The sequence below is a fragment of the Aegilops tauschii genome, chromosome 4 (genome assembly GCF_002575655.3).
Source record: "Aegilops tauschii subsp. strangulata cultivar AL8/78 chromosome 4, Aet v6.0, whole genome shotgun sequence".
Taxonomy (NCBI): Eukaryota; Viridiplantae; Streptophyta; class Magnoliopsida; order Poales; family Poaceae; genus Aegilops; species Aegilops tauschii.
The window spans coordinates 103,680,603-103,752,691 of NC_053038.3; the positions used below are offsets into that span (position 1 = coordinate 103,680,603).

Here is a 72,089-nt window from a genome sequence, read left to right on the forward strand (position 1 = left end):
CGAGGATCCTTAATTCCACATAATACATGTGGGCCAGTGCCGAGGGTCCTGGTCCGAAATTGTCAACCGTCGGTGGCCACCATGGGCAACTCTGTGATTGGCCTACCGGAAGTTTGGACGATCCGGACGTGGCATGAGACGAGATACGTGCGGCTCCTATCGGGGGTCGGCACGCCGGGAGGTCTTGCTGGTTTCGTTTTACCTTTGACGAGAGGCAGGTTCACCGGAATTCCTTATCGTAAACATCATGTTCTTCATGGTGTGAGGATGTTCCATCAGATGCGTGTGGTAATTTATAATGGACCAATTAGAGCACCCCCACAGGGTTAAATCTTTTCGAGAGTCATGCCCGCGGTTATGTGGCGACTAGGAAATTTATAGTATCCGGTTGTAGAGAACTTGACACCAGACCCGAAGTAATATACACCAACCGAGTGCATAACCATGACATTCTCTTTTCGAGGCAGTTCAGGAAGAGAACACGGTGGTTATGTTTGATTCATAAGTAGTTCAGGATTACTTATTGATCATTACTAGCTTGCGACAGTTATGCGTAGTTTACTCTTCTTACTCTTGTACTCGTAAGTTAGCCACCGTACAATGCTTAGTGCTTGTTGCAACCTCACCACTTATCCATTCCATACTCATTAAGCTTTGCTAGTCTTGATACCCATGGTAATGGGATTGTTGAGTCCTCATGGCTCACATATTACTATAACCACAAATGCAGGTACATGCAATGCGATGATATGACGTGAGAGCGATGCTTGCTTGTTTTGGAGTTCTTCTTTTGCTTCTTCTTCTTCGATCCAGGGATAGGTTCCTGGTCGACAGCCTGGGCTAGCAGGGTGGATGTCATTTGTGTTTTTCGTTTGTTTTCATCCGTAGTTGGATGCCGCTTTTTTGTATGGTTTTTTATGTATTCATGTGGCGTTTGTATGCCTTTGTATGTATCCCCGTTGGTGTTGTATATGGTACGGTGTAATGATATCCACCTTGCACAAGCGTCTTCGATATGCGCTTCTATCCCTAGTGGGACATTCGAGTTCCTCTTGGATAGGATCGCATATTGGGTGTGACAAGTTGGTATCATAGCCTCGACCGACCATAGGAGCCCCCTTGATTGATCATAGTTTGGTCGTTGTCGAGTCTAGAAGAAAACTATTTCGGAGTCTAGTTATATCGGAGAGTAGGAATTCTTTTTACTTATTATCCCCTTCGTCGCTCTGGTGAGGATTTGTGATGTAGGTGTTTTGATTCTAGTACTCTTCCCCTTAAAATTTTCTTTAGGATCACGCAATTATTTTCGATCTTTGCGATGTCAGCTCCTTTTCAACCCGTGCACTTCTCTTCGAGTTGAGTCGATCCTCTTCATCTCTTGCAAGATCAATTCTCAGCTTTCAACGACATTATTTTCCCATCCCAAGTTGTTTTTCCTTTTCCCACCTGCCTACCCTTTTCTTCACGGAGTCTAAAATTTGTAAAAGTTATTGGCAACTGGCAGGAGCCTTATGGTTGTCGCTTTATTGTATGAAATGAAATCGCCATGTAATTGCTTTACTTTATCACTATGCATTAGCGATAGCTGTAGCAGCAATAGTTGGCAAGACGACAACGACGCTACGATGGAGATCAAGGTGTCAAGCTGGTGACGATGGAGATCATGACGGTGCTTTGGAGATGGAGATCAAGGGCACAAGATGATGATGGCCATATCATGTCACACATTTTTATTGCATATGATGTTTATCTTTTATGCATCTTATTTTGCTTAGTACGGTGGTAGCATTATAAGATGATCCCTCACTAAAATTTCAAGGTATAAGTGTTCTCCGTGAGTATGCACCTTGCGACAGTTCGTCGTGCCGAGACACCACATGATGATTGGGTGTGATAAGCTCTACGTTCACATACAATGGGTGCAAAACAGTTTGGCACGTGCGGAATACTCAGGTTAAACTTGACGAGCCTAGCATGTACAGACATGGCCTCGGAACACTGAGACCAAAAGGTTGAACGTGAATCATATAGTAGATATGATCGATATGTTCACCATTGAAAACTACTCCATCTCACGTGATGATCGGACATGGTTTAGTTGATATGGATCACGTGATCATTTAGATGACTCGAGGGATGTCTATCTAAGTGGGAGTTCTTAAGTAATATGATTAAATTGAACTTAATTTATCATGAACTTAGTGTTGATGGTTAACAAGACCACTAGTTTCAATAAAAAAGGGCAAAGGAAAGGAGGGGAACTTCAAGAAGAATGGCAAGCAAGTTGCCACTCCCGGGAAGAAGCCCAAGTCTGTACCTAAGCCTGAAACTGAGTGCTTCTACTGCAAAGGGACTGGACACTGGAAGCGGAACTGCCCCAAGTATTTGGCGGATAAGAAGGATGGCAAAGTGAACAAAGGTATATTCGATATACATGTTATTGATGTGTGCCTTACTAATGCTCGTAGTAGTGCCTGGGTATTTGATACTGGTTCTATTGCTCAAATTTGCAACTCAAAACAGGGGCTACGAATTAAATGAAGATTGGCTAAGGACGAGGTAAAGATGCGCGTCGGAAATGGTTCCAAGGTCAATGTGATCGCGGTCGGCACGCTACCTCTACATCTACCTTTGGGATTAGTTTTAGACCTAAATAATTGTTATTTGGTGCCAGCGTTGAGCATGAGCACTATATCTGGATCTTGTTTGATGCGAGACGATTATTCATTTAAATCAAAGAATAATGGTTGTTCTATTTATATGAGTAATATCTATTATGGTCATGCACCCTTGAAGAGTGGTCTATTTTTGTTGAATCTCGATCGTGGTGATACACATATTCATAATATTGATGCCAAAAGATGCAAAGTTGATAATGATAGTGCAACATATTTATGGCACTGCCGTTTAGGTCATATTGGTGTAAAGCACATGAAGAAACTCCATGTAGATGAACTTTTGGAATCACTTGATTATGAATCATTTGATGCTTGCGAACCATGCCTCATGGGCAAGATGACTAAGACTCCTTTCTCCGGAACAATGGAGTGAGCTACTGACTTATTGGAAATAATACATACCGATGTATACGGTCCGATGAGTGTTGAGGCTCGCGGCGGGTATCTTTATTTTCTGACCTTCACAGATGATGGGAGCAGATATGGGTATATCTACTTAATGAAACACAAGTCTGAAACATTTGAAAAGTTCAAAGAATTTCAGAGTGAAGTGGAAAATCATCGTAACAAGAAAATAAAGTTTCTACGATCTGATTGCAGAGGTGAATATTTGAGTTACGAGTTTGGCCTTCATTTAAAACAATGTGGAATAGTTTTACAACTCACGCCACCTGGAACACCACAGCATAATGGTGTGTCCGAACATCGTAACTGTACTTTATTAGATATGGTGCGATCTATGATGTCTCTTACCGATTTAACACTATTGTTTTGGGGTTATGCATTAGAGACAGCTAGATTCACATTAAATAGGGCACCATCTAAATCCATTGAGACGACACCGTATGAACTATGGTTTGGCAAGAAACCTAAGCTGTCGTTTCTTAAAGTTTGGGGTTGCGATGCTTATGTGAAAAAGCTTTAGCCTGATAAGCTCGAACCCAAATTAGAAAAGTGTGTCTTCATAGGATACCCAAAATAAACCTTTGGGTACACCTTCTATCACAGATCCGAAGGCAAGATATTTGTTGCTAAGAATGGATCCTTTCTAGAGAAGGAGTTTCTTTCGAAAGAAGTGAGTGGAAGGAAAGTAGAACTTGATGAGGTAGTTGTACCTTCTCTCGAATTGGAAAGTAGTTCATCACAAATCAGTTCCAGTGATGCCTGCACCAATTAGTAAGGAAGCTAATGATGATGATCATGAAACTTCAGATCAAGTTACTACCGAACCTTGTAGGTCAACCAGAGTACGTTCCGCACCAGAGTGGTACGGTAATCCTGTTCTGGAAGTCATGTTACTAGACCATGACGAACCTACGAACTATGAAGAAGCGATGATGAGCCCAGATTCCGTGAAATGGCTTGAGGCCATGAAATCTGAGATGGGATCCATGTATGAGAACAAAGTATGGACTTTGGTTGACTTGCCCGATGATCGGCAAGCCATTGAGAATAAATGGATCTTCAAGAAGAAGACTGACGCTGGTGGTAATGTTACTGTCTACAAAGCTCGACTTGTTGCAAAAAGTTTTCGACAAGCTTAGGGAGTTGACTACGATGAGACCTTCTCACCCGTAGCAATGCTTAAGTCTGTCCGAACCATGTTAGCAATTGCCACATTTTAGGATTATGAAATCGGCAAATGGATGTCAAAACTGCATTCCTTAATGGATTTCTTAAAGAAGAATTGTATATGATGCAACCATAAGGTTTTGTCGATCTTAAGGGTACTAACAAAGTGTGCAAGCTCCAACGATCCATTTATGGACTGGTGCAAGCCTCTCGGAGTTGGAATATACGCTTTGATAGTGTGATCAAAGCATATGATTTTATACAGACTTTCGGAGAAGCCTGTATTCACAAGAAAGTGAGTGGGAACTCTGTAGCATTTCTAATATTATATGTGAAAGGATCGATATAGTTGACTAGAGGGGGGTGAATAGGCAACTAACAATTTTTAGCTTTTCTTTACCAATTTAAACTTTGCATCAAAGTAGGTTGTCTAGATATGCAACTAGGTGAGCAACCTATATGATGCAACAACAATAAGCACACAAGCAAGCAAGAGATATAGCACAAATAAGCTTGCACAAGTAAAGGCACGAGATAAGCAAGAGCGGAGCCGGTGAAGACGAGGATGTGTTACCGAAGTTCCTTCCCTTTGAGAGGAAGTACGTCTCCGTTGTAGTGGTGTGGAGGCAAAATGCTCCCCAAGAAGCCACTAGGGCCACCGTATTCTCCTCACGCCCTCACACAATGCGAGATGCCGTGATTCCACTATTGGTGCCCTTGGAGGCGGCGACCGAACCTTTACAAACAAGGTTGGGGCAATCTCCACAAGTTAATTGGAGGCTCCCAACGACACCACGAAGCTTCACCACAATGGACTATGGCTCCGCGGTGACCTCAACCGTCTAGGGTGCTCAAACACCCAAGAGTAACAAGATCCGCAAGGGATTAGTGGGGCGAATCAAATTTCTCTTGGTGGAAGTGTAGATCGGGGCCTTCTCAACCACTCCCAAGCAAATCAACAAGTTTGATTGGCTAGGGAGTGAGATCGGGCGAAAATGGAGCTTGGAGCAACAATGGAGCTTGGGGTTGGAAGAGGTGGTCAACTAGAGGAAGAAGACACCCCTTTTATAGTCGAGAACGAAATCCAACCGTTATCCACCTAACCAGCCCGCGACTTGCAGTACTACCGCTACTGACAAGCGGTACTACCGCACGGCCATACGGTACTACCGCGAGTGACCGCGGTACTACCGCTGCAACGGCAGGAACTAGGTCAAGCCTGAAGCACAGAGGCAGAGAACGGTACTTCCGCAGGCGCGGTACTACCGCTCCCCCTTGCGGTACTACCGCAAGGCAAGAATGGCCTAGCCTGGGAAGGGCGCGGATGAATAAAAATACATCCGTGCCTACTTCCGTTGAAAATCAGTTGATGCAAAAATCCGACACGGTACTACAGATGGAGGAGCGGTACTACCGCGTGGCGGCTGAGCTAGGCCAGGGCGCGGTACTACCGCGCACAAGGTGCGGTACTACCGTGGAGGCGCGGATGTAAAAAATTACATCCGCCCCTACTACCGCAAAGCAGCGGCACTTGGCCTGGGGGCCACGGTACTACAACTCCAGAGGAGCGCTACTACCGTGGGCTCCTACGGTACTACCGTGACGAGGTCCGGTACTACCGCAGGTGCCTGCGGTACTACCGCTCCAGTGAGTAGTACTACCGCAAGCCCAATATCAACACCCAAGACATAATGCATAGAGGATAAATGGAGGATGCTCCAAAGTGCAGGGGAAAGGTGGAGACAAGGAAGAAAATGTGTACGTGATGATTCCACCCGAACCTTTCCGACGCGGACCCCCTCTTAATAGTACGGCTTTCCTATGACTCAAATCCACCAAAAAGAAACGTAGAAAAACGCCGTCTTCAATAGTCTTCGAGGGCACCAAACCGTCTTGTGCCTAGCGATGAAACGTTTGAGAAACTCAAGGCACACGATTAGTCCGCAAAAGCATTGTCATCAATCACCAAAACACCTTAGGGATAAATATGCCCTTACAATCTCCCCATTTTTGGTGGATTGATGTCAATACGGGATTTGCACAAAGGAAAATTATATTGAGCAAACGCAAACCCCTCCTCTCTAAAATATAGGCGGGCTCCCCCTAGATGTGTGCAAACTAGATGGGTGCTTTGGACTGCACGGCACACATACTGGGATCAACACTCCCCCTATATTTTATAGGACAAAGCATATCTTGCAATAGAAGCAAACAAGAGCATAACATGAGTAGCATAATATATCATAAGCTCACTAAGATAGGATAGAGTGCATATGTCTTACACCATATGAAGGATAAGTCTCAAAGGCACAAACCAAACCAAAGCAAACGAGGTTCAAACAATAAAGCAAACACACCAAACACGACACATGACTCGCAAGCACGCAAATCCCTACACTCTCTCCCCCTTTGGCATCGAGACGCCAAAACGGCAGAGAGGGCACCTACACACAAGGGGTGGCTCAGGCAGAGAAATCGCTCCGACGCTCCCTGTCAGACTCGGCGGCAGGGACGGTCTCCTCGATGTCCTCCTCAGAATCAGTCCACTTGTAGCCTTACTTCACCATCCATTCGGCCTCCGGGGTGATGTGTCTCTCTGACCCGTCGGATTCTGCCTCACCAAAGACCTTCATGATCCTCTTGTCACGGCGGCGACTCTCCTTGGAAGCAAGGTGAGTCCTATACTGCCCCTTTGCTTGCATGCAGAACAGAGTCTTCATCTTGTCCTTCAGCTTCTTGGCCCACGAGGGCTCAGAGGAACGATGGGTATACCCAGCAGCACGGTCCTCAGCAACATCCTCTGCCTCAGCCTCCTCCTCATCAACATCCCTCCTAGCAGCAGACGCCTCAGCGCGAGTAGTAGTGCTGGCCCACTTGGGCTTGACACGGAGACTGATGGACTCATGCTGAATCCAGTCTGGAGCAAGGAACTCATCAACAGGGAACAGCTTCTCCCAAGACTTGGAGATCAACAGAAATAGGTACGGTCCATAGATAGGTACCTTGCGGTTGAACACCGGGAACCGAAGCTCACACCACATGATGTGTGAGACATCAAGTGGTTGAGTCTGAGACACACGCGCCTCCTCGCACAGGAGCATCATATCCACCAGATAGGCATGCACCTTGTCCTTGTCGCCAATGCGAGGAAACAGAGAGTTGCGGAAGATGCGATACATGATGTCCAGAAATGGGTTCAGCACCCACGTCGACTTGCCACTAGGAAGCACCTTCTCAACATAGTACTGCTGGAGCTTGTTCTTTCTTGCGGACTCAGGGTTGGCATGAGGGCGAACACCTACGGGTGTGGTGAGCCCGTCATCAGGAACCTGTAGCAGATCCATGAAATCCTTCCAAGTAGCAGTCAACTGACGGCCATTGGTCATCCAAGTCATCCTCCGCTCCTCCCCAGGGTGAAAGTGAACAGAGGCAAAGAACTGACAGATAAGCTCAGGGTCATAGTCCAGGTGGAAAGAAATCACATGTTCAATACCAAACTACTCCACCAAATCCAGAGCCTCTCCAAAGTACTCACGATACTTGTCCTTCCTCATGTGATTCATGTCAATCCACTTGACATCCACGTAGGTGTTTTTCTTGGCCTTGATCACATCCAGATAAATGAGAGTCTGCTACTTGGTCCAAAACAAGTCATTGCCTCTGAAGATAGCACGGGCATTCACATATGGGTTGATCTGCCTTCGAGGGATAAACTCAGAAAGTGGAATCTCGTCCATGCCCTTAGCGGGTTCCTTGTACTTGCTAGCTGAGGTCTTGACATTGCGCTTGGGGGCACTGGAGCCCTCTGGAGCTTCATCTTGATTGCGCAGTCGCTTGGAGCCAGTGTCACGACTGGGATTGGAACGGCGAGCAGGAGCGCCGGAGCCACCACCTAAGACACGAAGAAAAAGCACACACAAAGAGCGAGAAGAATCAATGCAAAGACCTTAGCAAGACAAGGGAAACAAGTAGAAAGCATACATGGTAATTTCCAAGAAGAAGATTGGACAACAACGGTAGTACTGCCAGGTAGCGCGGTACTAAAATTTTAGTACCGCTCCTAGTCGCGGTAGTACCGTGCGAAGACACGGTAGTGCCGGGGCTTGGAGCGGTAGTAGGATCTTAGTACCACAGCACGTGCGGTAGTACCGCACCTGACGGGCGGTAGTACCGGACCTGCGGTAGTACCGCACATGAGATGCGGTAGTACCGCATGGCGGCAGATCCAAATCACTTTGAATCTGAGAAAAACCGCGAAAACACGGCGGTACTACGGTTGATCAAATCTACCACGGGACAACATATCAAGTATAATTTCTACGCAACACTACTCTCCTACATCCTACTCTTGCATAGATTTGGCCTAAAATCTCAAGAACACATGCATCTCCCCAAAAACCTAGAGGAAAAAGAACAACCAAAAGAGAGAGAGATTTGGGGAGAAACCTTGGTCCATGGCAAGAGGAAGTGGTGGGGAACGATCCCACCGGTCGGAATCCGAGGAGAGTGGCCGGAGACGGAGATCCGGCATGGGTCTCCGGCGCTGTTCTTGAGCGAGAGAGAGAGAGAGAGAGGTGGCGGGGGCGAGAGACAAGTGAATGTGTATGGGGAGTTGGAACTCCCCTGCCCGAGTCATAACCCCCCACGCGCACTCGTCAGCGCGGTAGTACCGCGCATCATCGCGGTACTACCGCTCGGGCGGAAGTGCCGCACCAAAGCGGTAGTACCGCTCTCCCAGGCGGCAGTAAAAAATTACTACCGCGCTGGGTGCGGTAGTACCGTGCTCTCCACACGCGGTAGTACCGTGGCAGGCCGCGGTAGAACCGTGAGCTCAAGAAAATGCATGTTTCGAACACAAAGAAAGAGAGGTCTTCGCACGGAATCTTCAAACAGACGAGACACCACAAGAACATGCTCAACACGAAGAGAGAGGGGCAAAAGACAACAAGAATCAACCTAGGGACACCACCTCTCTAAAGAGAGGGCGGTGGCCGGAGCCACCTATGTTTGAGTCACTTGGTATGGCACCGCGAAGAATTATCCTTGGGCCCATGACCAAAACTCGTCTTTGAAGCACAAGTACCATCAAAAATGGCTAATGTGAAAGAGTTGATCAATTTATGCATAATGGGGGCGGGAGAGTTCATTGAGAGAACAACACTCCCCCTATGTCCATGCCTACATCTAAACAAGGCAACAAGTTGAGTATGGTGGGGTGTGCAAGGGTTCAAGCAACATTTCTCGAATCAATGATATTTAGCTCATGCCTTAACTCGCGAAATCTTGCTTCATCCAACGGCTTCATGAAAATATCTGCAAGGTTATCATGAGTGTTGACGTAGTTGAGCTCGATCTCCCCACGCCTAATGTGATCCCGAATGAAGTGATACCGAATCTCAATATGCTTCGTCTTGAAGTGTTGCACCGGGTTGAGAGAAATCTTGATGCCACTTTCATTGTCACACCAAAGAGGCACTTTGTCACAAATGACACCGTAATCCTTTAAAGTTTGCCTCATCCATAAGAGTTGTGCACAACAACTACCGGCCGCCACATACTCCGCTTCGGTGGACGAGAGAGAAACACAACTTTGCTTTTTAGGAGACCAACTTACCAAAGAGCAACCAAGGAATTGGCACCCTCCGAAAGTGGACTTCATATCCACTTTGTCTCCCGCCCAATCGGAGTCTGAATACCCTACAAGCTTGAAGTTTGCTCCTCTTGGGTACCATAAGCCAAAGTTTGGGGTATGAGCCAAATATCGAAATATTCGCTTGGCCGCCACAAAGTGGCTTTCCTTAGGTGCGGCTTGAAACCATGCACAAATTCCCACACTCAACATGATATCCGGTCTAGATGCACAAAGGTAAAGCAAGGATCCAATCATGGAACGATATACCTTTTGATCCACCGCTTTACCATTGGGATCAATGTCAAGTTGGCACTTGGTGGGCATTGGAGTGGAAGCCGGCTTGACATCACTTAGCTTGAATCTCTTGAGCATGTCTTGAGTGTATTTGGCTTGGTTGATGAAGGTTCCTTCTTTTCTTTGCTTCACTTCGAAACCGAGAAAGAACTTCAACTCTGCCATGGAAGACATCTTGAACTTTGAGGTCATGAGTGCGGCAAATTCCTCATTGAAAGCTTTCTTAGGGGAACCAAAGATAATGTCATCAACATATAGTTGGCACACAAACAACTCCCCTTTGACCTTCTTAGTAAAAAGAGTGGGGTCGATTAGCCCAACTTCAAACCCACGATCTTGTAACAATTCGGTAAGGTGGTCATACCACCCACGTGGGGCTTGTTTAAGGCCATAGAGTGCCTTATCGAGTTGATACACATGATCGGGAAAGTAGGGATCCTCGAACCCCGAGGGTTGCTTGACATAAACCAACTCATTAATAGGACCATTAAGAAAAGCACTCTTCACATCCATTTGTTGCAACTTAAAGTTGTGATGAGAAGCATAAGCAATCAACAAACGAATGGATTCAAGGCGAGCAATGGGAGCAAAGGTTTCACCGTAGTCGATACCCTCGACTTGGGAGTAGCCTTGTGCCACCAATCGTGCCATGTTGCGAATGATGGTCCCATGAGCATCTTGCTTGTTCTTGAATATCCACTTGGTTCCAATGACATTGTGGTTCCCCGTTGGCCTTGGCACTAATCTCCACACCTTGTTGTACTCAAAGTTGTTGAGTTCTTCATGCATGGCATTAAGCCAATCCAGATCTTCGAGTGCTTCATATAACTTTTGGGGTTCAACACAAGAGACAAACGCGTGATGTTCACAATAGTTTGCCAATTTTCTACGAGTGCTTACCCCCTTTTGAATGCTTTCAAGCACATTCTTCATGAGATGACCCTTGGTGGAGAGCTTGGATGCAATCTTGGTGGCACGATGCTCCAATTCCTCCTCGGTGGTGAGTTGAGGAGCGGTCACTTGATCATCTTGAGCACCGTCTTGAGCTTGTTCTTGATCTTGAACTTGCTCGGAGGAGAGAACTTGACCTTGGGCGTTACTTGGTGTGTCAACACCGTCTTGAGGATGATCTTGCCCTTGGTCTTGTTCATGAGGTTGAGGGCCTTCACTTCGTTCTTTAGAAGCGTGTGGGCCTTGGGTTGGTGATGGCTCCACTTGAGTGGAGCATTTTCCTTCTCCTTCGGCCACAAGGGGTTCCTCAATGGGTAGGATAAAACCAACACCCATTCTTCTTATGGCTTGAGGAGGAATTTCATCACCTACATCACAAGTGCCACTTGGGAGCCGTTATTCTCATCAAACTCCACGTTACATGTCTCCTCAATAATCCAGTGGATTTATTGAGAACACGGTAAGCATGAGAGTTTGTAGCATAACCAACAAATATGCCGTCATAAGCTCTAGCCTCAAATTTAGACAACCGAACACCTTTCTTGAGAATGAAACACTTACACCCGAACACCCGAAAGTACTTGAGGTTGGGCTTGTTACCGGTGAGTATCTCATATGGAGTCTTGTTCAAGCCCTTGCGGAGGTAGAGACGATTGGATGCATGACACGCGGTGTTGATGGCTTCGGCCCAAAAGTTGTATGGAGACTTGAACTCCGCCATCATGGTCCTTGCCGCATCCATCAACGTCCGGTTCTTCCTCTCCGCAACACCGTTTTGTTGAGGGGTGTAAGGTGCGAAATATTGATGCTTGATCCCCTCATCACTAAGAAACTCATCCAAGGTGTAGTTCTTGAACTCGGTGCCATTGTCACTTCTTATTGTCAAGATCTTTGCATTGTGTTGACGTTGGGCTTCATTTGCAAAGTCAATGACGGTTTGTTGGGTCTCACTCTTCCTCTTGAAGAAATACACCCAAGTGTATCTTGAATAGTCATCCACAATCACCAAGCAATACTTTCTACCCCCAAGACTATCAAAGGATGGAGGCCCAAAGAGATCCAAATGAAGGAGCTCCAAAGGCCTCTTCAAGTAAATGATAGTCGTGGGAGGGTGAGCCTTCTCATGTAGCTTTCCTTCGATACAAGCACTGCAAGCACGGTCTTTAGCAAAACTAACATTCGTTAGTCCACGGACATGGTCCCCCTTGAGAAGACTTTGCAAATATCTCATATTGACATGGGCTAAACGGCGATGCCAAAGCCATCCCATGTCAACTTTAGCCATTAGGCATGTCGCGGTCTTAGTGGGTCGCTCCGAAAAGTTAATCACATATAGACCGTTCTCGACATGCCCAACAAAGGCTACTTTAAGAGTCTTGCTCCACAAGAGGGCCATGGTATCAATATCAAAGAAAATGGCAAAGCCCATGATTGCAAGTTAACGAACGAAAAGTAAATTGTATGCAAGGGACTCAACAAGCATGACCTTCTTGATCGTGAGATCATGAGAAATGACAACTTTGCCGAGTCCCAATACCTTAGAAGACGAGGCATCACCCCACTCGACATTGGTGGGCTTAGATGGAATCTTGTGCACGTCCACCACCAAGTCCTTGCTTCCGGTCATATGATTTGTAGCTCCACTATCGAGCAACCATGATCCCCCACTGGAAGCAAACACCTACAAGAGATCAATGCTTGGTTTTAGGTACCCATTTTGTAATGGGTCCTTTGATGTTAGTAACAAGGGTCTTAGGAACCCAAATAGACCATTCAATATGCTCATGAGGAGAACCAACAAATTTGGCATAAACATGCCCATCACTAGCACGGCATAACACATAAGAAGGGTTAAAGGAAGGGTGGCATTGCCCTTCTTGACATCGCCACCCTTCGCATTGTTCTTCTTCTCCTTGGAAGCACCCTCTCCCTCCTTCACAAAAGTTTGCTTGAGAGGAGGAGGTCGTTTGGTCTTGTCATTCTTCTTCTTGTTCTTGGGCTTGGGTGCGAACCCAATCCCCTCCTTGGCCACAACTTCCTTTTGATTGCTCAAAAGGTCGTTGAGGTTCTTCTCACCTTGTATGCATGACACAAGGCCTTTCTCAAGTTGCTCCTTCAACTTAGCATTCTCCTCAACAAGATGCACATGCTTACAACAAGGATTAATAGCATTTGCATTATCAATTAACACCATATGAGGAAAGGTGGCTTTCTCCTAGGTTAGCTCCACTTGGAGTTGATCATGAGACTCCTTGAGGCTAGCATGAACACCCTTCAAGACTTTGTGAGCCTTGTCAAGAATGTCAAACTCCTCTTTGAGTCTAGCAAGATCAACCCCAAGCTTTGCCTTCTCGGAGTTTAGCACACGAGAAACAACAAGAGCATGATCAAGGTCTTTCTTTAACTTAGCATGATCATTGTTGTGTGACTCCTCAAGAGCCAAACGAAGACCACGCTCTTCGTCAAGAGCATTGGAAAGATCCGAAATCTCATCGGCATAGTCACGACTATGCCCCTCCATCTTAGAGATGGTATCTTCGTGAGCCACGATCATGTCACTGGCTTCACCAAGTTGTTCCAAGAGAGCAACGAAGTGCTTCTTGGATTTACCCTTGAGTTTACCCATAAAGGTCTCAAACTCATTCTCCTCCACATTTGTCCCCTCATGTTCATCAATGCAATCCGAAGAAGGATGATTAATGATGGTAGTTTTGATGTTGGGGTTACCTTGTTGGTGGCTTTAGCCATGAGACACTTGGTGGTGATGCTCTCATTGGGTGAGTCGAAGAGAGACACCCGTGGAGTCGTCGCAATGGCAACGGAGGCCATGGCAACCGACTCACTATCTTCATCATCGTCATCATCCTCATTGTACTCTTCTTGTACCACCAATGCCTTGGGAGGAGTCTTCTTGGTGAAGTTGCTCTTGTTGGGGAACGACTTGGCTTTGTCCTTTCGGATGAGCTTGCCACCATTGTCTTCCCTCTTCTCATAAGGGCACTCCGCAACAAAGTGGCTCACATTGCCACAATTGAAGCAAGTCCTCACTCGTTGCTTGCCCTTTACGCCACTTGAATTTTTCTTGTTGAAGTTGGGCCTTGAGTTCTTCTTGCTCCAAAATTGCCTTGAAGCAAGGGCCATGTGTTCATGATAGGCATACTTCGTATCTTCGAGGTTGCTCTCCTCTTCTTCCTCTTCATCCTATTCCTCCATAGTAACCTTGGCCTTTAGAGCAAGGTTGGGATTCTTTACTCTTTGAGAGCGTAGAACCGCATTGTCGGCGGTCTTGTCCAAGATGCTCATAGCAACGAACTCATCCAACACTTCACTTGAGGACAAGGTGTGGAAGTCCGGCCTTTGACGAATGACGGAGGACATGGCTTTGTGGTAGGGCAGCATTGCCTTGAGGAATTTGTCGCTTGATCCAATTGTCATCCGTGTCCTTACTTCCATGATCTCAGAGAGAGACCGCGAGTTTGGTTACTCTCCGATAAAGCTCACGAGGTTCTTCATCTTGTTTCATTGCAAACTCATCGGCTTCATCTTGAACCACTTCATAGTTGGAGCGTTGAATGCTTGCACTTCCCCGATAGAGGGAAACCACTTGGTGCCAAGCATCTTTGGCCATGGAGTAGGGCCGGAGATGAGGAAGATCTTCGGGTGGGATTGCTTCTTGGATGATGAAGAGAGCATTCTCATTGAATTGATTATCCATGGCGTCTCTAGGAGTGAAGTTACTTCGGTCATGCGGATAGAAACCTTCTTCAATGATTCTCCAAAGGTTAGTGTTCACATCATTTAAATGACGCTTAAAACGATAGACCCAAGAATCAAATTCTACATTCTTCTCAATCTTAGGGGCCGGGCCGGCATGATTCAAATGAGGGGAAGGAAGCGGTCCACCATAGGCAAGTGGAGGTTCCACATGGGCAAAGATGTCGGTGCCATTTTTACCACTAGAAGAAGGAGCTTTCTCGCTAGTAGCTTCCCCCTTGTCGGCGGTAGCATCCGTCACCTTGTTAGCGGGATCACCCACTTTCAACGGTGCGGTGGAAAGTTTAAGCCCTTCTAAGAATTTATTAAACATGCTTTCGATCTCGGTCGTCATGGAGGTTTTCAATGTGTCCAACGCCACATTGAATTCCTCACGAGAGACCGCGGTTCCCCCATCTCCCGTAGACGAGACCGGATTTGCACCGGAGTGCTCCTCCATACCGTCTACGACGTCAACCATACTCTTCGGACGGTAAATTCCTTACTAAAGAGACGAGGCTCTGATACCAATTGAAAGGATCGATATAGTTGACTAGAGGGGGGTGAATAGGCAACTAACAATTTTTAGCTTTTATTTACCAATTTAAACTTTGCATCAAAGTAGGTTGTCTAGATATGCAACTAGGTGAGCAACCTATATGATGCAACAACAATAAGCACACAAGCAAGCAAGAGATATAGCACAAATAAGCTTGCACAAGTAAAGGCATGAGATAACCAAGAGCAGAGCCGGTGAAGATGAGGATGTGTTACCGAAGTTCCTTCCGTTTGAGAGGAAGTACGTCTCCGTTGGAGTGGTGTGGAGGCAAAATGCTCCCCAAGAAGCCACTAGGGCCACCGTATTCTCCTCACGCCCTCACACAATGCGAGATGCCGTGATTCCACTATTGGTGCCCTTGGAGGCGGCGACCGAACCTTTACAAACAAGGTTGGGGCAATCTCCACAACTTAATTGGAGGCTCCCAACGACACCACGAAGCTTCACCATAATGGACTATGGCTCCGCGGTGACCTCAACCGTCTAGGGTGCTCAAACACCCAAGAGTAACATGATCCGCAAGGGATTAGTGGGGGGAATCAAATTTCTCTTGGTGTAAGTGTAGATCGGGGCCTTCTCAACCACTCCCGAGCAAATCAACAAGTTTGATTGGCTAGGGAGTGAGATCGGGCGAAAATGGAGCTTGGAGCAACAATGGAGCTTGGGGTTGGAAGAGGTGGTCAACTAGAGGAAGAAGACACCCCTTTTATAGTCGAGAATGAAATCCAACCGTTATCCACCTAACCAGCCCGCGACTTGCGGTACTACCGCTACTGACAAGCGGTACTACCGCACGGCCATACGGTACTACCGCGAGTGACCGCGGTACTACCGCTGCAACGGCAGGAACTAGGTCAAGCCTGAAGCACAGAGGCAGAGAACGGTACTTCCGCAGGCGCAGTACTACCGCTCCCCCTTGCGGTACTACCGCAAGGCAGGAATGGCCTAGCCTGGGAAGGGCGTGGATGAATAAAAATACATCCGTGCCTACTTCCGCTGAAAATCAGTCGATGCAAAAATCCGACACGGTACTACAGCTGGAGGAGCGGTACTACCGCGTGGCGGCTGAGCCAGGCCAGGGTGCGGTACTACCGTGGAGGCGCGGATGTAAAAAATTACATCCGCCCCTACTACCGCAAAGCAGCGGCACTTGGCCTGGGGGCCACGCTGCTACAGCTCCAGAGGAGCGGTACTACCGTGGGCTCCTACGGTACTACCGTGACGAGGTCCGGTACTACCGCTCCAGTGAGCAGTACTACCGCAAGCCCAATATCAGCACCCAAGACATAATGCATAGAGGATAAACGGAGGATGCTCCAAAGCGCAGGGGAAAGGTGGAGACAAGGAAGAAAATGTGTACGTGATGATTCCACCCGAACCTTTCCGACGCGGACCCCCTCTTAATAGTACGGCTTTCCTACGACTCAAATCCACCAAAAAGAAACATAGAAATACGCCGTCTTCAATAGTCTTCGAGGGGCACCAAACCGTCTGGTGCCTAGCGATGAAACGTTTGAGAAACTCAAGGCACACGATTAGTCCGCAAAAGCATTGTCATCAATCACCAAAACACCTTAGGGATAAATATGCCCTTACAATATGTGGGTGACATATTTATTGATTGGAAATGATATAGAATTTCTGGATAGCATAAAAGGATACTTGAATAAGAATTTTTCAATGAAAGACCTCGGTGAAGCTGCTTATATATTTGGCATCAAGATCTATAGAGATAGATCAAGACGCTTAATTGGACTTTCACAAATCACATACCTTGATAAAGTTTTGAAGTTTAAAATGGATCAGTCAAAGAATGGGTTCTTGCCTGTGTTACAAGGTGTGAAATTGAGTCAGACTCAATGCCCGACCACTTCAGAAGATAGAGAGAAAATGAAAGTCATTCCCTATGCCTCAGCCATAGGTTCTATCATGTATGCAATGCTGCGTACCAGACCTGATGTGTGCCTTGTTATAAGTTTAGCAGGGAGGTACCAAAGTAATCCAGGAGTGGATCACTGGACAGCGGTCAAGAACATCCTGAAATACCTGAAAAGGACTAAGGATATGTTCCTCGTTTATGGAGGTGACAAAGAGCTTGTCGTAAATGGTTACGTCGATGCTAGCTTTAACACTGATCCGATGACTCTAAGTCGCAGACCGGATACGTATTTATATTGAATGGTGGAGCTGTCAGTTGGTGCAGTTCCAAGCAAAGCGTCGTGGCGGGATCTACGTGTGAAGCGGAGTACATGGCTGCTTGATACGTCTCCAACGTATCTATAATTTATGAAGTATTCATGCTGTTATTTTATCATTCTTAGATGTTTTATAATCATTTTATAGTCATTTTATATCATTTTTTGGGACTAACCTATTGACATAGTGCCAAGTGCCAGTTGCTGTTTTTTGCATGTTTTTTACATCGCAGAAAATCAATATCAAACGGAGTCCAAACACCGCGAAACTTTTTGTGGATTTTTTATGGGCCAGAAGACTCCCGATGAGCTAGAGCAGCACCTGGGGGTTGTGCCCACCTCGGTGGCCTCCCGCACCCCTTCTTTGCACTATAAATTCCCAAATATTCCGAAACTCTTAGGGGTTAACCTAGATCAGAAGTTCCACCGCCGCAGGGCTTCGTAGCCACCGAAAACCAATCTAGACCCGTTTCGGCACCCTGTCGGAGGGGGGGTCATCTCCGGTGGCCATCTTCATCATCCCGGCGGCCACCACGATGAGGAGGGAGTAGTCCAATGAGGGTTTGTACCAGTAGCTATGTGTTTAATCTCTCTCTCTCTCATGATCTATATCATGGGCTTTGTTAATATAGTCAGATCATATGATGTTTCTCCCCTTTATACTCTTGTTGTGATGAATTGAATCTTTACCCTTTGAAGTTTTGTCATGTCGGATTGAATATTCAGAGATGAGAACACATGATATATATCTTGCGGTATGAATACGTGAGGTGACAATTGGGGTATCTTATTGATTCACTTGATATATGTTATGGCATTCAACTCGCGGATTCCCGTGGTGATATTGGGGTAATCTATGCATAGGGGTTGATGCACGTTTTTTTCCGGTAGAAACTTAGGGGTCTCTCTATAGTTCCTTGTGTGGATTGAGTATTATGAATATGAACTTGCTTTGGTGTTATCTTAGTACGAACTCTAGGATAGATCGAACGGAAAAAATAGCTTTGTGTTATTTTAGTACGGACTCTTGAACAGATCGAACGGAAAGAATAGCTTTGAGATGGTTTCGTACCCTACAAACAACTCCTATCTTTTGTTCTCCGCTAATAGGAACTCGGGAGTGATTCTTTATTGTACTTTGAGGGATAATCATATGATCCAACTATGTTAGCACTATTGAGAAATTGCACTAGCAAAAGTACGGACCCTAGACCTCATTTTTAAGCATTGCAACACCGTTCTTGTGCCCGTTTACTATTTGCTACCTTGCTGTTTTTATTTATTCAGATTACAAATATATATTTCTACCATCAATATTACACTTTTATCACCATCTCTTCGCCGAACTAGTGCACCTATACAAGTTGCCATTGTATTGGGTGTGTTGGGGACACAAGAGATTTCTTGTATTTGGTTGCAGGGTCGTTTGAGAGAGACCATCTTCATCCTACACCTCTCACGGATTGATAAACCTTAGGTCATCCACTTGAGGGAAAATTGCTACTGTCCTACAGAACTCTGCGCTTGGAGGCCCAACACGTGTCTACAAGAATAAAGTTGCATAGTAGACATCACTGCTTCGGAAGGAGCAAATGAAGGAGTTCATATCCGATCTAGGTGTAATACCTAGTGCATCGGGTCCAATGAAAATCTTTTGTGACAATACTGGAGCAATTGCCTTAGCGAAGGAATCCAGATTTCACAAGAGAACCAAACACATCAAGAGACGCTTCAAATCCATACGTGATCAAGTCAAGGAAGGAGACATAGAGATTTGCAAAATACATACGGATCTCAATGTTGCAGACCCGTTGACTAAGCCTCTTCCACAAGCAAAACATGATCAGCACCAAGACTCCATGGGTGTTAGAATCATTACAATGTAATCTAAATTATTGACTCTAGTGCAAGTGGGAGACTGAAGGAAATATGCCCTAGAGGCAATAATAAAGTTGTTATTTATATTTCCTTATATCATGATAAATGTTTATTATTCATGCTAGAATTGTATTAACCGGAAACTTGATACATGTGTGAATACATAGACAAAACATAGTGTCCCTAGTATGCCTCTACTAGACTAGCTCGTTAATCAAAGATGGTTAAGTTTCCTGACCATAGACATGTGTTGTCATTTGATGAACGGGATCACATCATTAGGAGAATGATTTCATGGACAAGACCCATCCGTTAGCTTAGCATAATGATCGTTAAGTTTTATTGCTATTGCTTTCTCCATGACTTATACATATTCCTTTGACTATGAGATTATGCAACTCCCGAATACCGGAGGAACACCTTGTGTGCTATCAAACGTCACAACGTAACTGGGTGATTATAAAGATGATCTACAAGTGTCTCCGAAGGTGTTCGTTGGCTTGGCATAGATCGAGATTCGGATTTGACACTCCGAGTATCGGAGAGGTATCTCAGGGCCCTCTCGGTAATGCACATCATGATAAGCCTTGCAAGCAATGTGACTAATGAGTTAGTTGCGGGATGATGCATTATGGAACGAGTAAAGAGACTTGCCGGTAACAAGATTGAACTAGGTATGAAGATACCGACGATCGAATCTCGGGCAAGTAACATACCGATGACAAAGGGAATGACGTATGTTGTCATTGCGGTTTGACCGATAAAGATCTTCGTACAATATGTAGGAACCAATATGAGCATCTAGGTTTCGCTGTTGGTTATTGACCGGAGATGTGTCTCGGTCATGTCTACATAGTTCTCGAACCCGTACGGTCCGCACGCTTAACGTTCGATGACGATTTGTATTATGGGTTATGTGTTTTGGTGACCGAAGATTGTTTGGAGTCCCGGATGAGATCACGGACATGATGAGGAGTCTCGAAATGGTTGAGAGGTAAATATTGATATATTGGACGATAGTATTCGGACACCGGAATAGTTCCGGAGTGTTTCGGGTACTTATCGGAGTACCGGCCGGGGGGTTACCGGAACCCCCCGGGGGAAGTAATGGGACACATGGGCCATAGGGGAGAGGCAAGGCAACCCACAAGGGGGTGGCTCCCCCCCCCCCCATGGGGAGTCCGAATTAGACAAGGTGAGGGGGCGCGGCCCCCCTTTCCTTCTCCCTCTCCCTCTCCTTCCCCTTTCCACCTCCGATAGAAGGAAGGGGGCGAATAGGACTAGGAGTCCAAGTGGGTTTTTCCCACTTGGTGCGCCCCCTAGGCCGGCCTCCTCCCCTCTCCTCCTTTATATACGGGGGCGGGGGGCACCTCTAAGCACATTAATTGTTTCTTACCCGTGTGCGGTGCCCCCCTCCACCGTTTACTCCTCCGGTCATATTGTCATAGTGCTTAGGCGAAGCCCTGCGCGGATCACTTCGCGATCACCATCATCACGCCATTGTGCTGATGAAACTCTCCCTCGACACTTTGCTGGATCAAGAGTTTGAGGGACGTCATCAAGCTGAACGTGTGCTAAATTCGGAGGTGTCGTACGTTCGGTACTTGATCGGTTGAATCGCGAAGACGTTCGACTACATCAACCGCGTTAAACTAACGCTTCCGCTTTCGGTCTATGAGGGAACATGGACACACTCTCCCCCTCTCATTGCTATGCATCTCCTAGATAGATCTTGCATGATCGTAGGAATTTTTTTGAAATTGCATGCTACGTTCCCCAACAAAATGAAGCAACTTCCATGCTGAGGGCTTCGTCGCCAGAGGCGCCAAAGTGAAAGATGACCTTCCATACGAGTGTTTGTGCTCGTATGGATGGTCGTATGAAGCTCCAGGGGATCCCCCTTGTCTACAGAAGGCACTTTCATGAAGGGCACATCATCATTGGAGAAACCTAGACGCCACCACCACACCCAGAATAGAGAGAGAAGAGATCCGGATAACCGAGATTCCTTCTCGTTTTGTTCTTCAATCTTCATATTCATTTCACCTTCACTGTTGTAAGAGGAATCTCAAGTTGTAATATAAGGATGTAAAACTCTATTCATACTCATCTGGAGATTGGGACTTGTTTGATCATTCATCTTATTGTGGATCTTCACAGTATTATTGATATGGTTTTCATGGGTATATTCTTCGAGATGATTGATTTTCTCTTTTGATGTGTGAGTAATTCCCCCTGGGCGTGGAGATGTAGGTGAGTGGTAAGATTCATTTGTGCCTATCATGTATGTCATCATTCGTGTTTGCAGTCTTATGATCTGTCTAATAAGTTTTTATTTTGTGGTGAACTCTATGTGTGTTTTCCAAGTTAAGGGCCTAGGCAAAATGACCTCAAGACCTATACGGGTAACACATATTGTTTAGGAAATCTACGACCTCTAACGTGATAGGTGGAGACATCTATGAGGACCGAAGAAAATATAAGATAACGGTGATTCATTGAATTTAATGCATGGTTCCTGTTTAATGACCTTAATTGTGAATACGACCACACTATGGCAATGGCGAAGCAGGACCATAGTATACAATATAATCCCACGAGGAGGAGTTCCATAACTCTAGGGTGATTTGCCTACTGAAAGAGCAAATCAAATACTAAAATCACGATACGAGGTAACTGGTTTTACCATCGCACTGGCACACTTGATGTATACCATGACCCAAATTCTCTCCATGCCTAATCTCTCCATTGCAGGAAAAGTACTTTACATCCAGTTCTTTATGTTATTTACTTTCAACTTTCTATTACTCTCGCTGCTACAAACTCATATTATTCACTATTTTGGTTCGTTTGCCTCTTGGGACACTGACAACTTCTGCAGAATCACAAGCAGTTACCTCAAATAAGAATTGTGACAACTTGTGTGTGATAGAAATGCTACTTATAAATACTCTCCTCTGCTCTACGTTAGGAACGATTACTATTTGGGATACTTACACGAAGGTGCTACGCTACCCTGTGTGTCTTGCAGACCATCATCCGATAGGAAAGGAGAAGGGTGCATCATGGGGTGGGTTGTTTGTGTTGGGCCCACGTGTTGGAGATAACATGGCGGATAGTTCGGACAACGACATTTCTCCCCCCACATATCATCTGGATTTGGGGGAGACTGGACTATCTAGACAGTTGAATCTTGGTCACCCTACTAGGAGTTAGGTTGTTCTTGGTATGATTATATTGGGAGTTAGGGTGTTCTTGGTATGATTATATTGGGACTAGTCATGTTCTTGCATTGCTATTAGGTTGTTATTGGTACTAGTAGAACGTCCATGCGTTGCTATGGACTACAATGCATATACTTTAGGAAGCATCTTTGGTCTGAACTCTTAATCTAATTATGCCCCTCAATCTAGTCTATTGCAGCTACTGCTTTTTTTAAATGCACTCGTTATTATTTTGGTTGTTGTCATATCATGAAAATTTTTTGAGCTACAAACTAAATTCACCAATTAGACATGCATGCCTTGGTATTAAGAATGATTGCTTACATGATTTTTGGAACATGTGTTGACAACATATCCATTTAAAAAATAATAATACTTATATTAACAAGAATCCAAGAGTTTGTACAATTCATGAATGTATGCGTTAACATATAATTGTAAAAGAAAAAAAGGGTCTATAGAAAGTCATTTACTAATGACACTAGTAGACTGCCCGTACGTTGCCACGGGCCAACAAATGAATTTGTAAACAATGCTCACTCTTTCCCAACAATGAGCACATTGCGCCAGCACACAATGTTCAACCACAATACAAATGCAATCCTCCTTTCTATTCTTACAAATAGCACACAAGGTTTTCTTTTCGTTTAGACGAGTTGAAAGAATAGGGATTCTCGGGAAAGAGTCTCTTGGGCGAGAGAATATCCAGAGTGGACAGATTTTAGGCAAGTGAACAATAACTTAGGCTCGCCATTATTATTGGTCCCTAAACTTTGATGTTGACCCGATTTGCTACTCTGACCCAGGCTTTTGGCAACTTGGTATAAGTCGGGCTCAATAGGAGGCTCTAGCTCGCTAACGCTAAGCTAACCTCCTTTTTTTAGGGAAACAGTGTTTTTTATTGATTTTCAAATAAGAGGTACTCTCCCCGTCCGAAAAAGCTTGTCCCTCGAATGGATGTATCTAGCACCAAATTAGTGCTAGATACATTCATTTGATGGACAAGCTTGGGACAAGCTTTTTCGGACAGAGGGAGTAGATGGTAAGGTTCAAAACAAAAATAATCTATACAATCAAAAGGAAAGTACAAAAAGCAAAACAAACAAAGGCAGAAAATACAACAGATACAACAAAGCTATCGAGAGCTGTATCTGAAAACCTGAACCCAATCCATGAGGCCAGTGAGCTCCTTTCTCTTAGCCGTGTAGGTAAACCATTTTAGTTCCTCCTTAAATCGACGCCTGCAATTATAGAGATTTGGAGGAATGTGCTTGAAGATGAAGTCGTTCCTTGTGGTCCAAATTGCCCATGAGATCAGTATAATAATGTCCATGGCAAAAGGTAGATTTAGCAACTATTTGCGATGGGCAACTTCGTCTTGAATACCTGTCCCAGTAGGGAGGGTTCCATGAAGGACAAACATATTGCCAACAGAGTTTTGCAAAAGGGCATACGAAGTACAAGTGATCCCTTGCCTCCAATGCTGGTCTATGACACATGACACATGTGTAATCCTGAATGAAGAAGTTCTTTCTCTGTACCATAACTCTTGCGTTATGTCTGTGATTAATCAGCTAACCTCCTTTTCCAGACTTGTTTTCATTGTGTGGGCACCTTTTCCTTTCTACGTGCACGGCCGCAATCTTCCTTGCCGGATTTGAGCATCACGCCTCACATGATGTCCAATTTGTACCTGAAGTAGAGCAGCAACACAATTCTTAGCGCAACAATGTTTGTGACGACGATCAAGTGACTGTATCTCAACGATAAGTCTCCACTTACTTCTTTTAGTTAAGTCTTCACTTAGTTGGCGGTGAAGCATTTACTCTCCGATGGAGAAGAACTTGTTGATCTCTGCTGCCGGTGGAATCATTGCTCTTGCCTCTAAGTCTAAGTGGAACGATGTCGTGGTCGTCGTTGTTGTCGGATACCTCCCGTGTTTGTGCTTTGATCTGCTTGCTCAGCGACCAACATGACGACGTTGTCTCTCTCCCGAATTACCACAACTTGGGACAAATTAAATCAGTTAAAGATGACCCCGGAGAGTAGGAAGCAACAGACAATTTTGGAGAACTCCATGGGTGAGCGAGTAACATAACTCCCCCATCTAGTGCACTCAAAGACACTGATGAAGCTCTCCATGCCAGAGCTCACGCACGCCTGCAGACCAAGACACCAGAACCTAATCTAGTAATACAACAACAGAAACGGCCCAGTCAACAGCTCAAATTAACATGAAATTCTAGAGCTCCCACTCACCTTGATACATCTAGTCGCCACGTGCACCGCAGAAGATGCAGTGCTTTAGCAGCGCGACCCCGGTCACATTCAACTCCATTAGTGATGGATGGTGTGTGCACACTGCACATTAAAGAAACAGATTCATACCTTCTCCATTAGTGAAACACACAAGCTGGCAAACCAGGGAATGCTTAGCACAAGTGGCTTCGGATTCACATGTGGTGTCAACATTATATGCAAATCCAAAAGATGAAAATAGCAATATGATCACGTCAGAGGTCTGTCCAATGAAAGATATTTGAACACGTTGTCTGTATAAAGCATCAGGGACAACACTAACCTGCACAGACAATTTGATGGAATCCACCTTCACATTCACATTTACATTTGCTATGCTAGTCCACCGAATCAGACATATCAGCATAATAAAAGATATCAACAAAAGAAGAATGCATATCCCATATTAAAATTCTAGGAACAGTTGGTTAAAGTATCTCCTTAAGAGTGAAAAGTAATGATATTTTGTGTAGCGACGATAGGCATCATTTGAGTAAATATATTTTTATCCCGCTGAAAGGATTGCATTAAGAATTGTAAAGAGTCTTCAGAGAAATTAGAGACCTTGTAGTGTATGTTGAAGAGCACCAAGTCGAGTTATGGCAAATATAATCAAATGATGACATGAACATAAAAATGGCACATGATTTCTACAACTGATCTAATGAGCTAAAATATATATTTGAGAGCTCTTTTTTTTTATCGGTGATTTTTCTGAAGACATAAATGGAAGCTTTGTACAATATATTAGAACATTTAAGTAATAACAATATCATGGTCAAAGGAATAACAACCAACCATTCATGGGCTGCAGGCAAGTGTAAATAATTTGTATTCTTATGCTGACAATATCGACAAAGGAAAGCAACTGTCATGAGCTGCAGTCTTCCTTATATCTCCACCCAAATAGATATTTCTAACATAATTTAATCAATTTCTTTTATTTATATGTTTTCTCGGGATGGATTGTGCAAACAAAATACTACAACATGATGCACCGGCCATCCCTTTAAATGCAGCCGTCATCTCCGTCACGGAGTCACCTGAGACCTCATATACCCTGCACTCGAATCCATTAATCCCCTACCTCTTATCCGCCAGCGACGACCCACCTCTGCTACCGGTTCTTCTTCTTCCTCTCATCGCTACTTTTTTTCGTCCACAACCCGCTCACCTCTCCCATAATCATTTATAGTGCCCGCGACATCATGCGCCCCACACTCAAGTCTGTTAACCCCTCGCGCCTCTCCTACACCGGCGACAACCTGTTGTAGCTACTATTCTCTTCCTCCCGCCGCCTACCTTTTTCTTCGTCCACTCTAACAACCCACCCACCTATACCTGCCCAACCACTTCCCACCACCATTCACGACCAGCAAGTGTTGTCACACACTACCTCATCGGCCCCTACCCGAGTCGGCACCTCTGTCGCCGGCAAACCCTCTAAACCCTGCCATCATCTCTAGTGACTGCGACGTCCCGCACCGGTGCGCTCCTTCGCCGGTGATGACATGGCAAGCCACATCATCGTCACCTTTGGTGAGGTCCTAATGAGTTGTCGCCAAGGATGCCACGACCAACCATGCAGGGCTCAGGGCTCTGCATGCATTGCTAGCGGAAAAATGGTGTCATCGAGAGGAAAGCACGTTCCAAAATCATCTTAATGAACGTGAGCGTGTTCAGGCCTACTAAGCTCCAAACAGATCTCGATAAATCATGTTAATCATGCATCATCATCACCTTTGATGAGGTCCTAATGAGCAGATGTAAAAATAAATTAGCAAGCTAAAGTCTTTCACTCTTCACACACGGACCCAATACGAGCTAAAAAAAAGCTCATAATAATTGGTGAGACCAGTGTAAACAAAGCAAAACAACAACAAAGAAGCAAATCTTATCTGATCTCTATACCCAAGCGTTTGAGTTCTCTATCATTTTGGCTTCCTCCAATATACAAGCACTTACTGCAAAGTTTTTGCATACATCTTATTTTGATAGAATGCATCCTATCTGGGCAAAACTATATTACAGAACTATTGATGGAATTTAAGCCATAAAGAACAGGATAAGCATCTCTAAACTCCATAAGATCGTAAGTTATATGATTTTTCAATAAAAGGATCAAATACTAAAATTTATCCATCCATACATGTTTCAAGTTTTACTCAATTAGAAACTTGTTTCCAGATTGGTACTGCTCCTAAGGTAAACAAAATAGCTATAGGTCTTGTACTTACATACGATCTCTTCCTTATGGCATGTGCGATGCAGGCCGCCGTTGTGATCCTCTGTTGGTGGTGGTGGTCTAGATTTGATTGGCCAGATGGTGGTGACTGTAGATCTTTCTGCAACGATTTTCTATGGATCCACGACATCGGGGGTCATCAAAGTGAATTCGGGAGTTTTTATCTCTTGATCCGGTGAATGACTTTCGGTGGTGAGGTACAAATTATGGACAATGACTTGACGCAAAGGAATGTTGTTGGAGTGGCGGCGGTTAAATTGCAGCTGCTTGGATTGTGGAAAAGCGGCGGCGACAACACATGTGTGACTTTGATGGTGGTGCTGCGAGCACCCGGTCTCGAGCTCCGGGGCGAAAGCCTAGGTCAGACCCGAGTGGTCATCCCTAGCAATGGCGATGTTTTTTTTACATCGTGACCTTGTTGGAGGCATTGCTCGGATACGTTCGGACTGTTTCTTCAGGGTGAAAACTTTGATTCTAGCCTTTTTGGTTGGATCCGGCGACGGCGGCGCTTGAGTGTCGCTTCCTTCTTGAAGGCGTTGTTGTTGAAGATCCTCGTCGTCAATGTGGTGTCAATGGTTGGTGCGAATATGGTCGCAGTTCTAGTTTGTCGTTCGCTGATCTGGTCGCTTTGGGGCTTTTTTATTTCTTTTTTTCCTTTTCATACATATTCATAGCTTTTGGTCTTATGACTTTGCTAGTCGTTGGTGTGTTTTAGCGTTTGTGTTGGGTTGGCTGTGTGCATCCTAGTTATGCAGAGGCCGGGTGTATGCTCATTATATTGTATCCTCTTGATGCTTCTTTTGAGCCAATAAAATTCACCCTTTGTCGAAAACATACGATCTCTTGGAGTGCCTCTCCTTCCTATTAATTTCGGCCGAGACGTACATAATAACACAGAGCAACATCAAATCAAGCAAGATATGTATGATCAGCTCTCTAAAAGCGGGAGCATCTAATCTTTTATAAGACAATACTATATGCTAATGTTTCAAGCTTGTACGACAAAACTGAAACTGAACTTTCAGATTTTGCTTCCCAATTGCAAAGGTAAATGTACGCCACTCCACGAAAATAATAAAGGAGTAAGGGGCTGTTTGGATGATGCCCAAGCCAGCCCCGCCAAAACAAGGGAATGTGCCGCCGGAAACTCGCCCGCACGCTGCTGCAGAATAACACGGGTAACCAAATAATTGGCTGAGATCCGAAATTTTTTGGCCGTGAACCAAACACACGCCAGCCTGCCGACCAATATTTTGGAAGGGCATCCACTGGCTGTCATCCAAACAGGGCCTAAACCATCTGTATTGTGGTTCATTTCAGTAAAATTTGCAGCTGGGAATAAACTAAAGATCAACCAATACTGGAGATAGACTTCACGGGTCAGGAGCGCAGGGCCCTCCGTCACTGCTGCCTAGTCCTCCCTGCTCCCGCAGAGCGGGCCCGCGTTGCCACCGAGCCGAGGTAGCTGGCCATTGCGGAAGAAGGGACAACCATAGGTCGATGTGCATCTATGGCTTCCCCATCGTTCATTGCTGCAGTTCCCATAGCTCAATGGGATTCTTTAATATTTGTGTTCGATGTCCCTCATCACCCCCTCGTTTTCATTAGTGGTTTGATAAATTGATCCGTAGACATCTGGATGAATGAACAGAAATTTTAATTCCTAATTGCTTTAAATATTTGAATTCCAAACAGTAGTTTCCGAAAGTAGACATCTTGTCTTGGATCTAACTGATTGTCCAATTCACATATTCTGGTAAACTTGCAGAAATTGCAGTATAGCGGGCATATACCTTGTCGCCTTAGTACTTTAATTTGTCGTGTCACCAAAATTGTATAGGCTAGCCAGTTGGTTCTCTTTTTATATGTGAAAATAACACTAAATTGCTAAACGCTCTAGAAAGATCAGCACCAAGTATATTATCCCGCAAAAAAAAGCACCAAGTATATTATGTCCACCTAATTAAACACTGTCTTATTTGTCCTACAAAATGCAGAACAAAACTTTTGAGTCAAATTTGTAAGCAAGATCAGTTTCATCAAGTCCTGTCGTATTTTTCAAGTTAGGAAGTTAAATAATGAGCAACTATTTTGGAGGAAATAATAATGATCAACAGTTATTTTGCTGCTGCAGATGTCCATTATTTTAGGAGGTGTGGTTTCTTTATGCAAGGAAAGATGTTATGGTGCTCCTAAGCCAGTCATTTGTCCACCCTGGATATTCCTACAAACAAAGGCCGTGCACAATAGTTTCAAGGATCGCATTTCATCAAAATATGCAAATATGTTAATCATGAACATTTGCAGGCATTCTCATAATGACTATTTTTACAAACCCACATGCTACAAGGTTCCACTTTCATATGCAAGAACTATTACTCCCTCACTATCTTGACTCGTATGTCTGATCATATCTTCCGTAATAGCCATGCCCGCAAGAACCATCAAGCATTAATAAATTAAGAAAATAACAGTCTCACAACAAGATGCATAAAAGGATTATAAACTATTTGGATAGCAAGGCTACTCAAACACACCTCAACTTACCGATGTATTCTGCAGGATAGTAAATGATGCCTACAACAAACAGAACATTGTGATTAATAGTGGTGGTAAAAACAATTGCCGAAACATCCCTAACTAATTAAGCAACTATGATTATATACTGGTTCTTCAGGCCTGAGAAATTAGTCATAATTCTTGGCTAGAGAATAAATCTGATTATAACAAAAAAAATGTGTAGATTTCTCATGTGGTGCGGAGTGGACTGTTCAGCAAAAAATAACAGACAAGCTCAGATCATTTGAGGTATTCAATGGAAATTATGAAATACGTATTGGTAGGAAGCATGAGTTACATGAAGCCCACATATCTTGATGCTTGTGGCGATAGCTACTTTTTTCTCCTTGGCCATTTGTTCCGCTGAGCCCCTCCTCTTTAATACATGCAGATTGTTTATCTTCAGAATATTCATCATGAAAATGTCAAGTTTTGATAATTGATGATCAAAAGGAGCAAACTCACTGACCATCCTCTGTCTGGCTCCTTGTCCCAATCCATTTTCTCTGCTTCCAACTTCCTGCAGCAAACCAAAAATGTAATCCAATATAAAAACTCAAGAATATAACAGTTATATTGAACTTTGCACAACAAACATGGGGAAAATCCACTTCTGGTTAGTGTAACTCATATTCAGATGTACTGTAAGACATGGGAAAAGTGACTAATAAAGCTTAGAATCAGAGTTACATTGAACTTAGAGTAGAGATTACAACACATCAAGAGGCAAAACTTACAGTGAATTTGGTACAACTACTAACACAAACTAAGCTGAAAATCAAAGTAGAAAAGCAAGTCCTGACTACTGTAACTTTAGAGTGCTGCAAGTGTAAAAAATCAACAAGAAAATTATAATGAGATCATAATAACAAACCTGTAGTTTATGTGCTTGAGGACTTTATAAGTTTTCGTCCTTTGGATCAATTCTTGTCAAGGACTGCAGGTGACTAATATATCATCCAGATTTTTGGTATCCTATGACACTTCAGAAGCAAAAAAGTTACAACCGTTTAGAAAGTACAGTGAACCCAAGAAGTCATTCTTGTTGCATCTGAGGAACAACATGCGGTTCACAGTGATGGCAGCGGCCGAGCCATGTTCATAGAGCCAATGGCAACCAGCCGACCACTCCATGCGCCGCACATGATGAACCAGGCCACCTTGCTTGCACCCCTGCGCAAGGCGTGATGGAGCATCGGGTGGCGCCACGACCGCTCATGTAGCGCCACCTCATCATCATCTTCGTTGATGTACCACCACAGGTCCACAACAACAGGGGCATGGCGCCGTTTGGCCCGGCAGAAGCACGCCGAGCTCGTCCTAGTCGGGCGCATGTGTGGACACTTCGCACCCGAGCGCGTGGGTGTATGTGTAGATGATGGCGCGCAAGGCGTCGAGGAGGTCTGGATCAAAGAGGATCCACGATCTGAGGCCTCTTATCCTCCCTCCCAATCAATGTCCACCTCTCTAACGATTGTGAACGGCTCGGAAAGGAAAGAGAATGGGAGAGAGGAAACATCGTCTCGATGTAAAGTTCCTCCTTGTTCCCATGTTGTTCGTCATCCCTGTTGAAGAGGAAACATCATCTCGATGTAAAATGATGGTGATTGACTCAAGGGAACAGAGAGGAAAGACACCTCCTTCAAGCGAATTCAACAATTGATGTGCCGCAGCGAGCGGTGGTTTATGATCTCCCTCGCCAAATTCTCATCAATCTGCAAACAAATTAGGACACCCAGTGAGGCGAACCAACGACGGCGACGCAGGGAGAAGCACCACCGCGACAATGAATGAGGTGGTCGTGGCCCCGCCGGCGATCTGCGGGACGAGATCGACGCACACCTCGGGCTGCTCTGCTCCGAGACGTGGAGGCTCTACGGCGGCTCCCCCGACCGGGTCTGGCCACAGGAAACAGATCGAGGGGGCGGCGGCGGAGCAGTAGGGGCGGCGGCGGAGCGGGAGAGAGGTCGCATCTGGATCGAGAGGAGGGGGCGTCGTACCGGTTTTTCTCTGGATCGAGAGGAGGGGGTGTCGTACGGGTTTTTCCTTAGCGGGAGGGGCGGGGGAGGTGACGAAAAAAACCAGCGAAAAAAACCGTGGAGACTATTCACCAACTGCTCCATTGAGTAGAGATGACATAACTGACCTTTTGAATTCTTTGGGATAGTATGCAAGATCTGTCAATGCAAATCAATACATGCCCACTCTCATATTTTGATGTCTTCTCTGTGAGTCCCTACAACCTAGATAGTTGTCACCTGTCGGAACTAATAGGCATCATCTTTCTCAACTATGTGGCAGCCTTGCTTATGATGAACCTACAAAACATGGAATTAATCAATCAAAAGCGTCATATGACACATCTCGAACGTATCTATAATTTTTTATTGTTCCATGCTATTATAGTATCAATATTTGATGTTTTATATGCAATTATATATCATTTTTTGGGACTAACTGTGCCAGTTGCTGTTTTCCCTTGTTTTTTGGCTTTTCAGAAAATCAGTACTAAACGGAGTCCAAACGCTACGAAACTTTTTAACGATTTTTTCTAGACCAGAAGGGACCCTAGAAAGTTCAGGAGAAGACCTGAAGAGTCACGAGGGAGCGACAAGCCTGAAAGGCGCGCCCCGGGGGGCGCTCCCAGGCTTGTGGGCCCCTCGTGGCACCTCTTGACCTTAGAAAGTATTATCGAGTGTTTGACAGTAGGATCACTTTAATTATGGAGAGTATTATTTTTTGCACGAGTGGATCACGTTAATTGTAAAAAGTATCATCGAGTGATGAACGGAAGGATCACGTTAATTACTGAGAGTATCATTATTTGGATGTGAGTATCACATTAATTATAGAAAGTATTATCGAGCCTTGAATGGAAGGATCACGTTAATTATGCATCACCGAGTCATTAATCAAAACAATTTAGACACCGGGCACCGAATCGATTTGGAAATCAAGTCATTAGTGCAATTAATTAGCCAAACAATCAATTATGCGTGCAATTTATTAAGATCGCTTAAGTAGGGATTTTTTGCACCAAATCAATTATGAAATCAAGTCATTAATATAATTAATTAGTCAGACACATAATTAAGGATACAGATAATTAATACTAGGAACTTTTTTTAACCATGTCTTTACTATTAAACCCTTGACACCCCTTATGAAAAAACCCATCCGCCAAAAAAACCATCCCTTGCGTCACGCAAAAGAAAAAAAATAGGAAAGAGATTTGGAAACCAAGCACCGAATCAATTGGGAAATCAAAGGGTATTTGGTTTCGCATGTGGACATTAATATCAAAAAAACGTCTTAGTTATCGCTTGTCCAATTCCTACCCATTGTTGGATGCAATTAATTAGGCAAACCAGTTAATTATTGTTGGGGAACGTAGTGATTTCAAAAAATTTCCTACGCACACGCAAGATCATGGTGATGCATAGCAACGAGAGGGGAGAGTGTTGTCTACGTACCCTCGTAGACCGAAAGCGGAAGCGTTAGCACAACGCGGTTGATGTAGTCGTACGTCTTCACGATCCGACCGATCAAGCACCGAACGCACGGCACCTCCGAGTTCAGCACACGTTCAGCCCGATGACGTCCCTCGAACTCCGATCCAGCCGAGTGTTGAGGGAGAGTTTCGTCAGCACGACGGCGTGGTGACGATGATGATGTTCTACTGACGCAGGGCTTCGCCTAAGCACCACTACAGTATTATCGAGGTGGAATATGGTGGAGGGGGGCACCGCACACGGCTAAAAGATCAAATCAATTGTTGTGTCTCTAGGGTGCCCCCTTTGCCCCGTATATAAAGGAGCACGGGGGGCAGAGGCGGCCGGCCAGGAGGAGTCCTACTCCCACCGGGAGTAGGACTCCCTCCCTTTTCCTTGTTGGATTAGGAGTGGAGAAGGAAGGAGAGAGAGGGGGAAAGGAAAGGGGGCGCCCCCCCTCCTTGTCCAATTCGGACTTGGGGGGGAGGGGCGCGCGGCTGCCCCTTGGCCTCCTCTCCTCTTCCACCAATTGGGCCCATGAGGCCCAATAACCTCCGGGGGGGTTCCGGTAACCCCCCGGTACTCCGGTATATATCCGATAACCCCCGGAACCATTCCGGTGTCCGAATATAGTCGTCCAATATATCAATCTTCATGTCTCGACCAAATCGAGACTCCTCGTCATGTACGTGATCACATCCGGGACTCCGAACAACCTTCGGTACATCAAAACTCATAAACTCCTAATATAACCGTCTTCGAAACTTTAAGCGTGCGGACCCTACGGGTTCGAGAACTATGTAGACATGACCGAGACACGTCTCTGGTCAATAACCAATAGCGGAACCTGGATGCTCATATTGGCTCCCACATATTCTACAAAGATCTTTATCGATCAAACCGCATAGCAACATGCGTTGTTCCCTTTGTCATCGGTATGTTACTTGCCCGAGATTCGATCGTCGGTATCTCAATACCTAGTTCAATCTCGTTACCGGCAAGTCTCTTTATTCGTTCCATAATACATCATCCCGCAACTAACTCATTAGTTGCAATGCTTGCAAGGCTTAAGTGATGTGCATTACCGAGTGGGCCCAGAGATACCTCTCCGACAATCGGAGTGACAAATCCTAATCTCGAAATACGCCAACCCAACAAGTACCTTCGGAGACACCTGTAGAGCACCTTTATTATCACTCAGTTACGTTGTGACGTTTGGTAGCACACAAAGTGTTCCTCTGGTAAACGGGAGTTGCATAATCTCATAGTCATAGGAACATGTATAAGTCATGAAGAAAGCAATAGCAATATACTAAACGATCGAGTGCTAAGCTAATGGAATGGGTCAAGTCAATCACATCATTCTTCTAATGATGTGATCCCGTTAATCAAATGACAACTCATGTCAATGGCTAGGAAACATAACCATCTTTGATCAACAAGCTAGTCAAGTAGAGGCATACTAGTGACACTCTGTTTTGTCTATATATTCACACAAGTATTATGTTTCCGGTTAATACAATTTTAGCATGAATAATAAAAATTTATCATGATATAAGGAAATAAATAATAACTTTATTATTGCCTCTAGGGCATATTTCCTTCAATTATCTGTGTTAATTAGTTAGACACTTAATAAGTCTATTTAATTCGAATCGAGCGTTGGACAGAAGTATCACATTAAATATGAAGAGTATCATTATTTGGACGAAAGGAACACATTAATTATGAAAGTATCATTATTTGGATGAGTGGATCAAGTTAATTATGAAAAATATTATTGAGCGTTCAACAGTAGGATCACTTTAATTATGGAGAGTATTAATTTGTGGATAAGAGGATCATGTTTATAAAAAGTATCATTGAGTGTTAAACGAAACGATCATGTTAATTATGAAGAATATCATTCTTTGGACATGAGTATCAAATTAGTTATGGAAAGTATTACCAAGCCTTAAATGAGAGGATCACATTAATTATGAAAATTATCACTCATTCATTACTACAAAACGATTTGGACACCAAGCACAAAATCAATTTGGAAATCAATATATTAGTCAGAAAATTAAATATGCGTGTAATTAATTAAGTCCGTTTAAGTAGGATTTTTTGCACCAAATCAATTATGAAAGCGAGCCATTAATGCAATTAATTAATTAGTCAGACACATAATTAGGGATGCAGATAATTAATAGTAGAAAGTTTTCTCAATTGTATCTTTACTATTAAACCATTGATCCCTCTTACGGAAAAGCCCATCTGCTCCCGTCTCCATACATGCACGAGAAAACCTACCTCCCTTGCCTCACGCAAAAAGAAAACAAAAAACAGAAAAGATTTGGAAACCAAACACCATATTAATTTGGAAATCAAGCCACTAATGCAATTAATTAGAGAGATAATTCATTACGCATGCAATTAATACTCGTGTGTTGAGGCACTAGGGATTTTTTGCGACAATTCAATTATAAAATCAAGCCCTTAATGCAATTACTTAATTAGTCAGACACTTAATTAGAGATGCAGATAATAAATAGTAGGAAGTTTTTACAATTGTGTCTCTAGGGGGGCTCCCTGGCCTTATTGTGCGAGGTGCACCAGCCCCTACTTGGCCCATGCGCATAGGGATAGGGAAACCCTAAGTGGGAGGGCCCTTCACTTGGCTTGGAGGCACTCCTCCCCCTTGAACGCCTCCCCTCCTTGGAGGAGGGGCTAGGGTTGCGCCCCCAGCCCTCCCACACCACTATATATAGTGGGGAGGGGGCGCAAGGGCTGGACACACCAAACCCGAGCCTCCTTTCTCTCCCAATAAGCCTCCACCTTGATCCGTCAGCGTTTGGCAAAGCCCTACCGGTGTTCCGCTGCCATTACCACCACCACGGCATCGTGTTGGTTCAGATCTCTTCTACCCATTCTCCCTCTCTTGCTGGATCAAGAAGGAGGATACGACACCGAGCCGGACGTGTGCTAAAACTCGGAGGTGCCGCACGTGCGGTGCTTGGATCGGATTGGATCGCTACGCGAGTACGACTACGTCAACCACAATCTCTAGATCGTTAACGCTTTTGGTCTGCAAGGGTATGTAGACACCTCTCCCTCTCGTTGTTATGCATCTCCATAGATAGATCTTGGATGTTTGTAGGATTTTTTTGTTTTCCATGCTTCGTTCCCCATCAAATTGGACAACACACATAGGGTTACCACGGTATAACAACTTACTAGACAGATCATAAGACTGCAAATACAAGTATATATATCATGTACAAATGAATCTTACCACTCACCTACATCTCCCACGCCTAGGGGGAATTACTCACACATCATAAGAGAAAAACCAATCACACCAAAGAATAAACTCATGAAAACCATATCAATAATATTGTGAAGATCCACAATAAAATGAAATGGATAATTCAAATAGTCTTGATCTCCAGATGAGAATGAATAGAGTTACAAATTGTTCTCACAACTTGGAATTTCTCTTACTATGGTGAAGGATGACATGATGATGGAGATGAAAGGACCAAAACTAAGAAGATCTCCAAAGGTTCTTCAGATCTCCTCCTCTTCTGTTTTGGAGGTGGCGGCGGCTAGGGTTCTTTCTCCCCCGACCCCTTCACGAAAGTGTCTTGTATAGACATGGTGGAGCTGCTGGCACCTCATACAAGTGCTCATACGAGCATTGGTGATCGTATGGAAGGTCGTCTTTTGCTCTGGTGCACTTGGTGACTTGGCTCTCCACATGGAAGTTGCTCCATTTGACTTGATTGGCAGTTATCCTCCCGGGTTTCCTTCCATAAATGATATTTCCTGCCAAACAATGGAAAACAGGTTTCTTCTCTTTTTGAAGGATTAGCGTTAGAAATAATCGGGAAGTGGCAACGATCCGATGAAATACAAATAAGAATCACTCGAAAAATATCACAAATGCTCGAGCCATCAGCTAGCGACAATGAGCAAGCCGTTAGGATTGGCCACGAGGAGGGGGCACGGGAGCCACTCAGGTCCTACATGCCCATCAAGGACGTCGAGGACATTGCTATGCTCATCATCCACGAGCCCTTCTGACCTGTGATGAAGGAGTGTATCGTCCTAAAGCATCCTCGCATCGTTAGGCTCTCAGTGCAACCAAATGGTGTGAGTTCTGGGTCCAGGTCCAGATCTTCCACGAGCAGATGGTGTTGGGGAGAGTCTGGGACTACTTCTGCCAGAAGCACAAGATTATCTCCAGTGACATGCTTGACTGAGGTTGACAGGCCTGAGCTTCAAGGTGTAGATCTACAGCGCCGACACCTCCACCATCTTTAAGGTTAGGTGCACCAAGCACTGCTGCCTGGGTAACATCGCTCATCCTCCCCCCCGTCTAGCTAGATCGTCTGAACTTTGCCTCTTTTGCTATCAGACTGTATATTTTGCCCAGGGATCAACACCCTGTGTTGTGGAGGGGCATGGGATGCCCATGTTGTGTTAAACTTATGTTATGTGATGCACCGTGAACTGTTTAGTTGCGTTGTAATGAGTAGGAACTATTTAGTTGCTTGTTAATTGTGTTCATGCTTGATGATATGTGTTGTGTTGCTGTGAAGTGTAGTCCAATTGGGTGGTAAGGCCACCTACGCCTACACAACCAAACAGTTGTGGTTTGTATCTATTCACCCTTGAAGCACAAATGCAGCCCACCAAACACCAGGCATAATCTGATCACTGGCGCAATGTAGGCTACCAAACCATGTGCACAACATGGTTTTGAGCCTGCATTCGCTCAACATGTCCTAGTTGAGTCACACTTGCAAGGGGATAAAAACTATGCAGGCTACCAAACATGTTCTAAATTCTCATGGAATGTACTTCCATACTATGTATACTTGATATTGTACATTTTACCATATTTTCAAATTAACCAGGTCAAATTTGAAAAGGTTAACATATGTCAAATTTAGAACTTCAACTAATTTGGAATGAAAGGAAGTATGGTTTTCCAAAAAAAGAAGAGCATCCGCCAAAGTTGTGTAAGGTACACATGATTGTTCGACTCAATATAGTTTCACAAAATTTCTGCATTGCAGGCTTCATAAAACATATCAATTAGGACTACATAGACGTTTACTGCAAAACTATATAGATGCTCTAGTAAGATTAATCCACCAGTATATTGTTGGGCACTTATGTCGATTCAAAGAACACTCAAGAATACATGGGTATTGTGGTCTCGAGTTGATGACATTTTTTAGAAAATGCTAAAAATGTGATGCTAGTTATACGAATAAAAATATTTTTTTTTGTAAGAGAGGAATAATAATTACTGCAGTGACAGTATATCTCAAGGACACCTTTGAGTTTTTGATTTGGTCCTACTAAAGTAGGAATAGTAAAATACATGATTGAAGTGTCACATGACCTTTAATACTGCAGGGCTGTGCACATAAAAACTTGCTAATTTGAAGTAGATGAAAAATTTCCTATAAAACTTGTGAATATAAATGAATCCCCGAGAAAAAATATTACCGTTTGCAGAACCCGTATAGCAATCTTCTATAATAATTAGAATTCTTCAAAAATCTTTTGAGAATCATTGAAATCAAATAGACACTAAATGTGTTATCTATTTTCAAACTTGCATGTGGAAGAGTAAATATTTCCAACTTCAATTAATGAGTTGTTACCCAAGCAAAATTAATCAAATAAATCTAAACATTTATCGTCCATCGTAAGGTAGACCAGTGACTTCTCCTTTCATGCAACAGTAATTATGGACCGGTCCTTCCATCTCTCACACAAAAGTAATTATGGACCGGCGGCTACTCCCTCATATAAAAGCAATTATACATCGTTCGGAGGTAGAAAAATGTCACTATCTGGTACCATTTTATTTTATTGTAAAACAGATAAGGTAACATAAGAGCAATCCAAAAATGACTAGAGAAAAAGAGGCAAAAATGACGCTTTACGTGGTTTTCCCTTCTCCCCACGCCGACCAAACCAAAGAGGCTAGAGGAAGAGAAAAAAAAGATCGAACGAAATTACCCAATCCGAGAGCAAACCTAGGGTTTTCGCCATGACCACCGCGCGCCTCGAGCTCCTCCACCCCTCCTCCATTCCCAATCTCTCCTAGGGCGACGCCGATACCCTGCCCCGCATCTCGCATCCGCGAGAAAGGAGCCGCCTTTCCTTTCCTCTCCGCCCGCTCCCTCTCTTCCATCCCAGGGTTTCCTCCCCCTTTCCCCTTTCCGCCCTCAAAGCCGCCGCATCGCATCGCGTCGCCCACCCAGCAAGCAAGCAAGCCGCCCGCTATCGTCGCCAGGTAGGGCGTGAGATTCGGAGGAAGGCGCTGGCGATCGACCTCCGGGTTAGGGCCTCGGCAGCGGCGGCGGTCGGATAATGTGTATACTGTGCGCCGTGCAACGGTGGTCGCGCCGCGTCGCCACCATGCTGCCGTGGCTCGTCCTCCCGCTCATCCTCCTCTGGGCGCTCTCCCAGCTCCTGCCCGCCGCCTACCGCTTCGAGGTCACCTCCCCGCGCCTCGCCTGCGTCTCCGTCCTCCTCCTCACCCTCTTCTGGTACGAGATTCTCCTCCCGCGCCTCTCCATCTGGCGTGCCCGCCGCTCGGCGCGCCTCCGGGAGGAGCGCCGTGCCCATGCGCTCGAGCTTCAGAAGCTCCGCAAGACCGCCACACGCCGTTGCCGCAACTGCAACAATCCCTACAGGGACCAGAACCCTGGCGGCGGCAAGTTCATGTGCTCATACTGTGGCCACGTATCCAAGCGGCCCGTGCTTGACCTTGGCCCTGCGGGGAAGGTCCCGGCTGGGTGGCCTTGCAGTCAGGATTGGGCTAATGCAGTCGGTGACCCAGGTTACTGGCTTGACCTGCAGTGTTCCGCTGATAACTCGTACTCAGGCTTCTCATGGCGGCTGTTCTCGTGCTTTTGCACGAGTATGGCATGGTTCTGGAAGAAAGTGTTTAGGTTTGGGTCATCAGTGGACAGCGGTGGATTGGGCCGGGATGGCAGAATGTTGACAAAAGCAGGGGACAATGGAGGCAAGGCTGAGGAGAGCAGAGTGGACAAGGCGAAAAGGAAGGCTGAGGAGAAGAGGTTGGCGAGGTTGGAGAGGGAAATGCTGGAGGAGGAGGAAAGGAAGCAGCGAGAAGAGATGGCAAAGCTAGTGGAGGAGCGGAGAAGGCTGAGGGATGAGAAAGCAGAGGCTGAGGAGCGATCCAAAGGCGCTACCCCCGTCGGGGAGAAGGATGCTAGGAAGGAGGCAGAACGGAGGCGGCAGGAGAGGAGGAGGAAGGAAGACAAGGGATCAAGCAAGAGCAATTCAGACTGCGAGGATGTTGAGAGAAGAGTAAGCAGAGAAGGTGAGAGGAAGCGCGACTTTGATAGAAGGAATGAGACAGACAGGCGGGACGCAGCAAGAGTTGGGACAGATGGATATAAGCCCAATAACTTTGAAGCTAACAGTCAGGGTAGTAAGATAGCACAGAGCAAGACGAAGTACTTTGGTCGTATGACTGGAGGTTTATTATCTTCTTCCAGAGGTTTTGGTGGTGGCTCCTTTTTTGGTAGAAGTGCTCAGGCACCTGTTCATCAAGCTAACAAGGTGACTAAACCGCTCGTTACTGCAACTGACCAGAGTATTAAAAGAGATACCCAACCTGCAGCAACACCAGCAATGGTCAAATCTGCCACAGCCGGAGAAACTAGAAATTCATTGACTAATCTTAGTCGACCTGTAAGTAAAAAGAGCATCGCTATGTACTGTTTTCATCTGAACAAATAACGTATGTTGTTTTCACCCAATTGACCATCTTACGTTTAATTATTTGTGTTCTGCTTTGTGTAGGTTAGTCCAAATATGCAGGCACATCCTACAGGCCTTAAAAAGTCATGGCATCAGTTGTTTAGTCGCTCAGCTGCAGTTTCCCCTTGCCCCGATGTTACTGCTTCAGCTCGTGAGAAGAACATGCAGCCTGCCCCAAATGGTGCACAGATAAGCAGCGCTCAAAATTTTCTTGCTCAGTATCCTCCTCTGGACAGCACGCCGAAGTTAAGCCAATCCATGCACTCTGCAGGGTTTCCGCCAGTGAATGGAGCATCTGCCAATATGCCGCTATCTCATTTTCCAGCGGGACACTCGCCCTTCGGTAAAGTTTCAGAAGCAGCATTACTGGAAGAACCTGAGCAATTTGAGGACCCATGCTATGATCCAGATGCCATCGCATTGCTTGGTCCAGTTTCAGAGTCCCTAGACAACTTCCCTCCAGACTGGGATAGCAGATTCACCTTGAATGATGTCACCAAGCAACCACATGTTAGGAACCCCATGCCTTCACCAATTGAGTCTCCTCTATCAAGATCACGGACTGTTGAACGAAATCCTATTAGACCCTCACATTTCTCAACTGCAAAAGGGCATAATGGTTCAATGTCAGCTGAGGCTAACAATGAGCAAGGCACATGGCAAATGTGGAGCACGCCGCTGGTACAGGACAGTTTAGGCCTGCGAGGTCCTCAGGGACAATGGCTTCTACCAAACACAAATCAATTCAACCATGGCATCAATCATTTGAATGGTGGAACAAGAAGCCCCCTCAGTGCTGGTCTGAATGACAACGATTTATGGCGGCAGAAATCACCCTTCCAGCAGTTGCCTCTTGATACAGATAGTCTGTTCCTTTCACACGACATGTCAGAAAATGCTATACACAACGACTTGGGTTTTGGATCTCCAAACAAAACAGCCCGTGCGCACCCCTTTGGACCACCTGATCCTTGTCATTCTTGGTCCAAGTAAGTCCTCTGACATTGTTTTTAGATCTTCTACATTTTCTGCAGCGGTCAGGTTTTGTATCTTTACCAATTGTTTGATATTCTTAACTTGAGCTTAAAACTCGGGCCATGTGTTGCAAAAGAATAATCACCTGATGTCGTCAATTATCATTTTGTATGTGGCTACAATTCTGAATATGTGATTCAGATTGTCTTATTCACTACTGTGTATAACTTTGTGTATCAATGCATGTAAGCATCAATGGGCTGAAAAATATCATATGATACTCTTACTTGAATTCACATATATGTACATGCAATGTGTGTGCTTATAACCATTGAAGCTTACACTTTATAGACAGCTTTTAATAGTTTATGAAAGATAACCAAGAGAATTTTTTAGGTAATGTCCTTTGATTGGTATGCAGTACAACCGATTGCTTGCATTTCTGCAATATTCTGTGCTGGAGTGAGAGTCATCTTGTTGTTTGTGAAACATATGTGACTCTTGGGGTATGTGATTGGTCCTTTTGTCTCTGAACCACTAGAAGCACCAATAATCTTTTACACTTCAGTGAAAAATTTGTGTTAGTCTTGTGTATGAGAAATAATCAAATATGCTTCATTGCATGCAATTTAGTTTTTCTGAATATGTGACGAATCGTCATACCATTTTAACTTCAGAAATATACTCCCTCTGTCCCATAATATAAGGGCGTTTCTGACACTACACTAGTGTAAAAAACGCTCTTATATTATGGAACGGAGGAGTAGTTCCTTATTTCTATATTGTCAACTGGCATCTGGAACAACCAGGTAGCAAGAATGGCAAGTGAACCTTGAAACTGTATGTATTGTTTACATGTCAAGGATTGGTTTGAACTTTGAAGTGAACCACAAATGGCAGATAGGGGAATAGTCATTGTTTCCATTTATTTGTAGAAACTTTCTTCCTGTGCCACTTTCAGTGTAGGCAGTGGGGACTTAAGTCAGTTTAGTCTACAGCATGAAATACAAGTATATTGTTTTAGAGGATATGATGTGCCTAACTACCATGAAGTCATCATACATGGTGTTGTGTTAATGCAACGAATTTAGTGCACTTTGACTTCTCAATTCCAGCTTGTGCATTCTGTGGCTTATCTGTAATTTGTGGTGGGCAGAAGAGCTTACTTGAAGCTAAAACTGTCCTGTTTTGTTGCTACACAATTTTTAATGCGTTTTATAGCGACCCCCCCCCCCCCCCCCCCCCTTCCCCCTTTATAACGCTTATGGCGTATGGCGAGGTGACAACATAGACCAACCTAGCTCTGATACCAAATTAAATCACTACTTCATAGACATGGCCTAACTTTGTGTGACAACAAATTAAATCACTAATTGAGTTGTACATACCTCGTTGGTGTGCATGTAGGACTCATATTCATGATAAGTATTGAGCAACAAGCAAGATAGAATTAAGCATAGCACCAGCCAGGCAGCCACTAGTCCATGTACCAAATCAAGCAGAACACCAGCCACCAATATAGCATGTACATAAGTTCAGAACAGAGAAGAGAAACAGTGCAGGAATGCGGGTAGAAGAAGGGAGTTGGGGGGGGGGGGGGGGGAGAGGAGGCACTGCGCAAATCTGGAACTGGATGACGATATAATGGCGGCGTACTGATGGTTTTAAAACTCTGGTTGCTAGCATTTTTTAACTATATATTTGTTATGTCGTTAGTTTTACTTTACCGGTCTGCCTCTGGTAAGGATGCCATAATCTTAAGTTTAATAAAGTACTTGAACATATGCTCAGTTTAGATGTTGGAACATGTTAATGCCTCCTTTGGTTCATAGGATAGGAATATCATAAGAATAGGAAAACCATAGGAAGTGAGATGACACGTATCTCAATTCCTATAGGGAAAGAGATGGCACTTGATTCATAAGATAGGAATTTTTCCATTTAGTCTAGGCTAATGTTTTTTTTCCTTTGAAATGTGAAGGATTGGTTCCTATCCTACATAGGAATAGGAATCCATTCCTACAAACCAAAGGGCTCCAAAGGAATTTTTCCTACAAAATTCCTATCCTTCAGATTTCCTACAAAATTCTTCTAAACCAAAGGAGGCCTAATATTTGATACCGGACTCTAGGTCAAATAAATGAAATTCGTTACACCCCAAAGATCAAGATGAATCCATCTGGCATAACCATCGTCTTAGTGGGGATATATCATTGCTTATATATGTTATTTGTGGATTGATTGTGTGACCTTCAAGAAATTAATCGCATAAATTAAGCTTTCAAAATTCTAGATGTATAGGATTCTTACAAATGATAGTAGTCATTAGTGGCGATTGGCTACCTTCATATATTTTGAGCCTTCATTTGGATGAGCCATATTTGAAGGTGATAGCTAGTTTTGTTTCCTGGCTTGCATGGATTGGACGTGCCTTTGTCAGAAAAATCAAGTCGTGGAGGTGCTGCCAGGATACACCAAAATGTGCACATTCTTACCGTTGACATTTGATTTGGTTCAAGATGGAGTCCTTGGTAAGGGCTGTCCAACTGGCAGAAACTTATCAAACAAAGGGTATGTTTGCTTTGAGCCCAAGTTCACCCTACCAAAATTTGGCTAGCCAAAATTTTAGCCGAGATTATCATTGCCAATGATTTGGCCAATGTTGGCAGGAGAAATGAACTGGAGCGGGCAAGCGCGCATGGAGCCGCTGAAACACTCATAAACCCCATGCTGGAAACCCTTAGTTCCATGCCAGAGCCACCCAATCAACCATCAACTCCAAAATGATAACATATGCATCCCATTGGTTGTTATGTATGCCTGATGCTGGCATTGGCCGTCATGCATGCGATCCCTACCTAGCAAATGGTTTCTATCTCGCTGTCAGCTTGCATCCCTCCAGATCTCGCATGCATATCCAGAAACTAGCTTCTAGACCTGTAGTTTTCTTTCACAACCTGTAGTTATTCTTCATGTTAAACTAGTTTCTTTCTAAATGTTGGGACCAGAGATGAGCCATAATTTTGTTCATTCGCTGTTTTCCTTCTGTTGAAAATTGCTGGTAGTACCGTTGCTGGTTTTCTGATCTGGAGGTCAGGGTGGCAAGGCTGCTGGGTAGGTGAAACTGATAATTGGGGGTCACTGATTGCTTCCTTGTGGGAACCAAGTCCAGAACAGTTCAAAAACTCAAAAACACTGCGTTGGTATCAAGAATAGCGCGCTATACAAAATAGCCCCGCCCCTTATACGCTATTAGTGTGCTATTAGCGAGACATTGTACACTGATTTATTTAGCAAGACGGTTCTCTACACGCTATAGCGTGCTATTTTTTTCAGTGGTTGGTATTGAAGCTAGTATAAGAGGGTTTATTTTCTATGGTGTCTTTTCTCTAGCTGGAACCATTCTATTGGAAGATTTATTCACTTTGTGTAGGGCATGACATTCTCTAGGTGCAGCAGGAATATACAAGAGGATCCGGTCGTGCATCCTTTGTGTTCTTTGCAATAGATGATGTTCATCTTTTCATCTTGTATGCATTCTATTACTTAGAGAATATCTTGAAACTACTTATGTTTGGCTGGTTCCCAATGTAGCCCTAACACATATTTGTCAATTTTTTGGCCAAGGATTCTTGCACCCTCACTTTGCCACTGTTTGGTAGGAATCTGTGAGAAAGGTTGGTGTGTTCATTTTGGCAACCAAGTTCCAAATAATTATAGACTGAAAAAAAAAACGGCACGGCAATCTTTTGGCACCAACCAAACATACCCTAAGTCTCATGGACTAGTCGGACCTTGCATTTAAACGGGCTTAGTCTACAGTAACTTCTGCATTCTTGAATGTGGATTGCAGAGGTGCAAGCTAGATAATTTGATCTACAAAAGCATTATTTATGAGTGCCCTATATTGCACTTGGGACTTGTTAGCTTGTACTACAAGTAGTGTGGTTTTCTATGAATTGAAAATATGACCTCATAAATCCTTACTATTCACTTTTTAGTTTTACGGCAGTTTGTTCCCATCCTGTGTTATGGTTGGCCGTGCTGCAATTTCATAAGATGCTGCATATTGGAATTTACAAGTTGTATTTGATGTTTAAAATGTTGGTCTTGGCAATGAGTAACAGACTTAGTACCACTGATGTTCTTCATTTTTTCCGTTAAAGTTGCCGAGTGTTGGCATGTTACCCAGAGATATATACATGTTAATTTATCCCGGAGTTTTTGTTGTGTATTTTATTACTTCTTAGAGTTGGAACTCATGGCTTGTTATGATTAATGCAGGGAGCAGCTGGTGCCGAATGGACCCCAGGGAGCTAGTCCAATCCGTTCGCCGCCAACTGGAGGGCATGCTGGTTTATTTCCAACGAATCCAAATGCCCAATCAGTCTGGTCGTTTGATAAGAAAAGGGACAGCATAGAAGTTATGGGTGAAGCAAGGCTCCCTCCTTCCAGTCTAGGGAGTTGAGGAGACATCGGCGTCGGACCGGACTGTATTCCCTTATGCGAAAAACGAAACATAGCCGTCTTATTTAGTAAGCACTCACCTGTTAACATTGTGCGCCTTATGCATCCGTGTTAGGTTTCTCGCCTGATACGCTTGTTTGGTGCATTTTTTGGTGGATTCAATGCAATGCAATGCAATGGTCGGGTTATCTCGTTGCGCACTTGCGGCGCTGTGCATGTTCATCCTCTTGAGTGACCAGTGAGATCATCAGCTTACCCGGAGTCAATTGTTGGTTGCTGACCATATTTTTATTTCTTTTCGCGCATGCTTGGTTGAACACTGAATCTTAGATAGTAGTCCGTGTGAAGCATGGCTGTTACTGTCATACCCTGCAAACGGTAATGGATGCAGAGCTGGAGTGAAACCAGGGGAGAGGAATTGCTGCAGGGGCAAGTGGTGTGGGCATTATCTGCTTTGGTGCATCTTATCCAGTAAGTCACTGCTTGGTCTGCATGCGTCCATTTGGAGGATCAGCTTGGTTGACAAAGGCAAGACCAAATCTGGGCGTGTGTGCGAAAAGTGAGCAGCCATAGCTTGCAAGTGGCTCACTAGTTGCCAGTGGCCACTCTGCGGCTGCCTAACTCGATTAATATCATCATGTCCTTTGGTGGTGGTGTGGAACACGGAAGTTGCATTCTTGGGTGACATGGACATTGATTGTCCGTTTGGTTGTTGCTGCATGACGAAAGCTCGGACGGTTTTTGACTTGGTTGCGCATGCGCCTGAAGAATGGGCAGATACTCCGGGGCGGGCCATCCCTTTTTACTACTACTACTACTCTTTTGTCTTTGCGTGTTGTATCGGGCATGCATCTACCCTACTTACATGCCTGTGGGAGGGGAATATGGAGTAACGTTTGGCGAGTCTATCCCTTAGGATATGGACATTGTCCTTTTGTAGTGACTTATTGAGACCTACTTCCCTTTATAAAGAAATACTCCACCCGTTTCAAAATAGATAACTCATCCTCTTGAGTCGTCTATTTTGGAACGGAGGGAGTATAAGTGTTCTAAAGAAATATAAGAGTGATACGGATGGAGTACTGTTTGTCCGTTTCCCATAACAGGGACGCACCAACTTGCGGATGGAGTAGCATGCGCAATTACGTTCTGGAGTAGTAGATGGATGTTTGCGCTACTACAGTTCGTCTGAAACTGTATCCTACAAGTGTATTATGGTCAGGGTAGTTGCGATTGTTCTTTCTAACAAGTGTTTTTATTTTTATTTTTTACGAACTTCTAACAAGTGTTTGGTCTGATCAATAATTGATTAACCTCGTGCGGACCAATTTGTGATTGGATGATTACGAGGACAACGGTCCGCAGCTCATCGGGGTTCAAGTTTGGTGCTCTCATTTTTTCTGAATTTATTTCAGGATTTCTGGCGATGCGCGTTTAGTGGAAGGAGATGTTTCCGTCGACTATAAGGCGTCTGTGGTGACTTCATCAATCTCAAGATTATGCCGGCTCAATCTCTCGAAGGTGCTCATATGGGTAAAGTCTGTGGGTATGTTCATAAGAATGAGTACATGAGCGTATATATATATGAGTGCATGGGTCTATACCTTGTTCTAAGAAAAAATGAAGATTAATCGCGTGACTTGACAGAATAAAAATCGCAGCACATACCATTTTCCCTTTTTGTGGTCAATAATCTGGCAACATCACATATTTTTTCTTGCGAGCCGTCATTAGTGAAGTTTTACGGAAAAACTAACGCCCACATGTGTGGGCGTTTGTACATCGCCCACACGCCTCCGTCACTATTCATTTTGCCACGTATGACCATATGACATCAGCATAAATCTTTTTGGTTTTTAGCTTAAAAATGTTTTATCTCCTAATTAAAAAAGCAAATTAAAAATCCGTTTTCACCATTAAATCTGTCTCGACGAGATCTTCAAAATTAAACCCCATGTTGATATGTTTCGATGAATTTTTTCTTGCCCAGAAGTTGCCCTGATGTTTACACTGTAGTTGCCATAGTGTTTAAACTAAAGTTGACATATGGCAATTTTAGTTGTAGATCATGGCAATTTTAGTTTTTTGATGATGGTAATTCCAGTACTTTGACCATGAAAATATTCTTTTGTATGAACCATGGCAATTTTAAGTGCATGTATCATGGCAATTTTAGTTTATGGTGCATGGCAAGTCTAGTTTCTTAATTCCCCGTTTTATAATATGTCAAAATTTACTTTTAAATGTAGAAGAAAATAGCTGAAACATATCATGGCAACTTCAGTGTAAACATCATGGCAATAGACACGGCAACTTTTAACCAAAAAAAATTTCGTCGAAATATATTGATATGAGATTTAGTTTCGAAGATCTCGCCGCGAGGGATTTAATGGTGAAAACGGATCTTCAATTGGATTTTTCATTTAAGAGATAAAACATTTTAAAAACAGAAAATCCAAAAAGATTCCACATGCATGCATGTGGTGATATGACGTAGTCTGTGTGTTATAGGGCGTGTGGGCGGGTTTAGCTCCCACCACACATGTGAGCGTTAGCGTTGTCCAAGTTTTATGTATCAGCCTAAAGGTAGAGACTCCGAACGGAGACACCAAGGAACCTACTCCTGCATGAATTGCCTGAAAGCCCGTAAACGAAAAAATGTTACAAGGGAGCTCTCGTGCTTGTGTAACCACCTTGAGCATCTCTAGTCGGTCCTCTAAATTCATTTAGGGCATGTATAATGCCCGGCGCTTGCCTAGGGGCTTATAGACAAGAAGAAAAATAGTGTTAAATTAAAAAATATCTAAGAACCCATGTCTTGCAACGCGAAGTGCTAACAGTCGGTGCTAATTGAATGCTAATTTAAACTGGCGATGCACCGCATGTAGTAGAGAAAGGAGCGGAGCGCCTGATGCCTCTCTTTGCGTCGACGCAGCACCCGGCGCTGAGATTTGATGGCCTCAACCGCCGATCGACGAGGAATTCAATAGGAAAGGAATCCTTGCGCCGCCTCTTCAAGCACCCGGCGTTGGAGATGCCTTTAGAGGCGTAAAATTTCCAGTTTACTCCTCTAATCAGCACCTAAAGGAGATAAAAAAATGTCACACTCCTACAAAGTATAAACTTGCCCCCCCCCCCCGCGTCGCCTATCTGATGGCTCGAGTGGACATCCAGCTCGCCGCCGCCGGAACCCCCTCCTCGTCCCTTCCCCTGCCCCGCCGTCGCCGGGGGATGCTGCCGGGCTAAGCCCACTCGGTGGACTTCGGCGGCAGGGCACTCCTTCCACTCATGGGGAGGCGCTCGTGGTGGGGAGGCTCGGCTCCACCTGCGACGTGATAACCCACAAGTATAGGGGATCGCAACAGTTTTCGAGGGTAGAGTATTCAACCCAAATTTATTGATTCGACGCAAGGGGAGCCAAAGAATATTCTCAAGTATTAGCAGTTGAGTTATCAATTCAACCACACCTGGATAACTTAATAGCTGCAACAAAATATTTAATAGCAAAGTAGTATGGAAGTAACGGTAACGGTGGCAAAAGTAACAGTAGCAGTTTTGTAGTGATTGTGACAGTGGCAACAGTAAAGTAACTAAGCAAAGATCAATATGTGAAAAGCTCGTAGGCATTGGATCAGTGATGGATAATTATGTCGGATGCGATTCCTCATGCAACAGTTATAACATAGGGTGACACAGAACTAGCTCCAGTTCATCAATGGAATGTAGGCATGTATTCCGAATATAGTCATACGTGCTTATGGAAAAGAACTTGCATGCCATCTTTTGTCCTACCCTCCCGTGGCAGCGGGGTCCTATTGGAAACTAAGGGATATTAAGGCCTCCTTTTAATAGAGTACCGGACCAAAGCATTAACACTTAGTGAATACACGAACTCCTCAAACTACGATCATCATCGGGAGTGGTCCCGATTATTGTCACTTCGGGGTTGCCGGCTCATAACACATAGTAGGTGACTATTGACTTGCAAGATAGGATCAAGAACTCACATATATTCATGAAAACATAATAGGTTCAGATCTGAAATCATGGCACTCGATCCCTAGTGACAAGCATTAAGCATAGCAAAGTCATAGCAACATCAATCTTAGAACATAATGGATACTAGGGATCAAACCCTAACAAAACTAACTTGATTACGTGATAAATCTCATCCAACCCATCACCGTCCAGCAAGCCTACATTGGAATTACTCACGCACGGCGGTGATTATAATGAAATTGGTGATGGAGGAAGGTTGATGATGACGACGGCGATGGATTCCCCTCTCCGGAGCCCCGAACGGACTCCAGATCAGCCCTCCCGAGAGAGATTAGGGCTTGGCGGCGGCTCCGTATCGTAAAACACGATGAATCCTTCTCTTTGATTTTTTTCTCCCCGAACGTGAATATATAGAGTTGGAGTTGAGGTCGGTGGAGCACCAGGGGGCCCACGAGGCAGAGGGGCGCGCCCAGGGGGGTAGGCGCGCCCCCACCCTCATGGACAGGGTGTGGGCCCCCTGGTCTTGATTCTTTCGCCAGTATTTTTTATTAATTCCAAAAATATTCTCCGTGAAGTTTCAGGTCATTCCGAGAACTTTTATTTCTGCACAAAAATAACACCATGGCAATTCTGTTGAAAACAACGTCAGTCCGGGTTAGTTCCATTCAAATCATGCAATTTAGAGTCCAAAACAAGGGCAAAAGTGTTTGAAAAAGTAGATACGATGGAGATGTATCAACTCCCCCAAGCTTAAACCTTTGCTTGTCCTCAAGCAATTCAGTTGATAAACTGAAAGTGATAAAGAAAAACTTTTACAAACTCTGTTTGCTCTTGTTGTTGTAAATATGTAAAGCCAACATTCAAGTTTTCAGCAAAGATTATGAACTAACCCTATTCACAATAACATTTAGGTCTCATGTTTACTCATATCAATGGCATAATCAACTAGCGAGCAATAATAATAAGTCTCGAATGACAACACTTTCTCAAAACAATCATAATATGATATAACAAGATGGTATCTCGCTAGCCCTTTCTGAGACCGCAAAACATAAATGCAGAGCACCTCTGAAGATCAAGGACTGACTAGACATTATAATTCATGGTAAAAGAGATCCAGTCATAGTCATACTCAATTAAATTAATAGTAATGCATGCAAATGACAGCAGTGCTCTCCAGCTGGTGCTTTTTAATAAGAGGATGATGACTCAACATAAAAGTAAATAGATAGGCCCTTCGCAAAGGGAAGCAGGGATTTGTAGAGGTGCCAGAGCTCAATTTTTGAAATAGACATGAATAATATTTTGAGCGGCATACTTTCATTGTCAACATAACAACCGAGATATCTCGATATCTTCCATGCTACACACATTATAGGCGGTTCCCAAGCAGAATGGTAAAGTTTATACTCCCCCACCACCAACAAGCATCAATCCATGGCTTGCCCGAAACAACGGGTGCCTCCAACTAACAACAGTCCTGGGGGAGTTTTGTTTGCAATTAATTTGATTTGGTTTGAGCATGGGACTGGGCATCCCGGTGACCAGCCATTTTCTCATGAGTGAGGAGCGGAGTCCACTCCTCTTGAGAATAACCCGCATAGCATGGAAGATACAGACTGCCCTAGTTGATACATGAGCTATTCGAGCATACAAAACAGAATTTCATTTGAAGGTTTAGAGTCTGGCACATACAAATTTACTTGGAACGGCAGGTAGATACCGCATATAGGAATGTATGGTGGACTCATATGGAATAACTTTGGGGTTTATGGAAGTGGATGCACAAGCAGTATTCCCGCTTAGTACAAGTGAAGGCTAGAAAAAGACTGGGAAGCGACCAGCTAGAGAGTGACAACAGTCATGAACATGCATTAAAATTAATAACCATTGAGTGCAAGCATGAGTAGGATATAATCCACCATGAACATAAATATCGTGGAGGCTATGTTGATTTTGTTTCAACTACATGCGTGAACATGTGCCAAGTCAAGCCACTTGAATCATTCAAAGGAGGATACCACCCTATCATACCACATCACAACCATTTTATAGCATGTTGGCACACAAGGTAAACCATTATAAACTCCTAGCTAATTAAGCATGGCATAAGCAACTATAATCTCTAATTGTCATTGCAAACATGTTTCATTTATAATAGGCTGAATCAGGAACGATGAACTAATCATATTTACAAAAACAAGATAGGTCGAGTTCATACCAGCTTCTCTTATCTCAGTCAGTCCATCATATATCGTCATTATTGCCTTTCACTTGCATGACCGAACGGTGTGGATAATAATAATAGTGCACGTGCATTGGACTAAGCTGGAATCTGCAAGCATTCGATACAAAGGAGAAGACAAGGTAATATGGGCTCTTTATTAAATCAACAATAATGCATATAAGAGCCACTTCAACATTTTCATCATGGTCTTCTCCTCTCGACCCCCAAATAAAAGAAAAGAAATAAAACTATTTACACGGGAAAGCTCCCAACAAGCAAAAGAAGAACGAGAAATCTTTTTGGGTTTTCTTTTAATTACTACTACTACAGGCATGGAAAGTAAACTAGCTAAAAACTATAACTATTTTTTTGGTTTTTCTTAAGGTTTTTTCAAACACACAAGAAGAAGCTTAGAAAAGGAAAATAAACTAGCATGGATAGTACAATGAAAAAGCATGAGCACTGACAACTGGAATGAGTGTGTGAACATGAATGTAATGTCGGTGAGAAATACGTACTCCCTCAAGCTTAGGCTTTTGGCCTAAGTTGGTCTATGCCCATGGATGGCCTGGCGGATATCCGAAGTTGTAACTGGGGTCGTACTGAGATGCAGCAGCTACTGCCTCAAGAACTGCAGCTTGGAGGCGAGATGCCTCCGTCCTCCTCTCATACTCGTTTGCCTCCTCCCTGGTTATAACATATCTCCCTTTTGCCTGAGAGTCAAAAAAAAGCAGGAGCAGGGAGAGAAACATGGACAGTGCAACGTCTGTCAAAGATTAGTCGGTATTGGAGGAATTATTCATTCCTCTCAACAAACTGATGGCGAACCATAGCATTATAATCTAAATAAGCAGGAGGCAATTCCATATCATTTTCATGTATGGGTATCTCAAGATAATTAGCTATGTGGGTTGCATAAATTCCACCAAACAAATCTCCACTAATACTGTTACGATGCAACCTTCGTGCAATAATAGCTCCCAAGTTATATTGTTTATCTCCTAATACAACACTCTTGAGAACACTAAGATCGGGAACACACATGTGACATGCCTCGTCCTTGCCGTTAATGCATCTACCTATAAAGAGAGCAAAATAATGTATAGCAGGAAAATGAATGCTCCCTATGGTAGCTTGTGTTATTTGTCTAGATTCCCCCACAACAGTTTTGTGAGTGGAGCTTTGAGCAAGGAGATCAAAAATCTCAGCAAGATGAGCTAAAACACGGGTTTGAGCTAGGTGGTGATTTTTTCTGGAGGAAGACGAAGTGTGTGGGTGCTGGAATAAGTGGAGGGGGGCCACTTGGGGCCCACGAGGCAGGGGGCACGCCTTGGGCCCTCGTGGCCAGGTGGTGGCTCCCCCTGATGTGGTCTTAGTGCCAGATATTTTTAAATAATCTAGAAAAAAATCATGTTTCATTTTCAGGGCATTTGGAGAACTTTTATTTTCGGGGTATTTTTTATTGCCAGGATAATTCAGAAAACAGACAAAAAATACTAATTTTGCTTTATTTAATCTAAATAACAGAAAGTAAGAGGAGGGTACAGAGAATTGTGCTTTCTAACTTCATTCATCTCATGCTCATCAAAAGGAATCCACTAACAAGGTTGATCAAGTCTTGTTCACAAACTCATTCCGAATCGCATGAAACCGGAGAATTTTTGAATAGCACTAGGTTACCTCAACGGGGATATGCACGTCCCCAACAATAATAATATCATATTTCTTCTTGACAGTAGGAAGAGGAAATTCAAAACCTCCAATAGTAATTGATGGAATTTTTCCAATAGAATTGATATTGTGGACTTGAGGTTGTTTCGTCGGAAAGTGTACCGTATGCTCATTACCATTAACATGAAAAGTGACATTGCCTTTGTTGCAATCAATAACAGCCCCTGCAGTATTCAAAAAGGGTCTACCAAGGATAATCAACATACTATCGTCCTCGGGAATATCAAGAATAACAAAGTCCGTTAAAATGGTAACGTTTGCAACCACAACAGGCACATCCTCACAAATACCGACAGGTATAGCAGTTGATTTATCGGCCATTTGCAAAGATAATTTAGTAGGTGTCAACTTATTCAAATCAAGTCTACGATATAAAGAGAGAGGAATAACACTAACACCGGCTCCAAGATCACATAAAGCAGTTTTAACATAGTTTCTTTTAATGGAGCATGGTATAGTTGGTACTCCTGGATCTCCAAGTTTCTTTGGTATTCCACCCTTAAAAGTATAATTAGCAAGCATGGCGGAAATTTCAGCTTCCGGTATCTTTCTTTTATTTGTAACAATATCTTTCATATACTTAGCATAAGGGTTCATTTTAAGCATATCAGTCAAACGCATACGCAAAAAGATAGGTCTAATCATTTCAGCAAAGCGCTCAAAATCCTCATCATCCTTTTTCTTGGATGGTTTAGGAGGAAAAGGCATGGGTTTCTGAACCATGGTTCTCTTTCTTTACCATGCTTCCTAGCAATGAAGTCTCTCTTATCATAACGTTGATTCTTTGATTGTGGGTTATCAAGATCAACAGCGGGTTCAATTTCTACATCATTGTTATTGCTAGGTTGAGCATCAACATGAACATCATCATTAACATTATCACTAGGTTCGTGTTCATTACCAGATTGTGTTTCTGCATCAGAAATAGAAATATCATTGGGATTCTCAGGTGTGTCAACAACAGGTTCACTAGAAGCATGCAAAGTCCTATCATTTTTCTTTTTCTTCTTTTTAGAAGGACTAGGTGCATCTACATTAGTTCTCTGAGAATCTTGCTCAATTCTCTTAGGGTGGCCTTCAGGATACAAAGGTTCCTGAGTCATTTTACCCCCTCTAGTCATAACTCTAACAACATTATCATTTTTCTTATTATTTAATTCATTGAGCAAATCATTCTGAGCTTTAAGCACTTGTTCTACTTGAGTGGTAACCATAGAAGCATGTTTAATAATGAGTTTAAGTTCACCTTTAACTCTAGACATATAATCACTCAAGTGTTCAATCATATAAGCATTACGTTTCAATTGTCTACCAACATAAGCATTGAAGTTTTCTTTTTTAACAATAAAATTATCAAACTCATCTAAGCATTGGCTAGCAGACTTATAACAAGGAATATCACCTTCATCAAATCTATAGAGAGAATTTACTTTTACTACCTGTGTCGGGTTATCAAGACCATGTATTTCTTCAATAGGTGGTAAATTCTTAACATCTTCAGCTTTAATACCCTTTTCTTTCATAGATTTCTTTGCCTCTTGCATATCTTCAGGACTGAGAAATAAAATAGCCCTTTTCTTCGGAGTTAGCTTAGGAGTTGGTTCAGGAAGTGTCCAATCATTTTCATTATTCAGCATATTATTCAATAGCAATTCAGCTTGATCAACTGTTCTTTCCCTGAAAACACAACCAGCACAACTATCCAGGTGGTCTCTGGAAGCATCGGTTAGTCCATTATAAAAGATATCAAGTATTTCATTTTTCTTGAGAGGATGATCAGGCAAAGCATTAAGTAATTGGAGAAGCCTCCCCCAAGCTTGTGGGAGACTCTCTTCTTCAATTTGCACAAAATTATATATTTCCCTTAAAGCAGCTTGTTTTTTATGAGCGGGAAAATATTTAGCAGAGAAGTAATAAATCATATCCTGGGGACTACGCACACAACCAGGATCAAGAGAATTAAACCATGTTTTAGCATCACCCTATAATGAGCACGGAAATAATTTAAGGATATAGTAGTAACGAGTTTTCTCATCATTAGTGAATAGGGTGGCTATATCATTTAATTTAGTAAGATGTGCCACAACAGTTTCAGATTCATAGCCATAGAAAGGATCAGATTCAACCAAAGTAATTACCTTAGGATCGACAGACAAATCATAATCCTTATCGGAAATACAAATAGGTGAAGTAGCAAAAGCAGGGTCATATTTCATTCTAGCATTCAAGGATTTTTCTTTCAGCTTAGCTAATAATTTCTTAAGATCATATCTATCATTGCAAGCAAGAAAATCTCTAGCAATCTCTTCATCCATAACATAACCCTCATGCACAACAGGCAATTCATATCTAGGGGGAGAATCTCCATCATCACTTTCATCAATATTATCAGTTTCAATAATTTCATTCTCTCCAGCCCTAGCAAGTTGTTCATCAAGAAATTCATCTAGTGGCACAGTATTATCGAACATAGAAGTAGTTTCATCATAAGCATCATGCATAGCAGAAGTGGCATCATCAATAACATGCGACATATCAGAATTAATAGCAGAAGTAGGTTTAGGTGTCGCAAGTTTACTCAAAACAGAAGGAGAATCAAGTGCAGAGCTAGATGGCAGTTCCTTACCTCCCCTCGCAGTTGAGGGATAAATTTTGGTTTTCTCGTCTTTCAAGTTCCTCATAGTGATCAGCAGATATAAATCCCAAGTGACTCAAAGAATAGAGCTATGCTCCCCGGCAACAACGCCAGAAAATAGTCTTGATAACCCACATGTAAAGGGGATCGCAACAGTTTTCGAGGGTAGAGTATTCAACCCAAATTTATTGATTCGACACAAGGGGAGCCAAAGAGTATTCTCAAGTATTAGTAGTTGAATTGTCAATTCAACCACACTTGGATAACTTAATATCTGCATCAAAGTATTTAATAGCAAAGTAGTATGGAAGTAACGATAACGGTGGCAAAAGTAACAGTAGCAGTTTTGTAGTGATTGTGACAGTGGCAACGGTAAAGTAACTAAGCAAAGATCAATATGTGAAAAGCTCGTAGGCATTGGATCAGTGATGGATAATTATGTCGGATGCGATTCCTCATGCAACAGTTATAACATAGGGTGACACAGAACTAGCCCCAGTTCGTCAATGTAATGTAGGCATGTATTCCAAATATAGTCATACGTGCTTATGGAAAAGAACTTGCATGCCATCTTTTGTCCTACCCTCCCGTGGCAGCGGGGTCCTATTGGAAACTAAGGGATATTAAGGCCTCCTTTTAATAGAGTACCGGACCAAAGAATTAACACCTAGTGAATACACGAACTCCTCAAACTACGGTCATCACCGGGAGTGGTTCCGATTATTGTCACTTCAGGGTTACCGGATCATAACACATAGTAGGTGACTATTAACTTGCATAATAGGATCAAGAACTCACATATATTCATGAAAACATAATAGGTTCAGATCTGAAATCATGGCACTCGGGCCTAGTGACAAGGATTAAGCATAGCAAAGTCATAGCAACATCAATCTCAGAACATAATGGATACTAGGGATCAAACCCTAACAAAACTAAGTCGATTACATGATAAATCTCATCCAACCCATCACCGTCCAGCAAGCCTACGATGGAATTACTCACGCACGGCGGTGAGCATCATGAAATTGGTGATGGAGGAAGGTTGATGATGACGACAGTGACGGATTCCCCTCTCTGGAGCCCCGAACGGACTCCAGATCAGCCCTCCCGAGAGAGATTAGGGCTTGGCGGCGACTCTGTATTGTAAAACGCGATGAATCCTTCTCTCTAATTTTTTTCTCCCCGAACATGAATATATAGAGTTGGAGTTGAGGTCGGTGGAGCACCAGGGGCCCACGAGGCAGGGGGCGCGCCCAGGGGGTAGGTGCGCCCCTCACCCTTGTGGACAGGGTGTGGGCCCCCTGGTGTTGGTTCTTTCGCCAGTATTTTTTATTAGTTCCAAAAGTATTCTCCGTGAAGTTTCAGGTCATTCCGAGAACTTTTATTTCTGCACAAAAATAACACCATGGCAATTCTGCTGAAAACAGCGTCAGTCCGGGTTAGTTCCATTCAAATCATGCTCCAAAACAAGGGCAAAAGTGTTTGGAAAAGTAGATACGATGGAGGCGTATCACGGCGCTACGGCGGTTGCGACGCCGTCGCGCGCGTGCAGAGCTCCAGCCCGCGGCTCCTCTTCGGCGGCCAGGGTAGGCTGGTGCCCCCCTTCTGCCTGGAGGTGGTCTTCGCGAAGATCGGCTTGGCCACCGGCAGATCGCCACATCCGGGCGGCTGCGGCCAAATCCAGCCCTTCCAGGGCGGCTGCAGTGGCCGGGGCGTCCGGCGGCTCCGTTCGGCGGGTTTGGGAGGGGTGGCAGCCCTCCCTCCCGACTCTCCGTGGGTGGTTCTGTGGTGGTGGGTGCAAGATGTGGCTCTGGCCCGTCTTCCTTGCCAATCGGCGAGGAATCACTACTAAGGAAAAGCTTATGCACAGAGTCTTATCAGTAGCGCTTGTTGAAATGAGGCGCTACTGATACTTAGCAGTAGCGCGTGCTAGAAACAAGCGCTACAAGTAGTTGCTTAGCAGTAGCGCGTTCTGCTGAACCGTGCTGCCGTTATGGCCATCCCGGTCCCAGCTGCTCGTCCCCACTTGGCAATAGTGCATGTCTTGGACCGGCGCTACAGCTAACGACATTAGCAGCAGTGTTGGGCCGCTACCCGCATTACCACCAAGCCCACCTTATCATCATCCTCCCCCGCCTGACCTCTCACTCTCCATCTCCGCTCTCTGTCCCACCCTCGTCGGCCCGCCCCCGCACTGCTCTGGCTGCCCTCCCCCGCGGCCGCCCTCCCCACGTGCGGCTGCCCTTCCCAACGCGCGACCGCCGTCCTCCTTGCCTGCCAGCTCCATCCCCTTCTTGGCCCCAGGCTGCCTACCGTGAGTACCTCCTTCTCCTCTCAATTCACCCAAAAGCTAGGTATCTCTGGATGTGTTGGATGAATTAGCAAATGCAATATGTTCAGATTTTTTACTAATTTTGTTCATATATATGAACCCTAGGTGTTCATATATATGAGCCCATCTCATCATTAGAGCACTAAATAGGTTTTTTGAGTACAATAGAATGTAGATATATGTAACCCTAGGTGTTCATATATATGAACCCACTACTAGTAGAAAGCTTATAGATAAATGGGTGGATGAAATTAGGTTTTTTTGTAATGCTTGGATAGATAGATGGATAGACAGATGGATAAAACTAGGTTTTTTAGTAATGCTTTGGATAGATAGACGGATGGATGGATAGCTGTTAGGGTTAGTAATACAAATTTTTAGTAAAAAAAACTAGTCTTAGTAAATGTAGGTCTTTTGAATCAGCATAATAATGTTTAGTTGATAGCTTATTGGGTTTCACTAAGTCGTAAAATTAGGATAATAATGTTTTTGTTTATATTTTGTTTTTGTAGAAATCAAGGAGCCCCTGCATCATCCCCGTCGTCATCCCCGTCACCGACCCCCTCCGACCTTGAGGTGAGAGTAGCCAAATCCCCATGTCATTGATGTCGATGATGATGATGTAGCCAAATAGGATATGTGCTTGCCCAAGTGGCCTATGTTTGCAGGGAACACCTTCGAGTGGCCTATGTTTTGTCGGAGTGTTGATTAATTTCCGTTCTGGCAAATTTCAGACGCTCGATATGTCCTTTTTAGCAAAGGTCATGCTGGATTTTTCCGTGAATTTTAGCATGGCTTGTGCTAGAATGTAGGAAATATCGAGTGCCTTGGATTTGCCAGAAAGAGTATTAAACGACATTTTGGGTTTACTTTAAGTTTATTGGGGCTCCATACATGACAGTCAAAAAACAGTGAGGGAGTGTCCACCATATATGAGAGAAGAAGAATGCCGACTGTTGTCGTGGGGTCGTTCTTGCTCTTCTTTCTCGTGATAGACCTTTTGGTAATGCACTGGAAGGAAGAGAAGAACGACGGTCACCGACGGTCGCAAATGTCAGAGATAAGAATCCCCACTGTTGTCGTGGGGGCCGCTTCTCCTTTGTTCCCGTGTGCTAGACAATTTGGTGTGATTCACTCGGGGACAAAGGGAGGAGCGACCATCACCGACGGTCAAATATATCAGAGAGGGAGTGCCCACCATATACACCACGTGAGATGAGAGTGTTCAAGGAAGACTCGACAGACTAAAAGTCAACCTGTGATGAATATTAATGATCGAATTTAGTTTTTGTAGTACATATATTGAAATTCAGAAGTTTAATCTTTGAATTATGAACACATGAGATGTCTGATGATGATAGAATCCCTGAGTGCGATTACTGCTACGATGACCGGGGTTTGTGCGACAGGTTTCCTCACCAGCAAAGTGATAGGTTTTTCACCGTGAAGCTGGACGAGACCTTTGATGTTTGTACGATACGCAACAACAAGCATTTCATCATAATTAATATTATCACTTGTTCTTCTTTTGTTCAACATGTAATTCTGGATTTTTTTCAATTCGATTAGTACATCCCGTGCCATGGAAGACCATATGTATTGGAAAAGCTCGATTTCAAAGACTATGAGAATATGGAGACGAGGAGGGCTCACTTACACTAGTGCAGAACCGGGCTTTAGCACCGGTTCATAAGGGCCGGGGACAGGGAGACCTTTAGTACCGGTTGTTAACACCAACCGGTACTAAAGGTTGGGGGGTTTTGGTTTTATTATTTATTTTTCCTTTAATTTTGTGTTTTCCATTTAATTTAGAGATTGTTTTTACATTATAATGAGTTGTTAAATCACTAGGTGAAAGTACCGCGGATTAGTTTGAAGTGGATATGGATCGTCCTAAGTGATCAAGTAATATGGATATGGCATATTACTTGATCACTTAGCTAGGATCCATCCAGTTGAAACTAATCCGCGGTTTCTTTCATAAATGATGTAATAACTCATCATCATCATCATCATCATCATCATCATCATCATATTAATATAAAAACTATTGCATCATATCATCACCAACAACACTAGATAATCATCATAGTCGTCATTACCACTATTTAATCATCATAGTCATTACCGCTATCTAATCACCACCAACACTAGCTTAAAGAAGAAACATTCACTTGTACCAGAAGCAAAGATATCATCGAGTTCAACATGGTCATGAGATTATAAGTGTTCATAAGACCACAAAAACAAATCACTTTGAGATTAAGTTCAGGACGAAGAACACGGACATGAGAGGACAAGTACTAAGAGCATGAACTAGCTAATCACTCCTGCTGCTCTCTCTCAGGTAAAATAACATAGAACATGTGTAGCTCTCCTGATTCATCATATTGGAGCATGCAGATGAACCTGTCTCCTAATCGTGGGCCGCGCTTCTGATTGCTGCCCCCTAGTACTTCTCTGCGATCGTTCATAATTTTGCTCCAGTCTTTCACTATTAAGCATTCCTCGGTTTTAGAAATCCTGAATGCACTCATGTGCAATGTAGGATGTCTTGGCTGTAAGCTAACCATTGACATGCGACCTTTAGTACCGATCCACCGAGGCACAACTATCATCGTGAGTCCCTGTTGAAGAACATCATATAGTAACATACTTAGCAATGAAGTTTAGCTTGAAAAATAATGTATGCAAAAGATGCATTGAGGACAAAATAGTAAAAATCTTACCATCTTGCCTAAATAGATGTGACCGTAGTTCAATACGAACACTATTGGTCGCACATTTTGAGTACTAAGATTTTCAAATTCAGGAAAATAATTTCTCTTGACAGCATCAAGATCCTCAAGCCATGAAACATAATGACTTATCTCCTCGCAGTTTAGTTCAGCCCCGGGACAGTGGACGGTCCTGTCTACCAAGCACTGGACATGTTTGCTTGAATGAAAATAAGTTGTCAATAGAAATTAGTTGTCAACTATTTTTGAATAAACAATATCGAAGACATAAATATGGTTGAGAAACTCACATAATGGTAGAACTGGAGGCGTCTGTACATCAACCCAAATGTCTCTATTACCTTCAATATCATCTTCCGGACGAATATCAAAGGTGATAACCATATCAGGCTCAAATGCATAAGCCTTGCATAGTGCTTGCCAAGTTTTGTATTCAAAATAGGCGTAGGTGTCTGCATTGTATAATTTGACGTCGAAGGTATAACCATGCTCGGTCTTCAAGTAAACTCTCTTTACCTCCATAGTTTTGTTAAGACTGAAACCTACCTTATCAGAGACAAAAATTCTTGCATGGCAGGGGATACGCTAGTAGAATAGTAAAAATTTAAAATTATAAGTTGAAGCAAATGAAGCATAAGTCATGCTTAATTACGAAAAAAGACTTGTCGTTGTGACTTACTGTATCCACTTCGAAGGTCTCATCCAGCTTGATGCTGAAGCGCCTATCATCAACTAGGAAATTTCTGTCGCACATGCCATGCTCGTCTTCGCAGTATTCGCACATAACGAAATCGTTTTTGTCGTCAGACGACATTTCCTATGTTCATAGTTGAAACATTAATTGATACACACTTACTAGTTCTATTAATTCAACTAAGCACTTACTAAAAATAAACTAGTTCTATTAATTTTCTTACTAAAAATAAAGTAGCTAGTTCTATATAGTAAAATTTTAATTAGATGATCAAATCTCATATACCTAAATTTAATATATCTAATTCATCTAACATTAAGATATCGAATTCATCTATAACTAAAAGTATAAAAAAATAACTCATCTAACATTAATATCTAGCTAATTCATCTAACATTTGACATTAATATCTAACATATATTTCTATCTAATTCATCTAACATTTCTATATATATAATCATCTAACAATTGACATTAATCTAACATTTATATAAACTAAAAGTATAAAAAACTAAAAAACAGAAAAAAGAAAAAATCATTAAGAAAAATATGTCTCTGTTTGTGTGTGTACTGTATGTGTGTGTGTGAGGCCGCCACCGCCGGCCATGGCGCGGCAGGGCCGGTGCGGCGATGTTACAGCGGGGCGACGACCGACGATGTGAGGCGACGGGGGGCGGCGACGGGTTGGGACGGCGATGGGCCAGGGCAGCGACGTACGGTCGGGGACGGGCCGCCGACGCGCGCGCGCGATCGACATACGACATGGACGGGCGCGCGCGGCGACGAGGGCGGGATGGGCACGCGCGACGGGAGTGGCGACGTCGACGGGGACGGGGACGGCGACGACGACGGGGACGGGCGCGCGCGACGGGGGCGGCGATGGGGACGGGCGCAACGAAGAAGCTGATGAAGAAGAAACTAACTGACATTTTCGTAAGTGCTGCATATATAGGAGTGGCCTTTAGTACTAGTTGGAGCCATCAACCGGTACTAAAGGTCAAATTTGGCCAGGCCAAGCGGCGGGAAGCGCACCCCTTTAGTACCGGGTGGTGGCTCCAACCGGTACTAAAGACCCGCCCTTTAGTACCGGTTGGAGCCACGAACCGGTACTAAAGGGGATGCGCTCCCATCCCGCGGTGCATAAAGTTTAGTCCCACCTTGCCGAGCGAAGGGCAGCCGCACTGGTTTATAAACCCAGCCGCGGCTGCTCCTTCGAGCTCCTCTCTAAAGCAGGCTTGTGGGCCTAACTTTGCCGCGCTGCCCTGTGAGCCTGCTGGGCCTTATGGGCCTGCATGTCCACGCCCAAGGCCGAGCAGGCCCACTGGGCAGCGTGCAAATATGTTTTTATATTTTTTTTCTTTTCTGCTTTATTTATTTTCTTCTATTTATTTCTGAGTAGTTTTTTGCTGTATTAAGAGTTTCTTTGTGAATATTTTTGCTTTAGGTACAAAAAATTGCAAACTTTTTGTTAGTGCCAGTAGTTTTTAAATTTGAATTATTTGGAATTTGTGTGAATCACCAGTTTGTGAATAACTTAACTTTAAAAATAGATTTTTCAGTGATTCTTTTTTCTTATGTTTAATATTAGTGTGTTTTATCATTATATTCAAATTGGTAATACATCTGGAGTTGTAATAAGTTTAAAAAAATGAAGTGCCGGTGTAAGAGATGAGTTTTCGTCCGAAACCCTGATACTTCGAAAGAGATTGTCCAGTTTGTACACGAAGTGCATCCAGTTTTTGCCGTAACCCTCTCTACTTTTTTGCACATGCTATGTGGGTGAAATGGTCATACCATGCCAACTTTCAACCTTTTCAGAGTTCATTTTGTAGTGCTTTTCAATTTCACGGTCATTTAGCTCTCAAAACAAATCAGTAAATGAATGAAAAATAACAAATGATGTCAGAAAGGGTTGAAAGTTGATGACGTGGCTTTGAGGCTTTGAATGGTGCATACTGAATGCAAAAAAGTCTGGAGTTGTAATAAGTTTAAAAAATGAAGTGCCGGTGTAACAGATGAGTTTTCGTCCGAAACCCTGATACTTCGAAAGAGATTGTCCAGTTTGTACACGAAGTGCATCCAGTTTTTGCCATAAACCTCTCTACTTTTTTGCACATGCTATGTGGGTGAAATTATGATACCATGCCAACTTTCAACCTTTTCAGAGTTCATTTTGTAGTGCTTTTCAGTTTCATGGTCATTTAGCTCTCAAAATAAATCAGTAAATGAATGAAAAATAGCAAATGATGTCAGAAAGGGTTGAAAGTTGATGATGTGGCTTTGAATGGTGCATACTGAATGCAAAAAAGTCTGGAGTTGTAATAAGTTTAAAAATGAAGTGCCGGTGTAACAGATGAGTTTTCGTCCGAAACCCTGATACTTCGAAAGAGATTGTCCAGTTTGTACACGAAGTGCATCCAGTTTTTGCCGTAACCCTCTCTACTTTTTTGCACATGCTATGTGGGTGAAATGATGATACCATGCCAAGTTTCAACCTTTTCAGAGTTCATTTGTAGTGCTGTTCAATTTCGGGGTCATTTAACTAAAAACCAATCAGTAAATGCATGGAAAATAGCAAATGAAGGCAGAAAAGTGTTGAACTTTGATGATGTGGCTTTGAATGGTACATAATGAACGCACAAAAAGTCCGGAGTTAAAATAAGTTATTAAAAATAAAAGAGAGGTGCAATGCTCACCTGCACGTGGCTTAGCTTCAGGCCCTGAGAAACTACACATAGCTCCGTGCAGTCTACACCATTTCAAGGCCTGAAGCTAAACAACGTGTAGGTGAGCATTGCACCTCTCCTTCATCGTCTCTGCACTCACGACTTATAAACCGCTGCGAGTGCCTCTCGCTTGGCGAGGTGGGACTAAAAAACAGCTGCAGAAAGAATCAACTAAAAAACTCTAGTACCGGTTCATGCCACGAACCGGTACTAAAGGTGCTCGTGGGGCCCCAGCCTTAGAACCGGTACTAAATGAAATGCCTTTGTAACAGATGATTTTTCGTCCGAAACCCTGATACTTCGAAAGAGATTGTGTAAACATGTAAAAATATACATCAAAAATACATTGATCAGTACCGCCTTTCAGCCAAAACACGCTATTGCTATGTGTAAACATGTAAAAATATACCCCCTCTGTAAAGAAATATAAGAGCATTTAGATTACTAAAATCGTGATCTAAATACTCTTATATTTATTTATAGAGAAATACATCAAAAATACATTGATCATCAATGATCTTTTTGTGTACAATCTGAATTGTCAATATGAGTCCTCACCGGTTTAGAAACCGGAGAAGACTCATATTGTGGCCACAAATTCTACACATAGAGTTCAATGAAGACCAAGTGGTTGTGATAGTTTGAGAAGTAACATATTTAAGGTGGTAAAAACCCTGTTAGCGGAGCGAGGTGGGACTAAAAAACCGCTGCAGAAAGAATCAACTAAAAACCTCTAGTATCGGTTTGTGGCATGAACCGGTACTAAAGGTGCTGGTGGGGCCCCATCCTGACCACAGCCTGCCACAGCCTCTTTAGTACCGGTTCATGGCACGAACTGGTACTAAAGGTTCGCCATGAACCGGTACTAATGAGCTCCGCCCGCCTAGCCGTTGGAACCGGCACTAATGGTCATATTAGTGCCGGTTCAGTTACAAACCGGGACTAATGTGCTTCACATTAGGCCCTTTTTCTACTAGTGTTAAGAACTAAACATGGTTATGCGTTTCTGGTTAAGCTGTACAATGCGGTCAATCACTCCCATTTCGGTTGCTCTTATTGGGAAGCTCTCTGTAAGGCATATGGATTTTATGAGGGTATGCAAATAACATTTGATATTCGCCCCGAAGAAGATGATGATGATAATATCGACATCTGGGTGGATGTGGCTATGCCTCCAGTTTTTCCTAAATGTGAGTTTGTCAAACTAATTTGTTAAGTTAAGTAATTTATATTGTTAACTTAAAAATATTTGGTGCTCATCGGTACTAAACTTATTTATTTATAATTGTCAGCTTACTTCTTATCTTCAAAAAATACTCGGAAGGCTGTAGACAGGATGTACTACAGTTATGACTCCGAGCTTAATTGTGAGGAGAAAGGTTATCTTATCTCATTCATAGATGGTGTTGAGGCCTTTAAAACCAATCACTCTATCCTCCCAAATTTTACTGGATACGTGCCACTAGTCCATAAATTGCATGATGGTAACTTCATTGCTAAAAACTTAATAAGATTTTGTTAATGATGGTAACTTCACTGCATACATTCTTCTTAAGTAAACTACATTGCTAACTATATATGTTACTATTACATTTTTCATCAGAGGCTCCCGAAGGAGGTTGTGCTTGACATGCTGTTTACCGAAGGTGATATGCATATGGTTAGCTTACGACCAACTCCTTCGAAGGCTTACCACACTGCATACTTGATTTCTTCAAATGATGGAATGCTCAAAATCAAAGAATGGAGCAAAGTGATGAATGCGCACACGGAACTAATTGGAGACAACATGAATGTGCGCAAGCCAGAAGTTGGAGATAGGTTTATCTCCATTCTCCATTATGGAGATGGACCGGTTTATCTGTTTTATGATATTTTACCTAGGAGAGAGGAGTAGGTCCTAGGTATTAAGAACAATTAGTTAGTGTTGATTATGACTATGATGATGATGAGAAGTTGTTATTATGTGCTACAATGTGTTAGAGTTGATGATGATAAGGAGGAGGAGGAGTTGTGATTATGACTAGTGACCAAGTTATTATATGATGTCTCATGGACGAAAATGATGATGATGATGAGTTGTTATATGACAATGATATATTATGATGATAAGTTAATGATATGATGATGATGAGTTATTATATCATTGGGTGAAAGAACCGCGGATTAGTGCTAATCCATGACTTGATCACTTTGGATCCATCCACTTGAAACTAATTCGCGGTTAATCCATGACTTGGCCACTTTGGATCCATCCACTTGAAACTAATCCGCGGTTCTTTCACCCAATGATGTAATAACTCATTATGATGTAATAACACTCTCTAAATTGCTACTGTATGAAAACTTGTATAATGGTGTATGAATACGACATAAAATAAAAAAATAAATAGAATATGTAATAATAGTAGTAGCGCGTGTAGAGCGGCACTGCTACTAACTACCAGTAGCGCGTTCTTCAGACAACGCTACTGCTAAGTAGGTATAGCAGTAGCGCGGGAGAACCAACGTTATTGCTACCATTTAGCTGTAGCGCCCTAGCAGTAGCGCAGTCTCTCGCGCTACTACTAGCCCAAAAACCAGCGCTACTGCTAGGCTTTTCCCTAGTAGTGAATGTAGTGGATCTGCGCGGTGATGGCACATTCACGGTAGTGGAGGTGTGCGGGCCAGAGGAGTCCTGCGCGAGGGTGTTGGTCATGCTTGTCCAGGCATAAGGCTTGCCGACTAGCGGCGGCGGCGCCCGTTGGCATCACTATTCCTTCTTCGATGCGCTGCCATGGAGGTTATGCGTCCTCAACTCTCGGGCCATGATCTTTGACGAAAGTCATGATCTGTTGGATCGGGTGGCGACGACATGTTCTAATGTCATTTTCCCTCCGGGGGCGCCGTCTTGAAGATCTTGGTCCCATTTGGGCTTCTTGCAGGTTGGACGCGCCCCCACCTCCACTACATCGGCGCAGGCGCACGACGACTATCCATCGCCATCGCCGCTACCTCGCCGCCTTTCAGCCGGAGATGAGCTGAAACGTCGCTGCATAAACCGATTCAACGGAAACCGCTTCGAATCTTCTTTCTCCTTGGCTACCCGACATCTCACCGTGTTTACGCACCTTCAATGGTCATCACCACGCCTCACCGGCAGCTAGTTTGGGCTTAACGTCGCCGGTCGGCCGGTAGACCTCCACTGGCTTGCAAGTGTTCGACGTTTTGCCTAGGTGAGTTTTTGTTGTTGTTTTGTTTTGTCCAATTGAACTGAGCCAAGTCATTTCAATTGAAGATGAAGAGGCTGAGAGATATGATCTTCGAGGACTCATCGTCATCCGTGGAGGAAGAAGATGATTATGACTTTGAAATTATCGCTGGCATGATTCTCAACGATGATATTCGGCATCCGAGGAGAGGACCGCAATTTGGCCGCATACAACTCAACCGTGATAAAGCAGAGGGCCATGCCAAGATTATGGGAGATTATTTTGACCTTAATTCGACCTATCGGAGAAGTATTTTTGCTACCGCTTTCGGATGCACACAAGTCTCTTTCTCACCATTGCAAAAGCCATGGAGAAGTATGATGATTGGTTCAAGCTTACAAGGAATGCATGCGAAAGGAGAAGTGCGAGCCCTTTGATGAAGTGTATTGCTATTTTGAGTTATGGAATATGGGTGTTCGTCCAATGCAATTGACGACTATGTCCACATTGGAGAAGATACAATCTTGGCGGTTGTTCGAAGGTTCACAAAACCAGTGATTGATGTCTTTGGGCCGAAGTACTTGAGGGCACTGTCGTGGTTCTAAGTCTGACAGTAGAATGGGGGGGTAGGGATGTAGAGGCAAGATCCTAGCTATGGAGAAGCTGTACGCACGAGTTTTACGAGTTCAGGCCCTTCTCGGAGGAAGTAACAGCCCTACGTCTCGGAGCCCGGAGGCGGTCGACTGGATTATATGTGTGTGTGTTACAGGGGGTGCGAACCCTTGTCTCAGAGGAGGGGGGGTGGCTTATATAGAGGAAGCCAGGACCCCAGCTCCCCTCCATTACACAGGATTCAATGTACATAAAGCGAGAGCGTTACAGGTAACATCAATAATAAAGTGCTATAAATGATCATTAAGTCTATGAGTAAACGCCCGACCGTTCCTGCGTGGAGTGGCTTTAGATCTTCTGCACGTCGAGCGGTTGAGTGGTCGAGTGACCTAAGTAAGGAGGGATCTCCGAGTGAATGGTAGGTCAAGTGGATAAACAGGACTTCATTCGGTTTCATTCGGTTTCTGCACACAGGACTGCAACTCTGTTAACCCTGCCAGCCGTTTGCATGTACCTTCAAAGGTCCTAACAAACACTCGGGCGAGTTCCTCCCAACTATATATGCTGCCTGGTGCTAACTGATTCAACCACGCCCTGGCCGAGCCTTCCAACATCAAAGGAAGGTGTTTCATGGCCACTTCATCGTTGCCGCCACCAATCTAAACAGCCACTCGGTAGTCCTCAAGCCAAGTGTCAGGCTTGGACTCACCAGTGAACTTGCTGACTCCAGTCGCCAACCTGAAGTTGGGAGGAATCACTGCGGCCCTGATGGCTCTGCTGAAACACTCGGGACCTGAAACATGCACTCTGCTGCCAGTCGGGTAATCTCTGTCGTGGCCTTGTCTATGCGCTCTGTCCTGTCAACCAGACCTTGAACGAGAATAGATCTCGCATCAAAGCCCGGCTCTCGAGGGTCGACTGGAATCCTTCGCCCACCACTGTGAGGGCGTCTGTCATCGTGTTGCCAAGGCACGTATGACCCACTCCTTGGGGGAGGCGTGGGCACTCGACGACGATCATCGTGGTCGAGTCGGTGATCATATTGCTCACGGTTCATGTACTGATCTCGTCGGTCTCCACGTCCCTCACGCCTCGGGGCGATCTTGGACTGTGAGCCGACTGGACTGTGTCTGCTACCACGGATCTACTATGGATCCTATTCCGCGACTGAGATACTGATGTGTTTTGTTCCCCTGCTGCCCGGAGTAAAGCCCTGATCTGCATCAAACCTCTGCCAGCTTCTGACTGGGAGGGCTGAATCGACTCTGCTATTCGGGCTGCGGCTGTGAGATTCTGAATCGGAGTTCGGTATACCTGAGTTGGAGGCGGAAAAAGTTGTCGTCGACTGGACTCAGGAATCCGCTGCCGAGCACGCTCGTCGAGTGCGTGCTGGAGGTTCTCCAGTCGAGTGCGCTCAGCCAAGTTGGCCAGGTGCACCTCCTCCAAGGCCCGGGCCTCGGGGGTTTCTCCAACGATAGGAGTGTGAAGTGCATCCATGTTGCGGCGGCGAAGCTCTTCCCTCTGCTGCGAAGAGAGGGGCTCGGGGCGGTACTCCTCGTGGGCACGCGACAGATCGCCTCCACCATCGCCACCATCCTCGCGGGGGAAGCCAGGAGGACTGCGCGGTCCGTTGACCATCAGGACTTCCGCCGCGGGGTCACTGCTGTCGCACTCGGACGCAGTCTCAACGGAGCCAGTCGAACAGGCCGTAGAGAGTTTCGTCGGGCTCGATTGCCGTGACTTGGGGGGTGGCCGATTGGCGAGCCACCGCGTGCCTCACCCACCGCTGGAGCCTTGACCGACCGGAACGCTTGTGCCGGCGGGCAGCAGGGAGTGAAGACGCCACCGGAGCCGACCGATACTGAGTCGACGACTGCCGCAGGAGGACGCCGCGGACGCACGCGCGAAAGTGCGTTGCCCCGCAGACGGGGAGCGCCTCGACGTCGAGTGGAGCTTCTTGGAGCCAAGCGGAGTCGTCGGCGACGAACACGAGCGCGCCAAGACAGATCTTGCGGCCCTCGGTCAATCCTCCGCCTGAAACCATGCTGATAGGGACCAGAAAAATTGCAACTTCTCCAACAAATCGCTAAGACACCTGCCCCACGGTGGGCGCCAACTGTCGTGGTTCTAAGTCTGACAGTAGAATGGGGGTAGGGATGTAGAGGCAAGATCCTAGCAATGGAGAAGCTGTACGCACGAGTTTTACGAGTTCAGGCCCTTCTCGGAGGAAGTAACAGCCCTACGTCTCGAGCCCGGAGGCGGCCGACTGGATTATATGTGTGTGTGTTACAGGGGGTGCGAACCCTTGTCTCAGAGGAGGGGGGTGGCTTATATAGAGTGCGCCAGGACCCCAGCTCCCCTCCGTTACACAGGATTCAATGTACATAAAGCGAGAGCGTTACAGGTAATGTCAATAATAAAGTGCTATAAATGATCATTAAGTCTATGAGTAAACGCTCGACCGTTCCTGCGGGGATGAAAAGGTTAGTACAAAGGCCACTGCAATGATCCAATGATCATTCTTGAGGCTGTTGCATGAGAGGATCTACGGATCTGGCATTCATCCTTTGGATTGCCTGGCTTTAACAATGACCTGAATGTGCTATCGAGATCACCACTGTTTGCTGGGC

General features: G+C 44.1%; 1 protein-coding gene and 3 long non-coding RNA genes across 6 annotated transcripts; 1 reads left to right on the forward strand and 3 right to left on the reverse strand.

Moving 5' to 3' along the window:
- Positions 1 to 24,093: 24,093 nt before the first annotated feature.
- LOC141021216 (uncharacterized) lies at positions 24,094 to 24,759 on the reverse strand. Its single transcript, XR_012181477.1, has 2 exons — positions 24,519 to 24,759; positions 24,094 to 24,429 (listed from the first exon to the last, which is right to left on the reverse strand). It is a non-coding gene; the product is annotated as an uncharacterized lncRNA (long non-coding RNA).
- Positions 24,760 to 28,565: 3,806 nt separating this feature from the next.
- Positions 28,566 to 30,983, reverse strand: LOC141021215 (uncharacterized). 2 transcript variants are annotated; one of them, XR_012181476.1, is made up of 5 exons: positions 30,713 to 30,983; positions 30,308 to 30,358; positions 30,137 to 30,214; positions 29,827 to 29,856; positions 28,566 to 28,914 (listed from the first exon to the last, which is right to left on the reverse strand). It is a non-coding gene; the product is annotated as an uncharacterized lncRNA (long non-coding RNA). The 2 variants fall into 2 exon arrangements; XR_012181475.1 differs by lacking the exons at positions 28,566 to 28,914; positions 29,827 to 29,856 and having other exon boundaries at positions 30,091 to 30,214.
- A 192-nt stretch (positions 30,984 to 31,175) lies between these two features.
- LOC109737054 (uncharacterized) lies at positions 31,176 to 31,833 on the reverse strand. Its single transcript, XR_002226500.4, has 3 exons — positions 31,681 to 31,833; positions 31,476 to 31,553; positions 31,176 to 31,403 (listed from the first exon to the last, which is right to left on the reverse strand). It is a non-coding gene; the product is annotated as an uncharacterized lncRNA (long non-coding RNA).
- A 7,423-nt stretch (positions 31,834 to 39,256) lies between these two features.
- LOC109737053 (uncharacterized) lies at positions 39,257 to 46,759 on the forward strand. Of its 2 annotated transcripts, XM_020296279.4 has the most exons (4): positions 39,297 to 41,060; positions 41,172 to 41,310; positions 41,401 to 42,118; positions 46,389 to 46,759. In XM_020296279.4, exons 1-4 carry the CDS (start codon positions 39,708 to 39,710, stop codon positions 46,570 to 46,572), a joined length of 2,394 nt encoding a protein of 797 aa, XP_020151868.1. In that variant the 5' UTR covers positions 39,297 to 39,707; the 3' UTR covers positions 46,573 to 46,759. The 2 variants fall into 2 exon arrangements, with proteins under 2 accessions (XP_020151867.1, XP_020151868.1); XM_020296278.4 differs by having other exon boundaries at positions 39,257 to 41,060; positions 41,172 to 42,118.
- The last annotated feature ends 25,330 nt before the right edge of the window (positions 46,760 to 72,089 follow it).

Excerpts from the sequence above, each read along its gene's own strand:
- LOC109737053 (XM_020296278.4), top strand. The coding sequence starts at position 39,708 with ATGTGTATACTGTGCGCCGTGCAACGGTGGTCGCGCCGCGTCGCCACC. Across the intron at positions 41,061-41,171 it reads TGACTAATCTTAGTCGACCT|GTTAGTCCAAATATGCAGGC; the intron begins GTAAGTAAAAAG and ends TGCTTTGTGTAG. Across the intron at positions 42,119-46,388 it reads CCTTGTCATTCTTGGTCCAA|GGAGCAGCTGGTGCCGAATG; the intron begins GTAAGTCCTCTG and ends TGATTAATGCAG.